General features: G+C 41.5%; 1 protein-coding gene across 1 annotated transcript; it reads left to right on the forward strand.

Annotated features, from left to right (window-relative positions):
• The first annotated feature begins 304 nt into the window (after positions 1-304).
• LOC130360984 (mast cell carboxypeptidase A-like) lies at positions 305-29,549 on the forward strand. The gene is made up of 11 exons (XM_056563546.1): positions 305-375; positions 466-541; positions 2,956-3,080; positions 12,326-12,422; positions 12,502-12,603; positions 13,744-13,845; positions 14,884-14,994; positions 21,815-21,905; positions 22,487-22,689; positions 26,055-26,139; positions 29,231-29,549. The coding sequence occupies exons 1-11, from the start codon at positions 305-307 to the stop codon at positions 29,416-29,418; spliced, it is 1,251 nt and encodes a 416-aa protein (XP_056419521.1). The 3' UTR covers positions 29,419-29,549.
• The last annotated feature ends 21,980 nt before the right edge of the window (positions 29,550-51,529 follow it).

Here is a 51,529-nt window from a genome sequence, read left to right on the forward strand (position 1 = left end):
GTATGGCGAAAAATGCGGTAGTTGTCAATAAAAGTCTAAATTTTATGAAATGCTTCTAATTGTATTTCAATAAACTATAGATTCATCTGACTAAATGTTCTAAAAACACTGAAGGAGCAAACTTTGTGTCAGTCTCTTTTGTTTCAGATTGGAGAGATCTTGTTTGTACTTCAGAGGCAGTGTACGATGATTGAAGTGTTATCTAGTAATAAAATTAGAATAACGGAAGATGATCAGATAGTGATCACATGTAATGTTATAAAAAGAGATATAAGAAAGAAGTAAGAAAAGACCTGCAAGCAATATGAAGCTGTTCCTACTTTTGTGTTCTGTTGCGGTCAGTCTCAGCGTTCCACATGGTCGGCGGTTTGATAAGTACTGTTCTTTTCTATGCATGGTGAAATTTTTCACTGAATGACCAATCTTTCGTATTTCTGTTTGTAATTTACATTCGTTCTTCTGCAGTGAGAAACTTTTCCATGTTACTCCTAAAAGTAATGATGAGGTGCAATTCATAAAATACTTGGACACCACGATGAAGGTGAGTTGTTTGGTGATGCTGTATTCATCAGGTTGTGTAGATTTCAGTCCTGAGGATAGCAGAATGAAATATGATATTGGTAAAAATGTACATAGCCGTCCAGAGGGCATACCTTGGTGCACTTGGATCCTAATGCAAAATCTGTAACAGGGCCCCCCTATCTACCAGGGTCTATAGGGTTTTGTATGTGGCAGAGAACAGCCACACAGTTCAACTGCAGCAGCCTTTGCAGGTGAAATGTATTATAAACATGAGACTGAAAGAAATGGTCAGTCATGCAATGCATGGATTGGATATACTGCACGTGCCAGAGTGGGTAGCACTGCTAAGGTGGCCGCACACTTTAGATAGCTGCCCTTTCCTCTCCTATACAATATAAAGTCTATTGAAAAGTAGCAGCCCATCGATATACAGCAAAACAGATATTATGTTGGAAAACGTTGTCAAATGTATGCTAACCAATTCTCTTCTAGCATTCATTTGGTTCAGATGCAGCAATGGGTGCATTACACTATAGATGCTTGAAAATGTTGCTTTGATATTAAATATATTTCTGAAGTAGCCCAAAAAAAAGTGAATAATGGACCTTATAACTTTTGCTATCAAAGACTGTCTAAGTTTAACTGCCAGGACTCACTGCTTATGCCAAAATAAAACTGTCCAAATACATGTTCCGGCAATTGGGACCTGCAGTTGTGGGGTTCCAATCAACTGGGATGATGACCAGGGGGTCCTTACCTGTCTCAGTGCCATTTGACCAGCACTCTGAGTATATAGGCAGACTTAGCAGCCTATATGGCATAGCACTGGACAGTGTTTGCAATTGGAAGAGTGCATGAAATAGTCCCCTATGAGGACTAAATATTAGTTAATAAAATATTTAAAACATTTATAATAAATGTGAATAAGCCCCTGCCCCTAATAAAGGTTTAAATCACCCCTTTTTTTTATCAAATAATGCAATGAAACAGATTAGTGGCTAAACGATAAAAAATACCAGAATTTTAGGTCACTTCATATACCAGAAAAAAATTTATAAAAATGAATCAAAAAGTAACAATCTAAACAAAAGTGGTACCGATAAAAATTACAGATCATGGTGTATACAGCCCAATATACAGAAGAATAAAAGTGTTGTAGGGGTCAGAAGGGGACAATGTTAAGCATACTCATCTTCTTCCAAAAACGTATTATTGTTTTAGTTGTAAAATAGTAATTTTAATCTTTAGTAAATTTAATCATTGTAATCTTCAGAACCTTCAGAAGAAAAAAAAAGAAAACAGCATTTTAAAGCTTGGTTTTATTCTGGCATTTTTTGGAAAACTGCTACTGCAGTTTTTGAGACAAAGACAGACATGTATTTAAATGGAATGAGAAAGGACTCATACTTTCAGCTGGATGCACATCAAAAACTGCAGAAAAAACTAGCTTTACTGTAGTGTGCACTGTGCAGAAATGAAATCCCCCATAGTTTAAAAAATGTCATGTTTTTTTTTTCTTCACATTTTTCCCCACAATTTTATTATTTTTTTTTATTTTTTTTGCTTTGTCGTAGATATTGTGACAAAATGAGTGATGTGATTAAGTAGTACAATTGATATGGAAAAGGCTACATTAAAATGTAAATGCAAAAATGTGTGTCTTTAATTCTTGAATTACACTCAATTAAGTAATGCATTTTCAGTACCAATAACAGAGCATGACACAGAGACTCAAGAAAATGAGCCCATGAAATAATTATTTCTGTGAGAATACAAGTATTTAATACAGTATTGTCATGATAGAAATAAAATTCATTCTTAAAGGAGTAGTCCAGTAGTGACCCAGTGGTGAACAACTTATCCCCTAACCTAAGGATAGGGGATAAGTTGCAGATCGCGGGGGATCCGACCGCTGGGGCCCCCTGCGATCTCCTGTACGGGGCCCCGACAGCCCGCGGGAAGGGGGCGTGTCGACCTTCGCACGAAGCGGCGGCTGACACACCCCCTCAATACAACTCTATGGCAGAGCCGAAGCGCTGCCTTCGGCAATCTCCGGCTCTGCCATAGAGATGTATTGAGGGGGCGTGTCGGCCGCCGCTTCGTGCGGGGGTCGACACCCGCTATCTAGCCGGAGAGCCTGGCCCCCGTACAGAGAGATCGCAGGGGGCCCCAGCGGTCGGACCTCCCGCGATCTCAAACTTATCCCCTTACCTTAGGTTAGGGGATAAGTTTTTCACCACTGGACTACCCCTTTAAGATTTACACAGCAGATCAGTCAGCAGAATTTTCTATATCAGTCACATCCATTTGGATGGGGTTTACAATAGTGAATGCCCATTAAGATTTATAGAATGTAATTCGAAGTAATGTAAGTTTCTATCAATTATACTTACAGGAAAATCCATAAATTTACTGCTCTGTTAACTTTTACAGCTTGACTTCTGGAAACCCAAATATTTTCATAATCTGACCCCAAAAACCAACATTTATTTCCATGCTGATGCTCAACAATCTAAAGAGATTGAGAACCTTCTAGAAGAAAAAGGAATCAAGTACAGGTAGGAAATATATTACATCTATGAAATGATGAACATTGTGCTTCTACCTTTTCTGTGTTTCATGGCAAAGATATATAGCCAGGAGATTACCTTTGAACATTTAGGTAATAATAATAATAATAGCTTTGTCATTTGTCAGTTACTAAAGTGGAGTATCCCCTTTTACTTATTTGCATGTATAAGTTGCATATAAACTTTTTTATTCTTACTACTACTTCTACCATCCTTCGGATTGATTCAAACCCAGTGTAAGAGAATACCGAATAGTATGAGGCTGGGAACAATCCATTCCATAACCTGTTATATTTTGGAAAACTTGACACCGTAGATATTACAACTGAGGAACCACCCGCTTGGACACAGAGACCACTTCCACTCCATTTGGATTTACTGGTTTTTCACTTTGCCTTGTATCTGATAAATGAAGCAACTGGGTCATGTCACCCTCTTCACATGTATTTTAACTTGTGTGTAATGTTGCAAAGCTAGTCTACGATTAAGCACACAAGTGCGAAACGCGTCAGACGCTTTCTCTCTGTTTGTGACCATTGTCTGACGATCCTTGAAAAAAGCAAAACTTCTTTTACCGCATCCCGAGTGCTGGACGATACTTTCTCTTTGTATATCAGTACCTGGCAGAAGGCTGGAAGGGCACGTCTGTGCACAGGTGATACGGATTTCACAAAAGGTGGTGAGCGGAGCTGGTAATTCGTACAAGCTGCTTTATTCTTACTGTACTAAACGTTTACATGTTCACAATTCTGTATGCTGCTAAACTTACATTGCCTGCATTTCCCCTTTGTTTAACACAACGTGGTCTGGTTATTTGTGTATTCTGAAGTATATTATATGCACTGCAAATCCGGGGGCTCAAAAGTGAGTACTACCTTCATTTTGTTAGGCCATGTGCATACACCGTACTGTAGTATTCATTTTGTCCTTTATTTCTTGCCAAAATCGGGGGGAAGCAGGAGGGGATGCAATCGATAGGATTTAAATCTCTCCTTTCTAGTTTTCTCTCTGTGTTGATTCCATTTCTGGAATGGCTGTGTGGCTGATGACTCGGACCGTATCGGGGAGCGGAGTCTAAGGTGCTGCTGGTCTTCACCAGAGCCCTCCGCAAGGCAGCATGGGCTTGCTGCGGCAGGCGACACCCAGGTCCCTACCCCCGATACGACTCGATCGACCATACAGGTAGCTGGGCGAGGTGAAGTACTGTAGGACGTGGCTGAGACGAAGTCGGACTTAGCAGAAGGTCAGGGCAGGTGGCAAAGGTGCAGTCAATAAAGTAGCAGAAGGGTCAGAACATGGGCTAGACAACAGACAAAGGGTACGTTTAATATCAGGCAAATGGCACTGAAGATCCGGCAGGGAAGAGTGGGAGGTGCAGGGGCTATATAGACTAGTGTCAGGTGTTACACATAATTATGGGCGTACTGGCCCTTTAAATTTCAGAGCTCCGGCGCGCGTGCCCTAAGAGCTGGGGACACACGCACCGGAGCTGAGAGGCAGAGGAAGAGACAGAGGAGGACTTAGGTAAGTGATGGGCTGGGATTCACTTGCAGGTGCATCCCACAATGCGAATTCCAGCAGGAGAGAACAGGAATATGCGCTCATGGCCAGCACAAGTGGAAGCGTGAAGTGTCAAAAATATTGACCAAAATGAGGGCCAAAATATTGCGTGTGCACATAGCCTAAAGCTTGCAGAGAAGTGTAACCCATCCTAGCTCTCCTAAGTGGGAGACATACAAACTATTTTAGCTTCTTATAGACAGTTTGCAGGCTACTTAGTATTTAGGTAACTACAAGGGGATTCCTACCTAAGACTGGCCCACAAAAATCTAACAATAATTACACCCTGTTTACAATTATAGTGAACTCTAATGCTTTTCCGTAAAGAACCATTCCAGGTATAAATAAAAAAATTGTGTTGTGTCTAGTTCATGGGGCCACAGGGGTAATTTTGCTTCTTGAGTAGAGCGTCATAAAGGCGTTTGAAGATTTATAGGCCATTCGTGCGCTACTGAGAATTCTAGGAAAAAGACATGGCTCATGCTACATTTTCAAAGAAACTTTCCCTTCAAGTCGGATTCAAACTCCTTTAAGAAGCCATATAACATGAATGGGATGAAAAATGAAAAAAGCGATCTGATTGGTTTCTATGGGCAACTGCACCTCTGCACAGGCTTTGATAAATTTCCTCCTATATCTTTGTGATGTGATGACTAATTGTAAATAAACAGATTAACTGCAGCAGTCTAATATTGAAAAAAAAAGAGAAGTCAGCGTTTATTCCATTTTTTACATCAAACAATGTTTCAGCAGCCCAATTGCAGCCTTTTTCAAGCATTAAAAAAGGCTGCAACTGGGCAGCTGAAATGTTGCATGATATAAAGATGGAGGTAATGCTTTTTACACTACATTAGAGTGCTGCAGTTAACCCCTTAAGGACCAACCTTTTTTCATTTTTTTCACTTTCGTTTTTTCCTCTTTACATTTTAAAAATCATAACCCTTTCAATTTTGCACCCAAAAATCTACGGCGCATCTGAAAAAAATAACATTGTGCGTCAAAATTGAAGAAAATATGCCGTTTTGTAACTTTTGGAGGCTTCCGTTTCTATGCAGTATATTTTTTGGTAAAAATGACACGTTATGTTTATTCTGTAGGTTCATACCATTAAAATGATTCCCTACTTATATAGGTTTGATTTTGTCGTACTTCTGGGAAAAAAATCATAACTACATGCAGGAAAATTTATGTTTTAAATTGTCATCTTCTGACCCCTATAACTTTTTTATTTTTTCACGAATGGGGCGGTATGAGGACTCATTTTTTTTTTGCGCCATGATATGAAGTTTTTATCGGTACCATTTTTGTTTTGATTGGACTTTTTAATCGCTTTTTATTCATTTTTTATGGTATAAAAAGTGACCAAAAATACGCTATTTGGACTTTTGAATTTTTTTGCGTGTACGCCATTGACCATGCGGTTTAATTAACAATATATTTTTATGGTTCAGACATTTACGCATGTGGCAATACCACATATGTTTGTTTTAATTTTTATTTACACACTTAAAAAAATATTTATTAGGCAAGGGTTAAATTGCATTTAGTAACTTTTTTTTAAAACTTTTTTTATGCAGTGTTATAGCCCCCTCTAATGGCTATAACACTGCATGTACTGATCTCTTACACTGTTCAATGCATTGCCATAGGAATGCATTGATCAGTGTTTTCTGCACTTGATTGCTCAAGCCTGGATTTCAGGCTTGGAGCAATCAAACGCCGATCGGAGAGCCGGGAGCAAGGTAAGACACCTCCGGCTGTCCTGTCTAAAGGGTAATACCGGACATCACCCCGATCAGCGATGTCCGGTATTAGCCGCGGGTCCTGGTTGCTGACAGCAACTGGGACCCCGCAGATACTCTGGCCCTGTGGACCTGGGCTGTTTTGCAACGGTCAGCTATAACATTTAAACAGTACAAGGAGCTTAATAAAATCTGTAAAAATTTAATAAAAACAGCAAAAATTCAAAATGAGAGACAGGTGGCCAAAGAAAGCAAAACTAATCCTAAATATTTTTTTAGATATATAAATGCAAAAAAAACAAGGACAGAGCATGTAGGACCCCTTAATAATGATAATGGGGAGGTTGTCACAGGCAATCAAGAGAAGGCGGAGCTACTGAATGGGTTCTTTAGTTCTGTATACACTATGGAAGAAGGAGCTGACATTGGCCAGGTCAGTGCTGGTAACACATCATGTAATGTACTGAACTGGCTTAATGTAGAGATGGTACTAGGTAAGTTAAGTGATATAAATGTAAGCAAATCTCCAGGGCCAGATGGATTGCACCCAAGAGTTCTTAGAGAGGTAAGTTCAGTAATATCTGTACCCCTGTTCATGATATTTAGAGATTCTCTGGTGTCTGGTATTGTGCCAAGGGACTGGCGCAAGGCGAATGTGGTGCCAATCTTCAAAAAGGGCTCTAGGTCTTCCCCAGGAAACTATAGACCGGTAAGTTTAACGTGCATTGTGGGTAAATTGTTTGAAGGACTTATAAGGGATTACATACAGGAATACATAGGGGATAATTGTATTATAAGTGATAGCCAGCATGGGTTTACTAAGGATAGAAGTTGTCAAACCAATCTAATTTGCTTTTATGAAGAGGTGAGTAGAAGCCTTGACAGAGGAATGGCTGTGGATATAGTGTTTCTGGATTTTGCTAAAGCGTTTGATACTGTCCCTCTTAGATGTCTGACAGGTAAGTTAAGGTCTTTGGGTTTGGAAATTTTAGTTTGTAACTGGATTGAACACTGGCTCATGGATCGTATCCAGAGAGTGGTGGTCAATGATTCGTACTCTGATTGGTCCCCGGTTATTAGTGGTGTACCCCAAGGTTCAGTACTGGGACCGCTGTTGTTTAATTTATTTATCAATGATATAGAGGATGGCATTAACAGCTCTGTTTCTATCTTTGCAGATGACACCAAGCTTTGTAGCACAGTACAGTCTATAGAGGATGTGCATAAGTTACAAGATGACTTGGATAGACTAAGTGTCTGGGCATCCACTTGGCAAATGAGGTTCAATGTGGATAAATGTAAAGTTATGCATCTGGGTACTAATAACCTGCATGCATCGTATGTCTTAGGGGGGATTAAACTGGCAGAGTCACTGGTAGAGAAGGATCTGGGTGTACTTGTAGATCACAGACTACAGAATAGCATGCAATGTCAGGCTGCTGCTTCCAAAGCCGGCAGGATATTGTCATGTATCAAAAGAGGCATGGACTCAAGGGACAGGGACATAATACTCCCCCTTTATAAAGCATTGGTACGGCCTCACCTGGAATATGCTGTTCAGTTTTGGGCACCTGCCCATAAAAGGGACACTGCGGAGTTGGAAAGGGTGCAGAGACTAAACTAAAACTAAACAGAGACTAAACTAATATGGGGCATGGAACATCTTAGCTATGAGGAGCGATTAAAGGAGTTACAATTGTTTAGTCTTGAGAAGAGACGTTTAAGGGGAGATATGATAAACGTATATAAGTATATTAATGGCCCATACAAAAAATATGGAAAAAAACTGTTCCAGGTTAAACCCCCCCCCCCCCCCCAAAGGACTAGGGGGCACTCCCTCCGTCTGGAGAAGAAAAAGTTTAGTCTCAAGGGGCGACACGCCTTCTTTACCGTGAGGACTGTGAATTTATGGAACGGTCTACCTCAGGAACTGGTCACAGCAGGAACAATTAACAGCTTTAAAACAGGATTAGATACATTCCTGGAACAAAATAACATTAATGTTTATGAAGAAATATAAAATCTCATCCCTTCCCCAATATCGCGCCACACCCCTACCCCTTAATTCCCTGGTTGAACTTGATGGACATATGTCTTTTTTCGACTGTACTAACTATGTAACTATGTAACTATATTGGTGGGTAACTTTGCCTTCTGTGGAGAGTCTGGCTTGGTTCACTAAATACCTAGTCATGTTCTAAGGCTTCTAAAAAGAGTTGGATACTGATTAGCTACCTCCAAAAGGTGGTGTCAGGCAGCTGCTTTGCATATTATTCTATGGCATGGCATGTAGAGGAAATGCATGACAGAGACATTAAAAAATAAAAAAAGAGTATCCCTGCTCCAAACAAGTTGTCAGGCCCTGCAACAGTAATAACAACATGACCGTTTTGTCCAGAGTTTAAATTTAACCTGTTAAGGACAAAGGGCATACAGGTACGCCTGTGCGTCCTGGTAGTTACCTGTATGCCCTGAGTCCTTAAGCGGCTTTAAAGCAAGCTTCAGAACAGTGAGTGTTGGCTACTATCAGTAGCCAGACACTCACTGTTAATGACAGGCTGCGGCGATCCCGCCACTGCCTGTTATCAACCCTTTAGATGCTGTGATCAATGCATCTAAAGTGAAACTAAAAAATATCCAGTAGCTCAGAGAGGCTCACGGAACCCCTGCAACGTGATCGCAGGGGTTTCATATGCTAAAAAAGCGAAGGAGGGTCCCCTTACCTGCCTCCTGCTGCCGATCACCTATTCACTGATGTAGTCTTGCTTAGCCAGACTATATCAGTGGATCATCGAACACACTGTATAATTCTATGCCATAGGCATAGCATTATACAGTAAATGCAATTTAATGACTGTATTTCAAAGTCCCCTTTGGGGACTTAAAGGGGTTATCCACCATAAGGTGATTTAAGTATGTACCTGGCAGGCAGTAATGGACATGCTTAGAAAGGATCTGTGCTTGTCTTGGGGCTAAAAGGCTATATTGTGAGATTACCATAACACTGTGGCTAGCTTTTTGTGAACTGGTGTTTCCTGTTTGACTTTTCTTTTTTTGACTACAAATCCCACAATTTCATTTTCCTCCCTCCCACACATCAGCCACCCTACCCATTGAAACATAAATGAGCTGCATCCATTCCAAAGACCTGTGGTTTTCAATCAGGGTGCCTACAGCTGTTGCATTAGTTGCAGATTGATCTCTCTCCCACGAACGATCACTCCACCCATTGAAGCAGACAGGCTGCCTGTCATCAGCTGACTAGTGAGTCAGGTCTCAGCCGCACTGCAACCTGGGAAAAATCTGAGACAACAGTCATTTTGTATGCTGTTGAAAATAAATATTAGAGTGAAAAGCACAGAAGAATTGTGAGAAAACCTTCACACACAGGTACAGACACTATATTATGAACAACACTAACTTTACAGCCCCTGTAGCATAGTCAAATAAAAAAAAATTCTGGAATACCCCTTTAAAAAGTGTTTAAAAAAAAGTTTATAAAAAAAGTTTATAAAATTATATAAAACTCCCTCCCCTAATAAAAAATTTAATTACCCTTATTTTCCCATAAAAGATAAATAAAAAAGTATCACTGCGTGCGTAAGTTATAATATAATGTAAAGCAAAAATAGAGAAAAAGAAACACAGCCGCACATTCACAATTTGCATTTTGGTCTACTTGCCTCTGGGTTGTTCCCCCGGTGGGCTTGGTGTCTCGGAGGCAGTGGTCGCCGCCCAGTGTTACGCCAGTGTTAGGTTAGGGACCCACTATGACTATGTGGCCTTGACATGGCGAGTGGGCTTGTACTTTTTGATCAAAATGTATACTAATAACCTGTTGGTTTTGAAATTATGCTGAGAAGCAAGTAGATCAAAATACAAATGGTGGATGTGCGGTTGTGTTTCTCTATTACTGCTGTAGATTTGTAGTCTCTCCTTCCTTCCATGGCCAGCACTCCACTCCACCCATTCGGCCCAGGTGTTTTTAATTAGCAGGAGACTGCATATGGGTTTCCTCCTTACATTCTCCCAGCCCTCTGGCAGTGATTACGTGGTAGGTTTCACACTGGTGTGGTTCCCTGTGGCGGCCATTGTTTCTGTGATGCTTTATCTGTGGGGTGGAGTGGCCCAGAGCCAGGGGCTTGGTCGGGCAGCAGTGTAGCTGCTTGGCCACTGGGGCTAAATGGCTATGTTATGAAATTACCATAACACTGTGGCTAGCTTTTTGTGAACTGGTATTTCCTGTTTGTGTTTTCTTTTTTGCCCACAATTCCCATAATTCAATTTTCCTCCCTCCCACACATCAGTCACCCCACTCGTTGAAACATAAATTAGCTGCATCCATTCAAAAGACCTGTGGTTTTCAATTAGGGTGCCTACAGCTGTTGCATTAATTGTAGATTGATCTCTCTCCCACCAAGCGATCCCTCCACCCATTGAAGCAGACAGGCTGCCTGTCATCAGCTGACTAGTGAATCAGGCGCATTGCAACATGGGAAAAATCTGAGACAACAGTCATTTTGTATGCTGTTAAAAATAAATATTGGAGTCAAAATCACAGAAGAATTGTGAGAAAACCGTCACATACAGTTACAGACACTATATTATGAACTACACTAACTTTACAGCCCCTGTAGCATAGTCAAATAAAAAAAATCCTGGAATACCCCTTTAATATTTATGTTGCAGCTTTACTGAAGGTAGCAATCTCTGAGGTGCTTCTTAGCATGTGTAACTAATGCAGATAAATGTTGATAGTTGAATATGTTCTCAGATGTTCTCAGTTACAGTTCAAGTTACAAAAACTGACCTACTAAATCTTCACAGGTTGACTTTTTGTGGTATGTGTTTCTAGCAATAGCAACATTTTGAGAATAAATGCACTTTGCTGACTGACTGGACAACCCAGCAAGAGCAGGACTGGGAGATGTTGCTCAGGCAAAGGCCAGAATAGAACTGACTAACAGGTTTGTGGGTCCACCCCTTGTCCTGAGAGGGACATGTTGGACTATGGACTTTTGCAACCATTGATTGGGAGGATCAGACATTCAATGTCTGATGTGATTTTTCACACTCTGTTAACAATGGTCTTATTTTTTTTCCCCATTTGGACATATATAGCATATCCACAATATACAGTTCTCACCTCTGGGACCTTATCTAAAGTAATTAAAAAAATGACTGATTAAGGAAACATTGTAGTGGTGTGGTACAGTACAGTTTGCACAACCCTCATTGACCTCTATAGAAGTTTTTTAGGTTTCCTGACCATCTTTGATGGCTGCAAGCAGGGGGTGAGTGGGCCATGCATGTCAAGATAGGAGCCAGTCCCAGAGGTGGTAATAAATCTATAAGACATTTATTGAAATATTTCATAAACGACCGAGATGGATACTCGTTTACAGGGAACCTGTTATTATCTTCATGCTGCCTGAGGTTGTCCCTGGCAGCTTCTCTCCACCCCACCAGCCATAAATTATAGACCTCTTCTTGTATAGGGAGATATATATCAATCAGTGCTATCTAGGAAGGGAGACCAGGGACCACACTGATGACTTGTGGTTCAGGCAACATGAAAGGGATGTCAGGTTTCCTTTAAGAGGGGTTTCTTCATTTTTAATATCAAGAAAAGTACAACATGCAATGCCATTCTTCTCATCAAAATGACAGAAACCTTAATGGAACAACAACAGACCTTAATGTCAGTAGGGTATTTCCATTGCCATTTGAATTCATTGACTCTGTATCTGACATACTAAAGGATTTGCCACAGAATTGCTGTATTCTGGACTCTATAATTGTCTCGGTTGTCACTATATGACAGATCTGACACAGTACCATTGATTTTGTTATAAGCTGACACTAAAATAAATGCCTATATTTTTACATACATTGTTATGTTCCATTATAATTTGTTATATCCCCCATTAGGGTAGTTTTTCATGACTTACAAGAAGCTATTGAAAATCAGTTTACCAAAAGAAGTAAATACAAGAAGGGCTTTAATCGCTATCGTGAGTGGAAAGAGGTCAGAAATATTTACAACCTGCAGGATTAGTCATCTAATTCAGACATACAATAATATACATTTTTCATCATTTCATTAGATTGCTGTGTGGGCTTATTCCGTTTCACTAAAATACCCAAAACTGGCCTCCATAGTACAGATTGGAGAAACATATGAAGGGCGTCCTATGCTTGTTATTAAGGTACAGATGTCCTAATATTTATTATTTATACTATAAAAATACTTTTATACTATGAATATGGCTTTGGATGCATACAGTATATTTCTCGACATACGATAATTTCAACATGCGATGGCCTCTCAGAGGCCATCGCATGTTGAAGGCAGCATCAACATACGATGCTTTTTTATGTCGGGGCCATCGCATAAACGGCTATCCGGCAGCGCTGACTGCTTCATCTGCTGCCGGATAGCCGTTTATGATGCCCCGTGAGCTCCAGTGATGGTCACTCACCTATCCTCGGGTCGCTCCGGCGCGTCCTCTTCGGGATCCTCTGCATCGTCGGCGCTCTCCATCGACGTCATCACGTCGCTGTGCACACCGTCCCGTCATCCAATAGGAGGGGCGTGCGTAGCGACGTGATGGCGGCAACGGAGAGCGTGGATGCCGGGGAAGCAGAGGCTTTACCGGAGCATCGGGGACACCTCGGGGACGCGGTGGCAGCAATGGACAGCGACTAGCCCGGGCAGCGGTGACGAGCGGTGACGGTCCGGAGCGGCAGGGACAGGTGAGTACAACGGCTGTCCGGGCATGCTGGGTGTTGTAGTTTTGCAATATCTGGAGGTCCGCAGGTTGTAGACCATTGTCCTATACTTTACATTGCACGGATCCCTCAACATGCGATGGTTTCAACAAGCAATGGGTCGTTTGGAACGGATTACCATCGAATGTTGAGGAACCACTGTATTTTAAAATAACCTCGTATATCAGATGTAATAGAGGTAGTCAAACCTTGGTAATTAAATTTTACTACTAATAAACCTTTTAAGTTGCAGGTTTTTAGCGCTCCCTATAAAAATAGTCACTGTACAGAACTATTTTTAAAAAAGGCTCAAAACATTACAAATTTCAATGTTTGAATTGTTGATTTATTTGATTCATATGATAGAAAGGTTTGTCTTACTCTGAAAACACCTTAAGAAAAGATGCCAGCTCAGCAAAGGGGGGGAACTGCCCCCAAAAGACACCTATCTATAACCCTTTTGGGACATATGGAAAGGAATTGTTTTTGGAGGAAGAAAAGCCTATTTTTATAAAATCGATAAACTCTCTATTTGCTTTATGCCACAATAATCTTATTTTTTTTTCTATCCTAAAAAGATTGGGAATCAAATATCTGCCAAGAAGGGAATCTTTCTTGATTGTGGAATCCATGCTCGGGAATGGATCTCCCCTGCCTTCTGTCAGTGGTTTGTTAAAGAGGTAACAAGAAGAAAGTTGAATTAAAGGAACATTTCCTAGAAGTTTTTTTTTCTGATATAAATTTAACTCTTCAACAGAGTTCCTGCAGTGTAATTGGTTTCATCCCATCTCAGCTACATCCATACATTTCATTACTGCACCTGGGTCATGTAATACCCATCTGAGAACCAAAAAATGATATGCTCTAACGTATAGACAGCATGTCAGTTTGTCCTGTGTTGCTGACTTCCTGTGATTTACAGGATTACATCATCACCTATCAGATCCCTTCTGGCGGCTCTCAAACTCATCCCCACCTTTTTCCTCTGTTCATTTCCACATTGATAGAATTCTGCTGAAGATAAAATGTCTGCCATCTCCAAGAAACAAGGAGAGCTGTGATAGTAGATGTTTCTATACAGTAATGAGATGCAGAGTTAAGCACCTACCCTGACTTACACTGCCTGTATCTTCTCTAAGGAGATTCTTTAGTGTGTCCTGTGAGATGCAGTTTGATGCAGATCTCTCTTGTGTGTAAGAGCTAAAAGGCAGAAAAGGGGATAGGCTGCAGCTGTATCTTATATAATACTCTATAGTGCCCGTTAGATGACTGAAGTTCTAAGTCAATGATCTATCACTTGCTGCATATACATTGGACTAAAAGCAATGACACTAATACGATTTTGCCTCCTCAAAGCCATGGAAATATAGGCAGCATTAGGACAACATATCATGGGGGAGATAAGAATCAAGATGGCAGACAACCTACACATTACACATCAACTAAAATAGGCATGTACAAAAGCATATACATTATTCTCTAATAGAGAATCTTAAAGCCTATGTACTACATAAGTACAACAAATATTAGAATGCCTCTTTTAGAACTTAGTTTCATGTTTTCTACATAAAACTACGTTTTTTCTAGAAGACCTTGCTATTTCTCTTTTGTTTTCTTTATCTTCCGTTCAAGTTTTATAGTCTTTTACCAACAACTTGTGTTCATTATTTAGGTATATTATTTTATTGTAAATACACCTTTTTTCACATCCTAACCAGGCAATAAGAACATATGGAAAGGACAAAGAAATGACAAAGCTACTGAACAGTTTCACATTCCATGTCTTGCCTGTATTTAATGTTGATGGCTATGTTTTTTCTTGGACAAGTGTGAGTATTAAAAATATAAAACATTACTGTACAGAAAGTAATGCAAAAGATAAAGGCATACAATATTTAAAGATCTGTAGAGGGATTAATTGCTAACTATTAGATGGTGGTTAAAAATGGAGAATAGGAGAGATTTTTATGAATATACATACCAAGTATGTTTCTGAATATGTCTATGAAGGCCTAAGCTAAAGTAACATATCCTGAGAGAAGCAACATCAACTAGCTAACAAAGTCAGACGATCCTTAAAGGGTAGCTCCCACCATCCTATTTTTTTTTCTGTCCCTGCCTATTGCTAATCTATCCCTAACCCCCTCCCTGCTTTTAATTTTTATTTTTACTATATTAAAAATGCCTTTTGTCTGCCTGGCAGTGTGCTCACTACCAGGCAGACTTCCCCAGCAGGCACCACATCACTGATGCCTGCTGGGGGGGGGACTTCCGCCCTTAGTTCATCTACACAGGGTGCCTCCAGCTGTTTCACCACTACAACTCCCAGCTTGCCCTGACATCTATTGGCTGTCAGGGCATGCTGGGAGTTGTAGTATTGAAACAGCGGGAGGCACCCTGTGTAGATAAACTATTAGTTAGTTACATGCGGCGCTGCGGCGCTAGCCCGTCCCCTCCGTCTCCCTCCCCCCGCGCCATACCGCGTTCCCTACATCACAACCCCTCCCCCGCATACCCCGTTCCCTCCATCACAAACCCCCCTCCCGCATACCCCGTTCCCTCATTACACTTACTGCAGAGTCCGGCAGCGGGCGTGCAGGGACAGCGGCGGCGGCGACAAGGCGGCGGCGATGTGCGGGAGGAGTGGCCTCCCAGCCAGTGGCCGGGGAGCCAATGCGCTCGCTCCCTGCCTGTCTGATTGAAAGGCAGGGAGCGAGTGCAGCCTAACTAAAAAAGAACTGATTGCCAGGCCAAAATCAGTCCTTTTTCAGGCAGGACGTCACGCCAGGCTGCAGCCAGCCACTAGGAGGGAGACCCCTAGTGGCCAGTTTTCAAATGTAAATTAAACCATTTTAATTAAAAAAAAAAATAATAAAAGTATATTAGAGATATGTTGTAGTACATAAGTACTACAACATATCAAAAAATAAAGTTGGTGACAGTGCTCATTTAATCTCTTAAGGACCAATGACGTCCTGGACGTCATGGCGTTTTCCGGTCCCTGCCGCTACCCGGGCAGAGATCGGAACCGGATGCCTGCTGAAATGCTTCAGCAGGCATCCAGGGCAAACGCCGAGGGGGGCCATGTGCGATCTGCGGCAATCCTGGGCTGATCGGGTCTCTGGGACCTGACCGCCCAGTAATTTTGCATGATCCCGGCTGTCACAGACAGCCAGGACCATGCTAAAGTATAGGAGCGAGGTGGCAAGCCTGCCACCTCCTCCAATCCCCTGCGATTCTTCGGTTAGTTTACCGACCAATCGCAGGGGGGAGGGGCGGTTACTTTCTCCCGCCCTGCCCGGCCCCTGGAAGTCCGGAGAGGACGGGAGGAAGACCGGAGGATGCAGCGGGGGACGGGGGAGTGCTGGGGCCCGGCCCCGGTACTTACCTTGTCCCTGAAGACCCGGATCCCGGCGATGAAGACGGCGGCGACAGGTGAGTTCCTCTTCAGCCGCGGTCGGGCCCTTTACAGCAATGAACGTTGCCGTAAAGCGACATGCATTGCTGTATTGGGACCCTGTATACTACAACTCCCAGCATGCCCAGACAGCCCTTGGCATCTGGTCATGCTGGGAGTTGTAGTTTTGCAACATCTGGAGGTCCACAGTTTGGAGACCACTGTGCCCTTCCAGATGTTGCAAAACTACACATCCTCAGCATGCCCTTTCTGTCCAGGCATGCTGGGAGTTGTAGTTCTGGAACATCTGGCCCTTCAGATGTTGCAGAACTACAACTCCCAGCATGCCTGGACAGTTTTGGCATACTGGGAGTTGTAGTTTTGCAACATCTGGAAGGGCACAGATTGGGAACCACTGTATTAGTGGTCTGCAAACTGTAGTCCTCCAGATGTTGCAAAACTACAACTCCAAGCAGGCTGGGAGTTGTAGTTCGGCAACATCTGGCTCTATAGATGTTGCCGAACTACTACTTCCAGCATGCCTGAGAATGTTTGGGAGTTGTGGTTTTGCAACAGCTGGAGGCACGCTGGTTGGGAAACATTGTCTGTTTCCTAACTCAGTGTTTCCCAACCCGTGTGCCTCCAGCTGTTGCAAAATTATAACTACCAGCATGCACTGATAGACTGTGCATGCTGGGAGTTGTAGTTTTTCAACAGCTGGAGGTTCCCCCCCCCCCCCCCCCCCCCATGTGAATGTACAGGGTACATTCACATGGGCAGGGGGCTTACAGTGCGTATCAGGCTGCAAGTTTGCAATGCAGCAAATTTTGCACGGCAGCTCAAACTCACAGCGGGTAACTCGCTGTAATCCCCCGCCCGTGTGACTGTACCCTAAAAACACTACACTACACTACACTATCACAAAATAAAATAAAAAGTAAAAAACACTACATATACACATACCCCTACACAGCCCCCCTCCCCTCCCCAATAAAAATGAAAAACGTCTGGTACGCCACTGTTTTCAAAATGGAGCATCCAGCTGTTGCAAAACAACAACTCCCAGTATTGCCGGACAGCCGTTGACTGTCCAGGCATGCTGGGAGCTTTGCAACAGCTGGAGGCACCCTGTTTGGGAATCACTGGTGTAGAATACCCCTATGCAAATGCCTAATTCAGGCATCAAATGCACATGGCGCTCTCACTTCGGAGCCCTGTCGTATTTCAAGGCAACAGTTTAGGGTCACATATGGGGTATCGCCGTACTCAGGAGAAATTTCCTAACAAATTTTGGGGGGCTTTTTCTCCTTTCACCCCTTATGAAAAGGTGAAGTTGGGGTCTACACCGGCATGTTAGTGTAAAAAAATAAATTTTTTACACTAACATGCTGGTGTTGCCCTATACTTTTCATTTAGACAAGAGTTAAAAGGGGAAAAAAGCCCCCCAAAATTTGTAATGCAACTTCTCCCGACTACGGAGATACCCCATATGTGGGCGCAAAGTGCTCTGGGGGCGCACAACAAGGCCCAGAAGGGAGAGTGCACCATGTATATTTGAGGTGATTTGCACAGCGGTGGCTGATTGTTACAGCGGTTTTGACAAACGCAAAAAAAACAAAACCCCAATTGTGACCCCATTTCGGAAACTACACCCCTCACGGAATGTAATGAGGGGTGCAGTGAGAATTTACACCCCACTGGTGTCTGACAGATCTTTGCAACAGTGGGCTGTGCAAATAAAAAATGTTGTACAGCCCACTGTTCCAAAGATCTGACAGACACCAGTGGGGGGTAAATGTTCACTGTACCCCTTGTTACGTTCCTCAAGGGGTCTAGTTTCCAAAATGGTATGCCATGTGGGGGTTATTTTGCTGTCCTAGCACCATAGGGGCTTCCTAAATGCGACATGCCCCCCGAGCAAAATTTGCTCTCAAAAAGCCAAATATGACTCCTTCTCTTCTGAGCATTGTAGTTCGCCCGTAGTGCGCTTCAGGTCAACTTATGGGGTACCTCCATACCAAGAAGAGATGGGGTTACAAATTTGGGGGGTAATTTCTGCTATTAACCCTTGCAAAAATGTGAAATTTTGGGGGGAAACACACATTTTAGTGATTTTTTTTTTTTACGTATGCAAATGTCGTGAAACCCCTGTGGGGTATTAAGGCTCACTTTATTCCTTGTTACGTTCCTCAAGGGGTCTAGTTTCCAAAATGGTATGCCATGTGGGTATTTTATGCGGTCCTGGCACCATAGGGGCTTCCTAAATGCAACATGCCCCCCAAAAACCATTTCAGAAAAACGTACCCTCCAAAATCCCCTTGTCGCTCCTTCGCTTCTGAGCCCATTACTGCGCCCGCCGAACAATTTACATAGACATATGAGGTATGTGCTTACTCGAGAGACATTGGGCTACAAATATAAGTATACATTTTCTCCTTTTACCCCTTGTAAAAATTCAAAAATTGCGTCTACAAGAACATGCGAGTGTAAAAAATGAAGATTGTGAATTTTCTCCTTCACTTTGCTGCTATTCCTGTGAAACACCTAAAGGGTTAAAACATTTACTGAATGTCATTTTGAATACTTTGGGGGTGCAGTTTTTATAATGGGGTCATTTGTGGGGTATTTCTAAGATGAAGACCCTTCAAATCCACTTCAAACCTGAACTGGTCCCTGAAAAATTGTGATTTTGGAAATTTTGTGAAAAATTGGAAAATTGCTGCTGAACTTTGAAGCCCTCTGGTGTCTTCCAAAAGTAAAAACACGTCAATTTTATGATGCAAACATAAAGTGGACATATTGTATATGTGAATTTAAAAAAAAAATATTTGGAATATCCATTTTCCTTACAAGCAGAGAGCTTCAAAGTTAGAAAAATGCAAAATGTTCAATTTTTTCATCAAATTTTGGAATTTTGGAAAGAAACGATGCAAGTATCAACAACATTTTACCAATAACATAAAGTAGAATATGTCATGAAAAAACTGACTCGGAATCAGAATGATAGGTAAAATCATTCCAGAGTTATTAATGTTTAAAGTGACAGTGGTCAGATGTTCAAAAAACGCTCTGGTCCTAAGGTGTAAAATGGCCTGGTCCTTAAGGGGTTAAATAACTTACCTATTCAGCAGTGGGAGCACAATAAAGTCCACAAACAGGAAAATTTTATCATTTCCTGGTTTTGGGCTTCTAGGGCTGTCTAGCTAACATTTTGCACACTAATCAACATTAACTACAGCCACCAAGGTGTATGGCTCTAGAAGGCTGCAGAACACACTAACACACAAGGAGGGTGGTCGCATATTCTACTAGTATCCAGCCTGGCTATTGTTGTTCCTGCTGGGCCCATTGTATACTTAGCTGCTATACCTTCATACATACCCTTAAAGGCATTATCCAGGAATAGAAAAGCAAAGCTAATTTCTTTCAAGAAAATGCTCCCCATCTGTCTCCAGGTTGGATGTGGTTCTGCAGCTCCGTTCCATTGAAGGGAATGGAGCCAAGTTGTAATACCACACACAACCTAGGGACAGAGGTGGAGCTATTTTTGAAAGAAATTGGCTCTGTTTTTATATTCCTGGATTACCCCATTAATACGAAAAAAAAAGTAAAGTGTGTTAAAATCTGTTTATTACCACAATTTTTGTTAAATTGCTAAAAGTTGTCACAATTTCACAAAAACTGCAGCATGTTTTAATCAAAAAGTGTGCCATGAGCCTCCATTTTGTGACCAAGAGTGCTGCTGCAACCTTTCTTTCTTTTTGGTATACTCAGTATTTGCCACAGCAGCGTGCACCCGTGTATTAGGTAGTTGTGCTGGCTATTTTTCTTTTTTATGTATACACATTAGCTATATAAATCTTATACCTAATGTAACATATGTTCTATGCATTTGCTGATATATGAGCAATATCTTAATATTATTATGTTTGTTATGATTTTTGTATTTTATCTGTAAAGGTGAAACTCAAAAAATTGAATATTGTGCAAAAGTTCAATTATTAAGAGAGACTCATTACATGCAAAGCAAGATAGTTCAAGCCATTGTGATGATTATGGCTTATAGCTCATGAAACCCCAAATCCCCAATATATTATTATGATTTGGGGGGCCATATCATCCACTGTGCTTCTTTAAGTCCAGGGTCAACGCATTCGTCTACCAGGAGATTTTAGAGCACTTCATGCTTCCTTCAGCAGACGAGTTGCATTAATGAAATAAATGAACTTCAGCATAGCTGGGGCTAATCTATCACCAGAAATACTAATTGCTATGTAGTATGCATGTTTTAAAGGGGTATTCCATGAAAAAACTTTTTTATATATATCAACTGGCTCCAGAAAGTTAAACAGATTTGTAAATTACTTCTATTAAAAAATCTTAATCCTTTCAATAATTATCAACTGCTGAAGTTGAGTTGTTGTTTTCTGTCTGGCAACAGTGTGCAGTTCCCGAGACAAGCAGAGATGTCAGCAGAGAGCAGAGTAGAAGAGGTTTGCTATGGGGATTTGCTTCTAAACTGGGCGGTTCCAGAGACATGTGTCATCAGAGAGCACTTAGACAGAAAAAAACAGCTCAACTTCAGCAGCTCATAAGTACTGAAAGTATTAAGATTTTTTTAATAGAAGTAATTTACAAATCTGTTTAACTTTCTGGAGCCAGTTGATATATAAAAAAAAGTTTTTTCCTGGATAACCCCTTTAAGAAGACTGCTAATACCTCAGTTAGGACCATAAGTAAGTGCATTTAGAAACACCAGAAGCACATCGGTCTGATGCGGTTTCGTATGGGGATGTCTACTAAATATTTTTATGGATTTTTAATAAAGAAGATGTAATTTTATGTAACTACAAGTGGTCAAGTGGAAGGAACAGTTAAAACTTATCTCAGGAAGGTTCATAAGGTTACAGCGACATTTCCTTTTTTACAGGAAGCTGAATATCATGTGCTCATCATGTTCAGCTTCCCGATTCTTCCCTAATCAGAAAGATTTGAGCAGGAAAAGAGAAAGAGTACAGAGACTGAACAGCCAATGTAAGGCCATGTTTTGATGGTAAAAGTTCTTATTGCTAAAAGGCAGGTAACAACCTTATATATGTGCTGAACTTCTCATCCATCTGTTAGAAAAGAAAAGACAAAACCACAAACAAAATAGATCATAATGTCCATTAAGCTTTGGCAGTCTTTACAATACCAGTTATTCTGTCCTATTTTGTATATAAAGTGATGCTCGTATTGTGTTACATTATCAGGATCGTCTTTGGAGAAAGAATCGTGCTCCAACCCCCAATGACAAATGTACTGGTACAGATCTTAACAGGAATTTTAATGCATCTTGGAATGGTAAGTAACATATTTAAAGGGGTACTCCTGCGCTAAGACATCTTATCCCCTATCCTTTGGATAGGGGATAAGATGCCTGATCGCGGGGGTCCTGCTGCTGGGGACCCCTGTGATCTTGCACGCAGCACCCCGTTACAATCAGTACCCGGAGCATGTTCGCTTTGGGTCTGAATACTGGCGATCACGGGGCTGGAGCATTGTGACGTCACAGCCCCGCCCCTGTGTGACATCACGTTCTGCCCCCTCAATGCAAGCTGGCTGATTGTAACGGGGTGCTGCGTGCAAGATCATGGGGTCCCCAGCGGCGGGACCCCTGTGATCAGGCATCTTATCCCCTATCTTTGGATAGGCAATAAGTTGTCTTAGTGCTGGAGTACCCCTTTAAACTTATATTCAAATGTATTGCATAATACAGTAAAGATTAGTAATACTTTTTAGTGAATATCTGCCACACATTATTCTTACATACATTTTTCTAATTTATTAAACCAATAATCTTGTAATGAAAGAAGTAATTTTATAGTATGCATGTATAATGCAAGCAGAAAACTAAGGCATTCATATATATTTTTCTTGTACAGGTATACACTTTGATGATGAGCCTTGTAGTGAAGCCTATGCTGGAAGTGCCCCAGAATCTGCACCTGAAGTAAAAGCTGTTGCTTCATATATTCGGGAAAACCTTTCTGCTTTGAAGGCTTACATAAGTGTCCATTCATTCTCACAATTACTGTTATATCCCTATGGATATACAGAAAAAGAGGCATCAAATCACAAGAAGCTGGTAAGTCCATATCGAATGACTTGTGATCAATGCATATGATCATCTCATCTCTCGTATGTAGAGTTGTTATTGTGGTAGCCTGGTGGGGGTGTAGGGTAGTTGGGGTGTTGCTGTAGTATATGAGGGGTTAATTTAACCCTTGTCACCCGTGACGCCAGGGTGAGGGTTAAAACTCTGTAGTGATGCTGGGCCTATCGCCACCCTTCCCAAGAGCGATAGGTGAGTGTAAAATAAATGGATTGTCCACAGCAGTGCTGAACTTAAAACTTGCAGGAACTTTACCGAAGATTTTCTGTACATGCAGTAACGGTAACAGTCCAGATAACAGAGTCCATATAGACAGCACAGCAGTGACTGACAGTTGCTTAGGATTGGAAAGTTCTCTGAAGATTAGGAGGATTGTACTTGTATAGATCCACTGGATTTAGGGGTTAGATTAGGTCCAGAGGTCTTGCGGAGATAGCAGGGAATTGTAAGAACTATCCGTCTCTAGCGCAGGCCTAGGTCGCAAGGCTTTGGCCTAGTAATTGTCTTGTGAGCTGCGGAGGTCCTACCTCGTCCAGAGTCAGCAACCCAAGAGAGAGACAAAATGGCGCAGCTCCCTTATATGGCCAGGGGCTGGCCGTTTTGGATTGGTCCATATCAGCTGTCACTCACCGTTACAGTGGATTGTGGGTGATCACCTGACTAGAACCACCAAAGGTCCTTTAGCAAAACCATAGAGTTCTGTAAACCGATCACATGACCCACAGGTCCTGTGACGCTAAAACAAGTGAGTAACACCATATACATATATTTATATAGATGATATTTATAAATATTAAGTTACTAAGGGGTGACTAGGGGTTAATTAGGGAAGCAAACCCCGACAGTCCTAGGGACTCTAACTTTGAGTACTAATAACCAAGGCACAGTATGAAATAAGGTGCCGGAACACCACATTATTACGGCTGATCTCACGTGACCTGTCTATTTTAGTAAATGTGTATAAAATAACAATTCTCAAGAATCTTTTCTTTGAAATCAGCATAGTGCCATTCCTCTCATTCATTCTGGAAATGTTTTAAATATATAGATACAGTACCTTACATAAGCATTCTTCCCATTTAGATTTTTTTGAGTCAATACTGAGTCAAATCACTTTTTGCTGCAATTACAGCTGAAAGTCTTGGGTTCTGTCTCTACCAGCTTTGCACAACTAGAGATAAACATGCTTTACCATTATTCTTGGCAAAGAAGCTGAAGCTCAGTCAGATTGGATGGAAATAATCTGTGAACAGCAATGTTCAAGTCTTATCATCTAAATTACATTCAGGTCTGGGCTTTGACTGGGCCATTATAGGACATTAATATTCTTTGACCTAAACCATTCCATTGTAGCTCTGGCTGTATGTTTAGGGTCAATGTCTCATTCTTGAATGGTTACTCTGCCCCTAGACATCTTATGCCCTATCCAGAGGATAGGGGATTATAATTATAATCGAGGGGGTCCGGACGCTGCTGTCAGAACCCCTCCCATAGACATGAATAGAGGGGGTGTGACGTCACGACGACGGCTGCCCGGAACTGGCATTCTGAACATTAATGTTCAGAACACTGGGGTGCCGGGCCAGAGATCGCAGTGGTCAGGACACTGGAAAAGGGAATAAGATGTTTAGGGGAGGAGTACCCCCTTAAAGGGGTACTCCGCACTAGACATCTTATCCCCTATCTAAAGGATAGGGGATAAGATGTCTGATCTCAGGGGTCCCACTGCTGGGAACCCCCGCAATCTCTCCTGCAGCCCCCCCCCCCCCCCCAGTCATCTGCTGCAAGGAGCAAAGTTTTTTCCGTGCCTGATGACTCACGATACAGGGGCCAGAGAATCGTGATGTCATACCCACCCCCTCAATGCAATTCTATGGGAGGGGGGACTTCACTCCATGCAGCAGATAACAGGGGGTGCTGCAGGAGAGATTGTGAGGGTTCCCAGTTGCGGGACCCCCGCAATCAGACATCTTATCTTCTATCCTTTAGACAGGGGATAAGATGTCTAGGGGCGGAGTACCCCTTTATGTCTTTTACAGACTGCATCAGATTCTCTTCAAGGATTGTCCTGTATTTGGCTCCATTCATCTTTATATCAATCTAACCAGTTTCCCTGTGTCTGCTGAAAAGAAGCATCCACACAGCATGATGCTACCACCACATGTTTCACTGTGGAGATGGTGTGCTCAGGGTGATGAGAGGTGTTGATTTTCCGCAACACATAGGCCAAAAAGTTTAATTTTGGTCTCAACTAACCAAATAACCTTCTTCCACATGTTTCTGTGTATAAGGCTTGTGGCAAATAGTGTTGCTCGCGAATATTCGCAATTCGAATATTATTCGCGAATATCGCATATTCGCGAATTCGCGAATTTTGCGAATATAGCGCTATATATTCGTAATTACGAATATTCGTTTTTTTTTTTTTTCTTCACAATACACATCACAGTGATCACCCCTCTCTGCTTCCAGCTTGTGTGGTGTAAAGAAGGCCCTAATACTACTGTGTGAGACTGGCGTGCGAAAATTCGCATATGCTAATTTTCGCATATACGAATTTTCGCGTATGATAATTCCCACATATGTTAATTTTCGCATGCACGAATTTCGCGTATGCGACAATAAAACGAGCATATAACGAATATGCGAATATTCGCGAATATATGACGAATATTCGTCCATATATTCGCGAATATTCGCGAATTCGAATATGGCCTATGCCGCTCAACACTAGTGGCAAACTCCAAATGGGATTTCTTGTGGCTCACTTTCAAGAATGGATTTCTTTGCCACTATTCTATAAAGGCCTGATTTGTGGAGCACACAAAAAATGTCCTCTGGATAAATTTTGCAGGTCCTTCAGAGTTACCATGGACATCTTGGTTGCTTTTCTGATTTATTTTCTCCGTGCCCAGATGGTTAGTTTGGGCTGACGGACTTGTAGACATTAGGTTTGAGGTTGTGCTATATTATTTCCATCATCTGATGATGGATTTTATGTGACATGTTCGACCATGAAGTTCCTTGTCTCTGATTGAAGTCAATGGCAGCCGGGTTTCAGCTGACATAGCGTGGTCTTTGCTGTGGAAATCAAAATGGTTTCTTCAAAAACCACAAAAATGTTGCTGTGTGAACATGCCCTGACAGAAAATTTTTGATGGTGAAGTGTCTATAATACATACTCAAAACGTTTACAGACTCACAATGGCAGTCACCCTGAAGTAAGACGTTTCCCTGCTTCCTTATACATTTGTAGTTACGCAATTGAAAAAACATATTTAAATATCCACCAAATAGAATATGATATTTCTGAACATTTAACATTGTTTCCTTAACAGGATGAAATAGCAAAGGCGTCAGTGGAAGCGCTTCAAAGGCTATACAACACCAGCTACACATATGGATCTATTGCCACCACAATATGTAAGTTTAAACCACAAATATAAATAAGAAATGGATACTCACAATTGTCTCACAGCACAAGGGACAATGAATGATCATGCTCCTACACCAGTGAACTATAACATTAAAACCACAATTCAATGGCACTTTACAAGGGGTGGGGTATATTACACAGTGAGCATGAAGAGTAGGGGAGAAATGGGGTTCATGAATGGCCTCCTGGTTTCTTAACTCACACACTAATTTTATAAATTAAGTGTCAAATGGCATTTGGTTGTCTATGGTTTATTTCAAGTCTAAATAATACTTCAAATTCCCATTGTTCATTAAATCTAACAGAAATGTAGTTAATATTTATTACTGAGTCTTACAGAAACCAATAGTATAGCATGGTTAGTAACGCTACACAAAATCCTAGTGAGTATTTGCAACACAGCCAATAGTGTTACATTACACAACAATACTAGAACCCCATTGGCTGTGGACAGAGGTCTACAACTATCAGGATCCTTTTCCTGGAATGTGGAATTCAAAATCTTTTTTTCATTCTGGTCAGTCAGGAAATTTCTAGAACTTTTCTTTACTGATGTCTACATTTTATCAGCTCCATATCTCATATATCCCTATGCTATATAAGTGAACAGTCAGCACTTGAGTATAAGGAACTGAGTAACTTTGACAATTTTCACCCTATACCCTACAAGACCTGCTGTTTTGAAGATGCTCTGACAAGATGCTCTACCCAAAACCTGTGACTGACCTACACCATTCTTTTACTGAATTAAACACCTATACACAGATCAGTATTCTTCCCTTACAGTGTCCATATAGTAGTAGATACCAGCTTCAGCATCTGCAGGAGAAACTTTCCAGACTCCACATTTTTCCAGTGCCCTCCCCACCTCTACACAATTTCCCATTATAAAAGCCCCCAAACTGTAAAAATGCCCCCCCCCCCCTTATGTGTCCCAAACAGTAAAAATATGTAGGTTAGTAGGTTTCCTATTATAAAGGTATATCCCCCTTAGTAGGCAGGTAATTCCACCATTAGGTAGGTACGCCCCACAGTAGATCACATATTAGATAATTAGTTAGTCCTTAGGTATATCCTCAGATAGGTAGCCCCCTAATATATAAATACATCCGTAGATAGGTAGGTAAAGTAGACAGGTAGATATATAGGTAGGTAGATAAGTAGCCAGGTAGCCAAGTAGGTAGCTGGCTAGGTAGATAGCTAGGTATATTGGCAGCCAGGTAGTTAGGTAGCTAAGTAGATAACAAGCTAAATAGGTAGGTAGTAAATTAGGTAGAGATGTAGTCAGGTAGGTAGCTATCTATCTTAGTAGGGATGTAGAAAGGTAGGTAGGTAGCTATGTAGGTAGGTAAACAGCAATGGCAGAAGCACCACAACCAAATAAATCAAACAGGGGAATTAAGGTGCAGGGTGCATAAGCTCAGTCCCAGTCACAGACTGAAAAGTAAGATCCAAGACCACAAAGAAGTCCAACAGCACTCCAGGGATGTGTGAAAGCAAACATGCTTTATTGACCTATGGTCAGAAGTGGATGTAGGTATGTATCCAGAAGTGGATGTAGGTATGTAGCCAGCCAGTCCGTAGGACGGTAGTCAGTCAGTTAGATAAGTAGCTAGCTAGGTAGGTATGCAGTTTTGTAGATAGCCAGGTAGGTAGGTATCCAAGAAGGTAGGCAGCCAGCCAGTTAGGTAGGTAGGTAGGTAGTCAGTTAAGTATGTAGGTGTAGCCGGCAATATTCCTGCACTGCGTTGAGGCACAGGTCACGGTCTCCTCTCAGTGTTGGCCACAGGTATGAAACTTTTTGTGGCTTTCACTGACAGCCAACTTTCACCTGAATGTGTGTGTCAGCGAGTGCATTTGTGGGGAGACAGGCGGGCCCTCTCTCATGTCAATGTCTGCCCCAGATCAGGAATTCTAGCTTCAAATTCTAAATCTTGCCTGTTCTGGCAAAAGACTAAAAACTACACCTGACAAAGAAGTCGGTAGACCACTAAGGAGCAACTGACAACACTTTAAGTTGAATGTTGTATGTTTCAAAAAATGGAAATACAGTAAAATCTCCCTTAGTGTACACCTCCCAATAGGGGACACCTCCCAATAGTGGACAGTTTTTAATTCCCCGGCATAGTTCTATAAGACTTAATGTATTTGCACCCTCCGAATAGGGGACATTCCCAATATCTGATGACGACACACCCAAAAGGGAACAATAGGAGACAAAACACTCCCATTAGGGGACAAAACACTCCCAATAGGGGTCAAAACACTCCCAAAACTGGACAATCAGGCTTTTGTGCCAGCCCTACCTTGTACACATGGCCGCCATCAAGGAGTGTTTAAAAAGTGGTCTCCTGCTTCTGTACATCTGGCAGCCACATCATTCCCCCCCCCCCCTCTCCTTCCCTGATCCCCCTGTGCCACTTTACTCCCCTGTGCCAAATCATCCCCCCCCCTTTATTAAACCCTGTGCCACATAATTTCCTCTTGATCCCCCTGTGCTATTTCATTCCCCTTTTATTAACCTCTGTAAAAATTCATCACCTGGTCTTTATCACCCCCTGTGCCCTTTTATTCCCCTGCATAACCCCCCCCCCCCCCGTGCCACTTCATAAAGGGGGGGGTGATACATTTACACAGAGTGTAATGAAGGGGGAATGAAATGGCACATGGGGATCAATGGAAAATGATGTGGCAAAGGGGGTAATGGGGGGGATAATTTGGCACAAGGCACAAAGGGGATAATTTGGCACAGGGTATAAAGGGGAGATTAAATAATACAATAATACAGGGGAGGGATAAGGGGTGATTAAACAGCACTGGGAGAAGATACTGAAATAGCACTTTTTATCATGTTTGTATAGGTAAGTACACTCTGGAGTGAGTACAGGACAGTATTCCGTCATATAGGAAGAATTTTAAACCTTTTTCCCAATAAGGGACATCTCTCAATGTCGGACACTTTTTTTATTCTCTGTGAGTGTCCGCTATTGGGAGATTCCACTGTATTGGTTTTGACTTCAGAAAACATAACATATAAATGTTCTATCTTTAATATTAACATATAACTTCTATTTTTAGATCCAGTTTGTGGTTCTTCTGCTGACTGGGTATATGACTTAGGCATTAAGTACACGTTTGTGTTTGAGTTGCGTGATGAAGGGAGATATGGTTTTCTGCTTCCTGAGCATGACATAGAACCGACGTGCAAGGAGACCATGATGGCTGTGAAACAAATCGCTAGTAATCTCATTGATCTGGATATTTAAGGAGCGTTGAATTTAAAGCTTTGGCTTTTTGTTAATCTGATAAATATGATTACACTTTTTTTCTGCATTAAAAAATATTAAACATTTTATGAAAATGATTGTTTATTTTGCATTCATAATGTAGCATTTACATGCCAAATATTCCAGTATATGATAGTAATTTTTATTTGAATATTAAAAATGTTCTTAGGTTTTAATGTGCATCAAAGAGATAATAAAATTATAATAAAAAAATGAAGCTAAATACCAATATAATATGTGCATTTATTCTCTGTTTAGTCCTCTTTGCACAAAACTGTTGCCATATGTATGACTTGAGGGCAAGCATGCAATGTTAAAGGGGTACTCCGGTGAAAACCTTTTTTCTTTTAAATCAACTGGCGGCAGAAAGTTAAACACATTTGTAAATTACTTCTATTAAAACAATCTTAATCCTTCCAGTACTTATTAGCTGCTGAATGCTACAGAGGAAATTCCTTTCTTTTTGGAACACTGATGACATCACGAGCACAGTGCTCTCTGCTGACATCTCTGTCCATTTTAGCAACCATGCATAGCAGACATATGCTAAGGGCAGCATGGTGGCTCAGTGGTTAGCACTGCTGCCTTGCAGTGCTGGGGACTTGGGTTCAAATCCCACTAAGGACAACAATAAATAAAGCATTTATATTATTATTATAATAACGTCAGCAGAGAGAACTGTGCTCGTGATGTCATCAGAGAGCATTTCAAAAAGAAAATAATTTCCTCTGTAGTATTCAACAGCTAATAAGTACAGGGAGGATTAAGATTTTTTAATAGAAGTAATTTACAAATATGTTTAACTTTCTGCCATCAGTTGATTTAAAAGAAAAAAGGTTTTCACGGAGTACCCCTTTAAAGGCCATGGATTGTGCAGTCAGGAAATGATGTCACAAAGTATTCTGTTTGGCATGATAATAAAGAATGGAACAAATGTGAATAGGGATTATGCTATGTTTAATATTCTGTGGGTGAAACAAGAACTTGATAATGCTAGGGCTACTGTAATGTCCGTTTTTGTGTTATTGCATTTTTCCATTTTGTTTTTATGTACTGTATTGTCTGTTTTCTGTGCTATTCTGTGCTGGTTTCTGCTGTATACTTATTCCATGTCTTTTCTTGTTCATTTATTCATATCTGCTGTTTATCTTGATTCCGTTTTCTGAACTCTGTGTTAGTAGGCTATATCCTGCCCTGTTTGTATATTTATATCCTGTCTGGTTTATCTGGTTGTTTTCCCGTTATGCTTCTGGCCTGTCCCCAACAATGTACAGTATTATTTGTGTACCTTTACGCCCATGCACTTTAGCGCAGGTAGGGACTGGCACCGTGGTTGTCGATCCGCCGTTTAGGGCAGATTGGCAAGTAGTCAGGGAGAGTGTTTCTAGGGACAGCTTAGGGTTCACTCTCCTTGTTATGCTACTCAGAGATTTTGTCACATTGAGTGGGGTTGCACTGCAACCTAAAAAAGAGGCCGCTTCTTTAAAAAGTCAGGCACTAAAGAATCAAAGCAACACTACCTTGCAATAGGTGGTGCTTAATTTTTCTGGGAGAGAGCTATTTTGCATCTTCCCTTTCCTAAAGAGTAACTGTCATGATCTTGATAATTTCTTTAATCCTTCCAGCTCACAGATTAACCAACAACTGCCTTAATTTTTTATTTATTTATTATTTTTACGTTTTTTACCTTGATATTGTTCTGTATCTTCTGCTCAATATTATTGAGCTCAACGGACTGGGAAGGAGCATTCCCCAGCAGGTGTGACAACATCTGTGATTGCCTGAGACCGAACTCACCCCCTTTGCAGAAATATTCAGCTGTATACACTCTATACCCTGTGCTGACCTGAGGTCTCACCTGCAATTCCTGACGTTTGCCAGGCTTCTGCATGAGACAATCTGCAAGCAGTACCAGAAGGAGGAACCCTGGTGGTCAAACATTTAAGGGGTTAATTTAACACATAAAGTTACTACATTTTATTAAGAAATATATTAGAAAAGTAATTTAAGAGGCTTATCTACAGTCATGGCCGTAAATGTTGGCACTCCTGAAATTTTTCAAGAAAATGAAGTATTTCTCACAAAAAAAGGATTGCAGTAACACATGTTTTGTTTATACACATGTTTGTTCCCTTTGAGTGTATTGGAACTAAAGCAAAAAGGGGGGGAAAAAAGCAAATTGGTCATAATGTCACACCAAACTCCAAAAATGGGGTAGACAAAATTATTGTCACCCTTTCAAAATTGTGGAAAAATTGGATTGTTTCATGCACGTGATGCTCCTTTAAACTCACCTGGGGCAAGTAACAGGTGTGGGCAATATAAAAATCACACCTGAAAGCAGATAAAAAGGAGAGAACTTAACTTAGTATTTGCATTGTGTGTCTGTGTGTGCCACACTAAACATGAACAACAGTGAGAGGAGAAGAGAACCAAAATTGTGAAAAAAAATATCAACAATCTCATGGTTACAAGTTCATCTTTAGAGATCTAGATTTGCCTTTGTCCACAGTGCGCAACATTATCAAGAAGTTTGCAACCCATGGCACTGTAGCTAATCTCCCTGGGCATGGGCGGAAGAGAAAAATTGATGAAAGGTATCAATGCAGGATAGTTCGGATGGTGGATTAGCAGCCCCAAACAAGTTCCAAAGATATTCAAGCTGTCCTGCAGGCTCAGGGAGCATCAGTGTCAGCATGAACTATCCGTCAACATTTAAATGAAATGAAACGCTATGGCTGGAGACTACATACAACTGAACTTGAGTAAGCCAAAATCCTTCTGGGAAAATGTCTTGTGGACAGATGAGACCAAGATGGAGCTTTTTGGTTAAGCACATCATTCTACTGTTTACCAAAAACGGAATGAGGCCTACAAAGAAAAGAACACAGTACCTACAGTGAAATATGGTGGAGGTTCCATTATGTTTTGGGGTTGTTTTGCTGCCTCTGGTACTGGGTGCCTTGAATGTGTGCAAGGCATCAGGAAATCTGAGGATTACCAATGGATTTTGGGTCGCACTGTACAGCCCAGTGTCAGAAAGCTGGGTTTGCGTCCAATATCTTGGGTCTTCCAGCAGGTCAATGACCCCAAACATACGTAAAAAAAAACACCCAGAAATCGATGGCAACAAAGCACTGGAGAGCTCTGAAGTGGCTAGCAATGAGTTCAGATCTAAATCCCATTGAACACCTGTGGAGAGATCGTAAAATTACTGTTGGGAAAAGGCGCCCTTCCAATAAGAGAGACCTGGAGGAGTTTGCAATGGAAGAGTGGTCCAAGAGTTTGCTGTGACATTATGTCCAATTTGCTTTTTTTCCTCCCTTTTTTGGTTTAGTTCCAATACACACCAATGAAATAAACATGTGTATAGTGAAACATGTGTTACTGCAATCCTTTTTTGTGAGAAATGCTTGATTTTCTTGAAAGATTTCAGGGGTGCCAACATTTACGGCCACGACTGTATAACATATTAATTTTTATTACTTATGACAGGTATTATTCTACATGCCTTCGGGTGCTCTTTAAAACAAATAAACTTAAAGCCTTAAAAACTAGAATACCCCCCTCTTTAATCATTAGTTATATCCAGGTGTGTTAAGGTGTCTAAGGCCTGTAACAATATGAAAGTAGTGGAAATATATAGTAGTATATAGTAGTCAAACTATACAGAACTGTATGACTGCTTAAGTGCACTTTATCATTAGAGGTCTACCCTGATAGACCTTTTATATTTTCTTTATATAAATATGTATATATATATATATATATATATATATATATATATATATATATATAAACTGGACGATGAGACCGCACCGGGGACCGACCTCCATGCATGTGACTACCTAGGCAGTCAGCCAAGGATAGTAGTACAAGAGTCCAAAAATCACAGCACAAGTAGGTCTTGGATCAATAAAAGCTGGTATTCTTTGTTCCCAAAATAAAGTGCAATGTTTCTGCTATAATAGCCTTTATCAAGCATATATATATATATATATATATATATATATATATATATAAATAATGCAAGTTGTGGAGTCCGCTTCACACTGAACGTCCAAATGGCTCACCTGTGCCACGGACCGGCCATTTCCGCCCTCGGCCCACAATCCAATTGCAAAAAAAAGAAGAAGGTCCGGCACTTCAGGTGAAGGATTAAAACCCACACTACAGGCGCTAAACACCCTGAGTACCATAGTACTCGTCCATTTATCCAGAATTCTAGATAAATGGACAAGTACTTAGGGTGTTTAGCGCCTGTAGTGTCTATCCACTGCATAAATAGGTTAATCATGAATTTTGGAATATTCTGAAGTTACAATTGAAGTAGTTATATATAAATATTGTACTGTTTTTATATGCAGTAACATACATTGGTTTTGGTATAAAACGCATTAAAGCGGAAGTAAAACCGCAAACTGCATTTAGGTTAATCTGAATAGGTACCAAATATTTAGGAAGAGGATCTCACCTACACCGGGTCTTCCACAAGTCTTAGTGTTTTAATGATGTAAGAGGTCATGTGACCCGTTGATTTAGTATTTTAACACGGTTTGTCAAATGTTAGTCTACGATTAAGCCCCAACATGGGCGAAACGCATCAGATGTTGTTCTGTATGTGAACTGTGTCAAGGTTTGAATAAAGGAAAGCTGGTTTTAATCCTTCACCTGAAGTGCCGGACCTTCTTCTTTTTTGCATATATATATATATATATATATATATCGTCATTTTCAAGGCTTCAAGGTGGTGAAAGATCGTCAAAAGCTGCACATTGGGGTGAATAAAGACCCATTTTTTCCACTGAATTTGCAGTGCCACTGCCTTTTTTTCTGGACTGTGAATGTACAGATCCTGTACAGGACCCGGGCGTATTGGCACCTATGCACTGTTCATGGGAGTGCTGCTTTCCTTCGCTGTTTTATACTGAAATCATTTTTGGATAGCTACGAGGGCCCTATGACTAACTCCAAATGTCCTTTTATGTATATTTATCTTTTGCTTCAAAAATATATTTATTTTACTTCATCAATTGATTATTTTAAGGGGGGATATGAATTGATACTTTTTAGTGTGCCTAAAATTTTAGATACACTTGGATAGTTTTATATTTATTTATATTTTTTTTATCATTTACATATTTATGAAATTTTTTACACTAACTATATGGTAGGAGATTCAGGGGACTAACTTTCTTTTATGTACTTTTCCTAAACTAACACAGAAGCAAACATCATTGCCCCAATGATTTGTTCACAATAGCTCTTGACTATAAGCCAAAAGAACCAACAAGACAGCTGGAAAGCGCTGCAGCCAGTAATTGGCAGTGTGATCCTCTGGACATCAATGTCACTCTGGGCCCAAGTGTCCCGATATCTGACAGGAAATCAGACTATAAGGCAGTTACTAGTGTTGAGCGGCATAGGCCATATTCGAATTCGCGAATATTCGCGAATATATGGACGAATATTCGTCATATATTCGCGAATATTCGCATATTCGTTATACCCTCGTTTTATTTTCGCATATGCGAATATTCGCGTATGCGAAAATTAACATATGTGAAAAGTTGCATATACAAAATTAACCTATGCGAAAATTCGCATATGCGAAAATTAGCATATGCGAAAATTAGCATGTGCTAATTTTCGCATATGCGAATTTCCGCATGTCAGTCTTACACAGTAGTATTACAGCCTTCTTTACACCACATAAGCTGGAAGCAGAGAGGGATGATCACTGTGATGTGTACTGTGAAGAAAAAAAAAAAAAAAAAAAAACGAATATTCGTAATTACGAATATATAGCGCTATATTCGCGAAATTCGCGAATTCGCGAATATGCGATATTCGCGAATAATATTCGAATTGCGAATATTCGCGAGCAACACTAGCAGTTACCCAGAAACTGCCTACAGCAACTAAGTAAGAAGAGAAGAGAAAGTAGCAGATTCCTCCTATCGCTCATAAATTTACTCTTCACTGAACAGGCCACCCTCTTGGGCAGTTTCAAACAGGTCTGAGTCTTGTCTCCCAGAATCCAGTCTGCCAGAATCTCAGCAGCTTCCAAACCCTCTACTTTTCCTGCAGTAGGGCAAGATTCACCCCAGTGTTCAAGCCCAAGGTCTGCTCTATACTACTCATACCAATAGCCTTTAATTTCTATGGGCACCTTGCAAAAACTGTCCCTTTACTCCCTAAAGCCCAAATTTTTAACAATTTGCATAGTGTGGTAGCACAGCATGTCAGTGTCACCACACACATCTTCCTTCCAGCACAAGGCTCTTCCAGGGCCTGTGCCGGCAATTGGACCTCCCTCAGTGTTCCCCACCCAAAAGGCTCCAATTCTTGTTCATGGCCACAGCAATCCAAAACAGCAGCCCTGCCGGCAACTGTGACCTTCTGTCTTGTAATTCCAATATAACAAAATTATACCCAAACACAAAAACATAAATACAATTGCAAAGTCAACACTAACAGTACTACTGATCATTCTTTTAGGTGCATGCAGTGCATTTGGAAAGTTTTCAGACCCTTACACTTTTGTTTCACATTCTGTTATGTTGCTGCCTTGAACTAAAATATACGAAAATTTTAATTTTCCCCTATCATTGAAATCTAGCTCTGGCCTCTCCCATTTTTCTTGATCACCTCTGAGATGTTTCTGCACCTTGATTGGAGTCACCTGTGGTCAATTCAATTGAGTGGACAACAATTGGGAGGATACACCCCTGTCTATATAAGATCTCACAGCTGACAATGCATGTCAGAGCACAAACCAAGCCTGAGATGGAAAGAACTGCCTGTAGAGTTCAGAGTCAGCATTGTTAGAAGACACAGACCTGACAAAGAGTCCCAAAAAATCCTGCTATACTAAAAGTTCCCAAGAAAACCGTGACCTCCATCATTTTTTAAATTAGAAAACCCAGAACTCTTCCTTGTGCTCGCTGTCCCATCAAAAAGTAATCGGGGGAGAAGGGTGAAGGTTAGCAAAAACCCATAGCTCAATCTGGCTGTGCAGATGGAAGATGCAAGGGGGGAAAAGGACCTGACACTTACAATTAAGGGATTCTGGGACTTGTAGTTGGAGCACAGATCATTCCTAAGCATGTCCATTACTGTATGGCGAGTAAGTACTAAAGTAACCTTATGGTGGAGAACCCCTTTAACGAAAACCTGATCCAGAGCGCTCTGGACTTCAGACTAGGACAAATCTTCACCGTCCAACAAGACAATGAATCTGAGCACACAGCCAAGACAACACAAGAGCAACTTGGGGACAACTCAGGGGTCTGAATACCTATGTCTGCGCCATATTTAATTTTTCCTTTGCAACAAATTAGCCAATATTTCTAACATCTGTTTTTTACTTTTTCATTATAGGGTACTGAGTGCATATGGATGGGGGGAGGGAAAACTAATATTTATTTAATTCTAGCACATGTCCGCAACATACCAAAATTGAAAAACTTTCCAAATGTATGATACTGTCTACTGAAAGGGACAGGCAACTATTTGCAAAATGTACAGTTCTTTTAAGAGAGAATATACAGTTCATTGCCCTTACAAAATATAGTTTTTACTGGGAATTTTCTTTTCAAAGTCAAGGAACCCTTTAAAATGATAAATGTATCTGTATATTGTAACAGCTGAAGATGTGCTATATATAATTTAAAAGAGATTGATGGATAACATTTTAGCTATATTTTCTGCTTTATCTCATCAGTTGGGTGGCTACAGTTTTTGATAAGAAAATAGTTTGAGATAGCTAAACCGTAATTTGTGTAAATGAACACAACAAATTTTTAGTTTGGCACTCAGCATGTCTGTAAAAAAATAAATAAAAATAAATTAGAAAAGCTGGTGTATTAGCTTGTGCCCTATGATTATGTATCCCATCCAGTTCTGGCCCAATTGTAAACCAGTATTTTGAGGGTTAATTTGAATCAACTCATAAACTACAAAAAAAAGGTGATCGAAAAATACCCAGAATTTTCCATGTACCATAAAAAAATTTTTAGTCTGGAGACTGCACTGTGTAACCCCTTAGCGACAACGGATGTATATTTACGTCCGTGGCCGGCTCCCGTAATGTGAAGCGCGCTCAGAAGCTGAGCGCGCTTCATATCTGCTGGGTCCCAGTTGCTATCGGCAACCAGGACCCGCGGCTAATATTGGACATCGCTGATCAGGCTGATGTCCAGTATTAATCCTTTAGACACCGCAATCAAAGTTCATCGCGGCATCTGAACCGGGGGGAACCACTGCCAGTTAGCTAGCCGGAGCTGAGAGGACAGCGGGAGGTGCCTTACCTTGCTCCTCGCTGTCCGATCAGCGTTTGATTGCCCCAAGCCTGAGATCCAGGCTTGAGCAATCAAGCGCAGATTACACTGATCAATGCTTTGCTATGGCACAGCATTGTTCAGTGTATGCACTCAAAGGATTGCAAGTAATAGTCCACTATGGAGCTAAAAAAAAGTATAAAAATAGTTTTAAAAAGTGAATAAATGTGATTTAACCCCTTTCTAAAGAAAAGTTTGAATCGCCCCCCTTTTCCCATTTAAAATTTTTTTTTTTTATAAAAATAAACATATGTGGTATTACCACTTGTGTAAATGTCCGATCTATAAAAATATAATTTTAATTAAACCGCACGGTCAATGGCATACACGTAAAAAAATTCCAAAGTCCAAAATTGCGCATTTTTCGTACCTTTGTATACCCTAAAAAAATTTATAAAAAGTGATCAAAAAGTCAGATCAAAACAATCATGGTACCGAAAACTTCAGATCACGTTGCAAAAAATTAGCCCCCATACCACCCTGTATACGGAAAAATAAAAAAGTTATAGGGGCCAGAATAGGACAATTTTAAACAAACTAATTTTGTTTTAGTAAAATAAAGAAAGACCAAAATAAATGGGTATCATTTAACCGTATGGACCTACAGAATAAATATATGGTGTCATTTTTACCGAAAAGTGCACTGCGTATAATCAGAATCCCCCAAAAGTTACAAAATGGCATTTTTTTTTATTTTGCCCCCCAAATATTTTTTTGGGTGAAGTGGTGAAATGATTGATGTCATTACAAAGTACAATTGGTGGTGCAAATAATAAGCTCTCATATGAGTCTGTAGGTGCAAAATTGAAAGTGATAAGCATTATGATTTTTAGAAGGTGATGAGGAAAAAACGAAAGTGCATAAATGGAAAAACCCGTGGTCCCTTAAGGGGTTAAAACATATACTGTGCCTCCTCAGCATGTTTCACCACGATACGTGGCTTTGTCAAGAGGTAGCGGGCAATGACAAAGCCACATATCGTGGTGAAACATGCTAAAGGGGGGCAGAGTGTATGTATTAAACAGTGCGGCCTCCAGACTATCACTGTATGTGTACTGCAGACACATTACAGAGAACGAGGATTGCGTACTGAAAGGTCTATTGGCCACCTTGTTTACTCAAACAATATTGAATATCTGGAGTCTAGCATATAGTTTTTAACCCTTTTTTGTGTGATTTTTTGGTAAAGTAAAAACTTTAATGGTACATGGGAAATTTAGGATATTTTGGATCACCTTTTATAGGTGGTCTATGAGTCCATCCAGTTGTGGTTGAATAATACTCCCCCCATTTTGATATTATTAAGAAATAAATGTAAGACCAGGGTTTGCTTTGGGGATTTGCTTCTACTCTGGACAGTTCCCGAGACAGGTGTCATCAGAGAGCACTTAGACAGAAATGAACAACCCAAGTTCAGCAGCTCATAAGTACTGAAAGGATTAAGATTTTTTTTTAAAGATTTACAAATCTGTTTAACTTTCTGGAGCCTGTTGATATATATATATATATATATATATATATATATATATATATATATATACAAAAATATAGAAGCAGCACACCACAGGTAGAGTTCAAAAGAACGGTGAATTTATTCCATGATGTGAGAGACTACGTGAAATGTCAAGAAAAAAAGAAATTGGGGTGCCCGCATATTCTGAACCTCGGTCCACTGGTTCCTCAATGCATACAAAAATATAGAAGCAGCACACCACAGGTAGAGTTCAAAAGAACGGTGAATTTATTCCATGATGTGAGAGACTACGTGAAATGTCAAGAAAAAAAGAAATTTTGGAGGTGCTGTTCTTATTGGATATTTATATATATATATATATATATATATATATATATATATATATATATATAATCCTGGACAACCCCTTAAATATCACCATTTGGCTTCTTTCTTTTATTGGTGAGTTCTTATTCTGTAAGCAAGAAAAGATGTGGAAACCTAGAAGTGCAATATATTAGACAGAAAATACCCCAAACATCCATGTAGACAATTTGGGCATTAGGACTCAGGTGGTGCTTCATGTATATAGCTTACTTTACTGCCACATTACAGCAAAAGGAGGTAGTGAAGTGAGCACTCACCACTTATAGCCTCCAGGTTTTGGTTATTCAAGACACAGGAAATCCTTGTACGAGGGAATAAAAATGTAAACACTTGTTGGGGGCGTTCACTAATGTCCACTTCCAAATGGCTAGATATATTGTAATGAAACTTGGTACACGTTACTGATACGTTATCTAATATAGGGGGTTTGTCTGAGGCTCCATGGAAGTTTGTGGGACTTTCAGTACATTGCCTGAAAGCATTACTCTTGGGCTGCAGAGATTGCCCAGGACTTTAAAACATCCTGTTGACTGTCCGATGGGCAGGTGCAGAGAATAGTTTTTGTAGGTATATGAGGACAGCATATGAGGGTACTCAGCTAATACACACACATATATATATATATATATATATATATATATAGAAAAAAAGATATAGCGAAAAGTAGCACTCCTTATGAAAAAGTATCTCAGGTGCAAGCAACCAAATGGACCCTGGTCACTGGTCCCCAATGTAGAAGGCAAAAAGCGGCTGCAGCACACAAAATAGGTGAAAAAATAATAGTGTCTTTAATCCATTATAAATACAAATGCAACGTTTCAGCTGCCAGTGCAGCCTTTATCAAGCATGATAAAGGCTGCACTGGCAGCTGAAACGTTGCATTTGTATTTATAATGGATTAAAGACACTATTATTTTTTCACCTATTTTGTGTGCTGCAGCCGCTTTTTGCCATATATATATATATATATATATATATATATATATATATATATATATATATCTATATATATCTATATATATATATATATATATCTATATATATATATATATACACACTTATTTATGTATTCATTTATCTAAATACAGTATATATGTGTGTATATATATATATATATATATATACACTTTTAAGTTCAGAACTTTTAAGAGATTTGTGTATAGTATTTTGCAGTTCATTAATCTCCTTCTGTTATCACTTGATAAGTAGATACGTTTTGTGATAACAAAACAGTTTCAGATAGTAAAACAGTAAATTGTGTAATCAGGACATAATCACATTATACTAGTCAAACCCTATAACCCTTATTACACTTCTGTGGACAAATGGGAAAAAAATACTAATGCTAAATGAACTGAAGGTAAATATATTAGAGGCTTTCTGTTATCTAGCAACATTTTACTTTGGCCGGGAGCCACATTTAAAAATTAAAGAGAGACATTGTTGACATAAAGAAAAATAGGAAAACATGGAATTTGAAACACAGAACCTGGGTATTAGTATGTGCCCAATAATGATGCCCCACACCCACTTCAGAGACAAATAAGGAATTATCATCTGCCCCACATTTTGATCCTACTAGGACTTGTTATACTATGTTCCCACGTTGACTAAACATGCATGCACCAGTATAGTGAATAAACACTAAACATAAATATACTATACAGTGTTGTGAAGTGCAGCCTTATTATATAGCACACTGCTGGTATTACAAGTTACATTTCTTGTGGTAGAGTGCAAGATGTGGTCCCTGGGTCATTGATTTATGGCCAAAGCTCTAAGTGACCCACATTTTTTTTCTTTTAACCATGAATTTATTTTCTGCAGGGACACATAAAGCACGTCTTCTAGTCAATTTCAGAATTATAAGAAACACTGATAGTCACATAGAGGGCACTGCAGTTTCTTCACCTTGGAAAATTCAAATTACTAAAACAATGGGGGTAGCCCAATTAAAGTAACATTAAACAGGCGAGGAACTTTTAAAGAGGTAAGCCATATGGTACCACTAGTTGCAGGTGGCACCATTAGAAAGAGGTCCAGGCAAGTGGGCGACAATGCCCATATGTGGTTCTGCATATATAAAATGTTTTAAATGATCATGCAAGAGATCAAAGGTAGTCATTTATCTTGGTTTATACAGAGCTGAGGTTCCTCTCGTAAGATATGCACACTTGGCTTTGAGTGCATGTGTTGCTCAGGTTCTCCAGTGAAATTAAAGGGGTACTCCAGTGGTTACTTTTTTTTGACTATATGGCATCTTCTTTGTAAGTTTTGTTTTTTTGCAATATACATGTGTTATATGTTTTGGCAGCATGTATGTGTTTTTCTTATCTGTTTGTTGGGCAGGAAGTTCTGTAGTTCAGAGGGTTTTCTTTTACTGTTGTCCACAGTCGGCCATGTTTCTGAGTCTGTTGTGGACAAGATGTCATAGGTTTTTTTTTTCTCTGTCTGCATGAGAAATAAGCCACGCCCCCTCATCTTATTCAGCTGAGTACACAGCTCCTCACTTCCCCTCCCCCTGCTCTGTATTCTAAGGACACAGGTCTGCACAGGCGAAGGAACACAGAGAAGATAAGTGTTATGTGAAGGGAAGGATGAGAAGGTGCACGGGCTGGGGATGTATGGACTGCAGGGGAATAAATCTCATACTGGGAATGATCTCTATATGTGAAGGGGGAGGGGGGACTCCTGAATGACACATGCTGGGAGTTGTAGTCCCTGCTGTGTGTGTGTATGCTAGTGTTTGCAAACCAGTGTGCCTCCAGCTGTTGCAAAACTACAACTCCCAGCATGCCCTGACAGACTTTGAGCATGCTGGGAGTTGTAGATTTGCAACAGCTGGAGGCACACAGGTTGGGAAACACTGTTCTAGCCTATTCAGCATACGCATCATGTTACACTAGTGTTTCCCAATCAGTGTGCCTCCAGCTGTTGCAAAACTACAACTCCTAGAATGCCCAAAGGCTGTCAGGGCATGCTGGGAGTTGTAGTTTTGCAACACTTGGAGGCACCCTGGTTGGGAAACACTGGTGTATGCCCTACAGAGGTGTGGTGAACTACAACCCCCAGGAGACTACAGAGGCAGCATGCTGGTGTTATACCACAGACTGAAGACTCCTGAATGACACATGCTGGGAGTTGTAGTCCCTTTTGTGTGTGTATGCCAGTGTATCCCAACCAGGGCTGATTATATTAGTGTGCTGTGTATAAGGGGGCTGACTCGGGAAAATAGTAGGATGGGTAAAGGGCGGAACAAACAAAAAAAAAAGGAGCTGCCCCAAACCAGCAAGGCATGTGGCATGCTGGGATTTGTAGTTTTCAGCACAGCAAGAAACAGGAAATATAAACAAAGATAGGAAAACAAAGTGGGGGATAAAAAGACAACAAAGAACGGAAATAGAGTCGCCTAAACAACAAGAATAGAAATGAAACAAAACAAATAGGGTAAGTCAAATACGAAAAAACACGTTGACCACCGGAGTACCCCTTTAAAGTGGTATTCCAGGAATCAAAAAACAGGCCTTTTTTCTTTCAAAGACCTCTTGCTGTCTGTCTCCAGGTTGGATGTGGTTCTGCAGCTCTGTTCCATTGAAGTGAATGGAACCAAGTTGTAATACCACACCCAATGTGGAGACAAGGAAGGCACTGTCCTTAAAAGAAAAAATACCCCTTTACGGTTGACGTGCTGTGTGCCGCCTGCGCTCTGTATCCGCACGCAACCCCCCCCCAAGAGCCGTGCCCCCAACCCCCACTTTCCCTCCCCTTTCCTTACCTCCCAGGCAGCCTGCGGCCCTACAGCACCACTGTGGCTGCCTAGGAGAAGCGTCATCACGTTAGTGATGACGCGTGAGACGTGGTGCCGGCAGAGAGGAGTGCCCTGGAGTTTAGCATGCGTTGAGTTTTGTCTGTTCTCGCAGAATGTTGCAGCGCCAGGCCTCCCGCTACTGTGGCCGTACAGGTAACCCCCCCTCCCCACCTGCATGGCCTCCCTCCCATCACCCACCACCATATAGGTAACCCCCCACCTGCCTGCCCCCTTCTACCTCCCCCTTCAACCCCTTTGGCTGTCCAGGCATGCTGTGAGTTGTAGTTTTGCAACAGCTGGAGGTGCCGGGTTGACAAACACTACCTTAGTGCCTAACCCAGTGTTTCCCGACCCGGGTGCCTCCAGCTGTTTCAAAACTACAACTGCCAGTATGCCCGAAGAGCCTTTGGTTGTCTGGGCATGCTGGAAGTTGTAGTTTTGCAACAGCTGGAGGCACCCGGATTGGCAAACACTGCCTTAGGGCCTAACCCAGTGTTTCCCAACCATAGTACCTCCAGCTGTTGCAAAACTACAACTGCCAGCATGCCCGGACAGCCAAAGGCTCTCCAGGCATGCTGGCAGTTGTAGTTTTGCAACAGCTGGAGGCGCCCGGGTTGGCAAACACTGCCTTAAGGCCTAACCCAGTGTTTCCTAACCAGGGTACCTCCAGCTGTTGCAAAACTACACTGCCAGCATGCCCGGACAGCCAAAGGCTCTCTCGGCATGCTGGTAGTTGTAGTTTTGCAACAGCTGGAGGCGCCCGGGTTGGCAAACACTGCCTTAAGGCCTAACCCAGTGTTTCCCAACCAGGGAGCCTCCAGCTGTTGCAAAACTACAAGAGCCAGAATGCCCGGAGAGCCTTTGCCTGTCTAGGCATGCTGGGAGTTGTAGTTTTGCAATAGCTGGAGGCGCCTGGGTTGGCAAACACTGCCTTAGGACCCAGAGTATTGTATTATACTCCAGAGATGTACTCACTATTCTGCTGGTGAGATCACTGTGAAACAGAACCACTTTTTTACATTTATTATTATATAGATGTATAGAGGGTGGGGTGTAGCTCTGCATATACCTATGGGCAAGAGGGGGGGGGTGTAGCTCTGCATAGGTATATGCAGAGCTACACCCCCCCCTCTTCCCCATAGGTATATGCTGAGCTACCCCCCTCTTTCCCATATGTATATGCGGAGCTACACCCCCCTTCCCCATAGGTATATGACCTATGGGGAAGGGGGGGGGTGTAGCTCCGCATATACATATGGGAAAGAGGGGGGGTGTAGCTCTGCATATACTTATGGGAAAGAGGGGGGGTAGCTCTGCATATACCTATGGGAAAGAGGGGGGGGGGTAACCCTGCATATACCTATTGGAAATATGGGGGTTGAAGGTCTGCATATACCTATGGGAAAGATGGGGGGAGTGTAACTCTGCATATTCCTATGGGAAAGAGGGGGGGTATCTCTGCATATACCTATGGGAAAGAGGGGGGGGTTGTAGCTCTGCATATACCTATGGGAAAGAGGGGGGGTAGCTCTGCATATATCTATGGGAAAGAGGGGGGTAGCTCTGCATATACCTATGGGAAAGAGGGGGGGTGTAACTCTGCATATAGCTATGGGAAAGAGGGGGTTACCTGGCTACCTACCTATCTGCCCTTTTACTGTGTAGGACACCAAGGAGGGCATTACTACAGTTTTTGGACCTATAGATGGAAAGATTGTGTAGAGGAGGGCACTGAATATATGCAGAATCTGACATGTTTTTCCTGCAGATGTTAAGAGATCCACATGGTGGTCTTATCCGGACAGAGAAGAAAAGGAAAGAGGACACCAATGATTAGAAAAGACGTAATTGTGAGTCCCAAAATGTAACTGTAATCACTTATATGGTATACACATCCTGTGTACAGCTGATATCTACCGCCATATGGTCCTGTATATAATCACTTTTATTGTATACAGATCCTTTATAGTATACTGGTTTGTGTATAGTGGTTTTATTCAGTACAGTATGGCAATATTATCCAGTTATTGTGGGGTGGTATATATTTACTCCTTGTATACCAGTATTATTGGTCATGGAAATTTACCTACATTAAAGTGTTTCTTACATATATAAATTTTAATTTATTGTGTGTGGGATTTGGGTGTGGGATTTGGGTGGAATAGGAGCGTGGCAGAAGATTGACGAGCTGCAGAGCCTAGCAGGGACACTTGCCTTTTTTTTGGTCTGGGGGCCCCGAGTGTTGTCAGTCCGCCCCTGGGGAGAGGGGAGGGAGGGTGTGTAATTAAGGGGAGTGCATGTGTTTGGGGTGGGGGGGGGGTGCCAAACAAAGGGTCCGCCCCGGGTGCCAAATGCTCTAGGTATGCCCCTGAATACAGTAAATCTGACCTTCTATCTTTATTCGATTGGTCAGTATGATTCCAATTATACACAACTTGAATCATTTTTGTTTAATTTTATGGTAAAAAAAACTTGAAGAAGAAAAAAAAAACTTTGTTCAATACCATGTTCTCACCCCCATATTTTTCCACCTGCGGGGGGGGGGGGGGGAATTGGGACCACTATACACCTGGGAATAGCACCATTTAATGTTAATGTTAGATGATGGTATTTAACCAGTTAAATGATGGACATCGGACCGATCTCCGATGTTAGTCATTACCAGCAGATATCAGCTTCTGAAAGCAGCGGACATCTCCCAGTTATGATGTGGACCCCACCCGTGGGCCTGCATCATGTCCGCTCACCCGACCCATGACGTACATGTCATGGATTGAGAAAGGGTTAAAGAGGTCATTGCTGGGTCCCCTCAGGCCTGGCCTTGTTACCAGCAATGGTATTCTCTTAGGTGGATGCTAAAGGTCTCATGTAAGGTATAGCAACTACCAGTTTAAAGTGTTATTTGAAAATATGTCTTCTGGCAATGAGTCGTGCCTCTTAAGGATTTTAGGACTCACTGATGTACGTTAAATGATGTGATGAAGACCCTGTAATGGCAAGCAATAAATACAAGTAATAGCAACTGGAACATGCTGGGTGAGAAGATATGAATCTGATGGAAAAGGCAGACTGATGGACTGATTCACTATTTTCAGGACTCAAAAGTTTGGGCATCCCAGGTAAAAAATTGTATTAATGTGCACAAAGAAGCCAAGGAAAGATGGAAAAATCTCCAAAAGGCATCAAATTACAGATTAGACATTCTTAGACTGATTACGGTCGACCACAGGGCCGGCCGCGTGTGACGTCACGCCCCCGCCCCCGTGTGACGTCACGCTCTGCCCCTCAATGCAAGCCTATGGGAGGGGGCGTGATAGCTATCACGCCCCCTCCCGTAAGCTTGCATTGAGGGGCGGAGCATTTTATTTCCATCATTTACACTTTCAAAATAACAGAAAACAAGAAAATGGCATCTGCAAAAGTTTGGGCATCCTGCAGAGTTAATATCTTGTACTGCCCCCTTTGGCAAGTATCACAGCTTGTAAACGCTTTTTGTAGCCAGCCAAGAGTCTTTTAATTCATATTTGAGGTATCTTTGTCCATTCTTCCTTACAAAAGTCTTCCAGTTCTTTGAGATTTCTGGGCTGTCTGTCACGCACTGCTCTTTTAAAGGGGTACTCCGGTGCTTACACATCTTATCCCCTATCCAAAGGATAGGGGATAAGATGCCTGATCGCGGGAGTCCCGCAGCTGGGGACGCCCGTGATCATGCACGCGGCACCCCGTTAGTAATCAGTCCCCGGAGCGTGTTCGCTCTGGGACTGATTACAGTCGACCACAGGGCCAGCGGCGTGTGACGTCACGCCCCGCCCCCGTGTGACATCACGCTCTGCCACTCAATGCAAGCCTACGGGAGGGGGCGAACACGCTCCGGGGACTGATTACAAACAAGGTGCCGCGTGCATGATCACGGGCATCCCCAGCGGCGGGACTCCCGCGATCAGGCATTGTATCCCCTATCCTTTGGATAGGGGATAAGATGTGTAAGCACCGGAGTACCCCTTTAAATTCTATCCATAGATTTTCAATTATGTTAAGGTCAGGAGATTGTGAAGGCCATGGCAAAACCTTCAGTTTACGCCTCTTGATGTAATCCCCCGTGGATTTCGAGGTGTGTTTAGGATCATTATCCATTTGTAGAAGCCATCCTCTCTTTAACTTCAGCTTTTTCACAGATGGCATCAAGTTAGCATCCAAAATTTGCTGAAATTTTATTGTATCCATTTTTCATTCTACTCGTGAGATGTTCCTTGTGCCACTGGCTGCAATACAATCCCAAAGCATGATTGATCCACCTCCATGCTTAACAGTTGGACAGAGGTTCTTTTCATTAAATTCTGTACCCCTTCTTCTCCAAATTTACCTTTGCTCATTCCGGCCAAAAAGTTACATTTTAACCTCAATGGTCCACAGAACTTGTTTCAAAAATGTGTGGTGGCCGATGAGAGGATACTGTCTTGTGGGAGTGTAGGGTAGTTAGGGTGTTGCTGTTCAGAATAGTTAAGGGTGCTGTTAACCCTTGTCACGCCAGGGTGAGGGTTAAATGCTGTGTTTCTTGATAGGCCTATTGCCACCCTTCCCAAGAGCAATAGGTGATGCAGAAATAAAGGATTGTCCATAACCGCTGTTAACTGAAAACTTGCAGGAACTTTTACTGAGGAATTTCTGTGCATGTAGTAATAGTAACAGTCCAGAATACAGAGTCTCTTCACATATAGCTTGAGCAGTGATTGACAGTCGGTTGGGATCAGATAAGCCCAATTCAGCTTCTGAAGGATTGTATTGCAGAGATCCGCTGGATTTAGGGGAGTAATTAGGTCCAGTGATCTTGCGATGAGTAGCAGGGAATTGCTTAGTCTATCCACTATGCTAGAGGCCTGGGCCGCAAGGCTTTGGCCTAGTAAATTGTCTTGTAAGCTGCGGAGGTCCTACCTCTTCCAGAGTCAGCAACCCAAGAGCGGTATCAAGATGGCGCAGGTCCCTTATATGGGCAGGGGGCGGCCGTTTTGGATTGGTCCGTAACGACTGTCACTCACCTTTACAGTGCATTGTGGGTGAACACGTCACGGGAACCTCCAAAGGTCCTGTAGCAAAACCATAGAGTTTCAACCTGATCACGTGACCCGCAGGTCCTGCTATGCTCCGAACAGGTAGATAACTAAATATATACATATTTATTCCTATACTTATATTAATATTAAATAGAACTGTTATATAGTCAACGACTAAGTGAGAGGTGACAAGGGGAAAACTACAAAAGAGGGACCCCGACGTCCTAGGGACTCTTACTATAGGGACCTCTATACAGGTAACGTATACAATACGGTACCGGGACACCACAAATGCATCAGGCTTGTCTATATGTTCATTTGCAAAGTTCAAACGTGGATTTTTGTGGTGAGGATGTAGAAGAAGAGGTTTTCTTCTGATGACTCTTCCATGAAGACCATATTTGTACAAGTATCTCTTTATAGTGGAACAGTGTATCACAACTCCAGTGTCTGCCAGATCTTTCTGGAGGGATTGTGCAGTCAAACGTGGGTTTTGAATAGTTTTTCTCACTATCCTGCGAGCTGTACGGTCTGATATTTTTCTTGGTCTTCCAGATCTTGCTTTAACTTCCACTGTTCCTGATGACTGCCATTTCTTAATTAAATTTCAAACAGAGGATATTGACATCTGAAAACATTTTGCTATCTTCTTATAGCCTTCTCCAGCTTTGTGAGCGTCAACTATTTTCAGATTTCTAGACAACTGCTTAGAAGAACCCATGGTGCTGATTGTTGGGGCAAGCTCAGATGAGTCTGGGCATTTAAAACCTTTGAGATTGACATCACCTGGTCTTCCCAGATGATGAATGAGAACAATCCATGACACTGGCAGGTCTCAGCTTTGCAAAGGGGGCAGTGCATGCTATAAATTCTGCAGGGTGCCCAAACTTTTGCAGATGCCATTTTTTTGTTTTCTGTTATTTTGAAAGTGTAAATGATGGAAATAAAATCTAACTTTTGTTGACATGTTATAAGAATGTCTAATCTGTAATGTGATACCTTTTGGAGATTTTTCCATCTTTCCTTGGCTTCTTTATGCACATTAATACAAATTGATTGCTCTTTAGTTAGCCTCCTTTCTAACCAGAATTGCAACTTACATGGAACATAACATACAATTACAGATATGACAAACATTAGATACCAAACACCAGTTACTTGTGCTCAAACTGGAAGGTAGGGGCCAGAACACGCTGAGGATAGGTAAATAGACAGGAGGTTGTGGGGGGTCCCAGTGGTCAAACCTCCCAGAATCAGACACTTATCCCCTATACTGATAAGTTTAGTTCCTTAGACTACAACTTAAATTGCACCAGAATTCTGGCACATTTTGGGGACTCAGTATTACATGTTAAACCTTGTCCCTTAAACAGAAATCATGACCCTTTTTGCTGAAGCCATGCTCCTTTTATCTGACACTGTGAAAAATTATATAAAAAGTTCATAAAACTCAAAATAAACATGACACAAGTCATGCAAGTGTTTTGGGGGGCAAATTATACCAGAATATTGGCGCATTTGTAATCATAAATCAGTCTCATCGTGTTTGGCAGTGATTACGTCTGTATAACTAATCCTGCTCTAAAAAAAAGTGGGTACTTTTGTATCCAGTGTCAGTTGTTCTCTGTGAGAGAAATCGCATAGATTTCAGACAATTTAGACAAATTTGTACAATGGCTGTTGATGTATTTATCTCAACAAGGTTATATGGCTAGATCCAGCTCTATTCACTTCTTAGCTGATAATATGACTAGATATGCAGCCAGTAGCAGAGTTTGAAGCCTCTGAATGTAAACAAAAATAATCTGTTTTATTAACATAAAACATATACAGTGATCCCTAGGGTTACAATAATTTCAACATACAATGGTCATTTTTTCACAATTGTAACTTCAAACCAGACTCAACGTACAATGCTATGGACAGTCCGGATCCATGGCTTGTGTCAACGGCTGAAGGATCCAACAATTAAACTTTTAACTTCTCCGGTGCCCGGGCTTCAAAAAAAATAATAATAATAATTTTAACTCACCTTCCTACATTCCCCAGTTGCACCGATATCAGCGTCCTGTTCCTCCGGCGCTGCTCAGCTCCCTGCTTCTTAGGCTTGGAATGTTACACTGCAGTCAGCGTATCGGCGGCCGCAGTGATGTCCCACCTTGGCCGGTGATAGGCTGAGCGCACTGTCATGTAAGGAGCCCGGGCAGCAGGGAGTAGGCGGGGCCCGAGCTCCTTACATGACAGTGCGATCAGCCTATCACCGGCCGAGGCGGGACGTCCCTGCGGCCGGCTGACCGCAGTGTGACGCTGACCACAGTGTGACGCTCAGAGCCTAAGAATCAGGGAGCTAAGCAGCACCGGAGGAATGGGACGTCGATATCGGTGAAAAGGGGGAACGTACGAAGGTGAGTTAAAGTTTGTTTTTTTAGTTTTTGCAGCCTGGGCACAGGAAAAGTAAAAAATTTTGCACTACTGCGGTATAACCCCTGTATTATTGAAGTGATTTGCCTCCCTACAGTATAGTATGGTACTGTACTACTCTTAACTTGTACCTTTGGACACCAGGTGAGGGTGGCTCCATTTGTATCTCCAGTACATAGTACACACTATACAAGAACCTAAAGAAGCCCCTAAAGTGATTTATAGCTTCTAGTAGCTCTTTCTGACTTGCCTATATAAGGACTTGGTTCGCATTCTGGAGACTTCAGAACCAATTATTAGTTTTCTGTAGAGTCAAGGTCTTAAAAGGGTACTCCGCTCCTAGATATCCAAAGGATAGAGGACAAGATGTCTGATCACGGGGGTCCTGCCACTGGGGACCCCAGCGATCTCGGCTGCGGCACCCCAGACATCCGGTGAACGGAGCAAATTTTGCTCCGTGCTGGATGACTGGCGATGCTCGTGACGTCACGGTTACGCCCTGTCAATGCAAGTCTATGGGAGGGGGGGTGACGTCACAAGCGTGGAATGCCCACGACATCACTACCCTCTGGCACTGCTCCTGACGCTTTAAAAAAATGCTGGGTGCAGCAGGGAGATTGCAGAGGTC

This window comes from Hyla sarda, chromosome 3 (assembly GCF_029499605.1).
Source record: "Hyla sarda isolate aHylSar1 chromosome 3, aHylSar1.hap1, whole genome shotgun sequence".
Classification (NCBI taxonomy): domain Eukaryota; kingdom Metazoa; phylum Chordata; class Amphibia; order Anura; family Hylidae; genus Hyla; species Hyla sarda.

What these genes read in the sequence shown, in the direction of transcription:
- LOC130360984 (XM_056563546.1), top strand. Translation starts at nt 305, where the DNA reads ATGAAGCTGTTCCTACTTTTGTGTTCTGTTGCGGTCAGTCTCAGCGTT. An exon ending in GTCAGTGGTTTGTTAAAGAG is followed by an intron (nt 13,846 to 14,883) that starts GTAACAAGAAGA and finishes CATCCTAACCAG; the next exon opens with GCAATAAGAACATATGGAAA. An exon ending in CATCAAATCACAAGAAGCTG is followed by an intron (nt 22,690 to 26,054) that starts GTAAGTCCATAT and finishes TTTCCTTAACAG; the next exon opens with GATGAAATAGCAAAGGCGTC.